A 55,668-nucleotide genomic window follows, 5' to 3' on the forward strand; every position below is an offset into this window, starting at 1 on the left:
CGAGACACAGTTCTGAAAGATTGTCCATAGTATTACATGTGGAACATAAACAAAAGTTGTAACGAAAAAACAAATACATCGTTCGTTGCGCTTACTCGATAATTAGATTCATACTGTTTCTTGTAGCTGATATCTTTCAGTGTCAATCACAAATAACCATGATAATCGCTGGAGTCAATCACAGAGCATTGCATGTTGATAATATATACAAAATCCTTGACAAAGATTTATCTAAAAATGCTTGCCTTGACTTTTTGAACTTTCCCCTTGATCATATTGTATTTACCTAGTTAACGATATCATTATCTTAATTTTGTCATTGGTAGTATTTTTATTATCTCTGGTTCACTGTTCAAACGTTTTCTGATCTGATTTAAACATGGGACTAATATATGGGGCAAAAACGAGAACAATTATTGCATAAAATCTTTTATTTCAAAATGCACTACCCGTAATTAAATTGGTGCTCTAGAATCATAGTACAACTGATGTCACTTTTGAATAACAAAATAATATCTATTTTAAAGCATGCAATAACAGAAAGTTTGCGTGCAGTGATGTTTTATTTTACACTATTGTGAATAAAACTGTAAATAAGGGCAGTAATGTTTCAAGCTTAGCTCTAAAATAACATGATATTTTGAATGATTACTGGTGAATATTATCTTTCGTAAAAAAATACCTTGACTCGCAAACTCGTGCAATACAAAAATATTCTCTAACTATATCCATGCAATAAAATGATTTAAAGAACTGTCATTAAGTGATTCAGATTTGATCATCACTAGACATGCTATTATTAGTGTTCTGTTAGGTAAGAATGCGACATTTGGTTGAGAATAAAGAAGTCGTGCATTTGTATATCACTACCAGTTTCCTCTGTTCAAAGAATGAAATAATAACTTGGCTGTGATAAAAGTCAAAATTTATGCAAAAAACCAACACTAACACTTATCTCAAAACAAGCTTACTTAGGTAAAATAACTATGCAATATTAGTTTACATAATGACAAAGCATTACTTTTATATTATAAAAAAAATAAGTTGCGGTATCATTGGCAATGAGACAACTCCTCATCATATCACGTAGAAGGTAATTATAGGGCATGTCAGTTTATGATATAGTAATGCGGTCACTATCAAAAGTAAGATACCAAATACATATAAAAGTGAATCTCCACATTATAAATTCACTTCATTCTGTTCAGTGATAGAACAGAACTGGTTAAAATACATTATTAAATGGTGAACTTCGTTACTTTTGCCTTGGCGGCCGTCTTTATTGGCTTTTCAAGTTCTTTAGAAGATGATTTTAGCCGACTCTTTTATGACAACAAGGAAACGTTCGTAGATAAACGGATAGTTTTTGAAAATCCATTACCGAAATGGCTACGTGGTTCACTGGTAAGATATTTTCAATTTCTTGAATAAATCATTGGTATCCATCCTAATACTGAAAAAATTGCACATTGCACATCAACCTATATATATCTCAATAATTAAAGACCTACATTTCAAATAAGTATTTTGAAATTTATGATCTTTCAATGTATTTTTCAAGCAGTTTAACATAAAAAATCACGAGACATATTTTTTTCAAATGCTTTACTCTTAAAAAACAAGCAGACACACACACATACTTGTTATGTATAGAAAAAAATGAACTGTCCCAGATGAAAAAGATGTCATTTACAAAAATGTTATCATTTTGAATTTCAGTTGCTAACATCATAGCTTTACAAGAGCCAGTTTAAATAAATCAATATTTGCCCTGCTATAAAAATCATGCCTTTATACAGTCAAATATAGTCACTTCAATTTAAAGCGGAAGGTTTAGTAAAAGGCTTCTCATTCATATTGAGAAGAACTTCTGTGAAGTTTGCATTTAGTGAATATAGAAACAAGCTGCAGAGAAGGCGAACACAGTTGGGGTTCATTAAAAACAATTAGTAATGGAGATGAGCATATTATATTTATTTCAGAGGTAAACTAATATGTAAACTTTTGTATTCAAAAGCGAAATTACTTTATGATACGCTGCAAATTATTATTTAGTTATAAAAACATTCAGTGTTTTCACGTCGATCACGAACTATATTTTCATTAATATTATTTACAGGTACGAACCGGTCCCGGGATGTTTGGAAATGGACCAAGAAATTTTACACATGCTTTTGATGGTTTTTCAAAGATTCACAGTTGGAAATTCTATGGAAATGGTTCAGCATCTTTTTCAACGAATTTTGTGCGTTCATCTGTCTATAACAATTCCATAAAAATAAACAATATTGACAATTACTTAACTTTCGAGAAGCCTATTCCACCATTTTCTTTAATGCAAGAGGAACTTGGGCTCTTGAAGGGAATGGATAATATGAATATCAACGTTTATCGATTTTTGAATTCAGGTACGGGACAATATGAATATGCAACTTTATCAGATACATGGAAAATGTACCAAATAGACCCACTTACGGTTGGAACCATTTCACCTGTAAATGCAATGAAACCATCAGTTCCACAAGACTTCGTTAGTTTGATGTCGTCCGCCCATCCAGTTCCGGAGTACGGCACAGGACACCATTTTACCTTTTTAACCAGCGTTAGTGTTCTTCCTGGAGTTCAGAGTCGATTATCACTCATGCGAATAAAATCTACACATGAAAGGGAATTAGTTGCACAATGGGGAGTTGACAAGGCACCTTATATGCATTCTTTTTCTGTTACTCAAAATTACGTCATTCTGCTTGCTGCACCGTATTTTGTGAATGTAGAGTGGATGTTGAAAAATGCAGATGCCTATTCTGGGCTCCAATGGTTTCCCAAAGAAAAAGCTAATTTTTACGTTATTGAGATAAAAACTGGTAAAGTAACTGCTATCTCCACACCAATAACTAACCCTACACATCATGCAAATGCTTACGAAGAAGATAACAAAATTATAATTGATATATGCACAACTAAAGATCCATTTTTCGCCACAACTTTTGAGGTTGGTGTAATTAGAGATGTAAACAAAAGAAATAAGGCAGACTATACGCCACTCTTCAGTCGATATACTATAAACGTAGAATCAAAAACAGCCATAGAAACAAAATTTCCACCTAATTCGTCGTTTCCTTTTCTAACCTATTTCGATATTCCTGCTATCAATGAAAACTATAGACATAAAAAGCATTGTTTTGTTTATGGCGTTTCATTTAAAAAAGACTTCAAATCTTTCGCTAGAACTGCACTTTTGAAAAAAGACACTTGTGGAAAAAATAAGGACAATGCCTGGTCATTGGATGGGCATTTTCCAATGGAAATGTGGTTTGTTCCAAGACCAAACTCTACGGAAGAGGACGACGGTGTTCTACTCACTCCAGTTCTTGATGGAGCAAAGAAAGAAAGTTATCTGATGATACTCAATGCTACAACAATGACTGTGATGAATAGAGGTTACTTAAATACGTCACTTCCTTTCACCATTCATGGTCGCTTCTTTCCGGATGTTGTTTAAATATCAAATGCATCAATAACATTTAAAAAATGACTATTTCACGACATTCCTTTGTCAACATGCGGGTATGTAGAGGCAAGTGAGCAACGTATCTGATATTTTTCACAGTCATCTAAACGTGAGTTTTGGAAAGTATGACTTGTTTATCAAACCGGAATGCATAAGAACACAAAGCTTCTGACTGATTTATTGTCTTGGTTAAAACTCAAGATTTGTTCTTGCTTCTATTATACATGTTCTAAACTATATTTTGTTATCGACTAGCACAGTCCTTGCCACCAGTGCCCCAATTGAAGGTTTAAAAAAAATATCATATATTGGCGACGTTTACAGTGAATTAATCGTTTAGAAGTCTTTTTAAAACTGTTTGTTCTCTGTTGTTAGTATATGACATAACATGTTATCAAATATTGATTAAAAGCTTTGTCTATATTTCATGAATTTGCTTTTCAATAAAGATACATATAATACATATATGTGTTGCTGAGACTCTTTCATTTTGCAATAATATTAAAACATTTGACTTTCTACGCTTTACACAAGTATTCCCGATTTCAAACTTAAAGACGAATTGAAAGAGTTGGTCTTGCTTAGTTTCATAAAAAAAAGAATGGTCAAAGTAGAAACAAGTGACTTGTGTTAGGCAGGGACAAAACCTACATTGTAATAATCACTATGATTCAAACAAAAGATTCTCTGAAACTGACATTAATAAGATGATTGATGTATCGAATTACATCATATTTGGTACGTTTGAAGGATGTGTTTTTTTCCACAAATTATCGGCATTTCCATTGAAAAAACTGTGTCCCTCTTTTTGTCGACTTGTTCCTTTAATCACATGAGGCTGACTTCATACTGAAACTTCTTAGGAAGAAAGTAAAGAAGGTATCAGTATCCTTTAACTTTATTTTCGCTATCAAGATGATGTTCTCTCACTAAATAATTCAAAATTTGGTTACTATGTTGAACGTATCTATCACATCAAATTTGAGATCAAAGATACAAACGATAAGGTTAAGTCTGTCTCATATCTTGACTTACATTAAGGGTTGATTTGAAACAAAACTTTACCACGAAAGAGATGATTTCAACTTCCCAATTGTGAACTGTATATTTCTATGTAGCAACATTCAGGAAGCGCCTGCATACAGAGTATATATCGCCGATTGATACGATATTCCCAGACTGGTATTTTCTATCATGATTTCCTTCATAGAGAGTAGCGCTGCTCACAAGTAAGCTATTAACCCAAGAGTTCCAATGATTAAATCGTCCCTTTGCAAATTTAACAGACGCCATCATGAGTTGGTTGAGCGCTATGGAATATCCGTTTCACAGATGATAGCGGGTTTGGTTCTTATGCCTTAACTGTATTATCGTCCTCTTTTTACGAATGTTAGACTTATTACCGAGTTTACTTGTCTATCCCAAATTCATGTATTTGGTTTTCATGTTACATTTGTTATTCTCGTGGTGTTTTGTCTGATGATTGGTCTGTTTCTGTGTGTGTTGCGTTTCGGTGTTGTGTCGTTGTTCTCCTCTTATATTTAATGCGTTTCGCTCGGTTTTGGTTTGTTACCCCGATTTTGTTTTTTGTCCATGGATTTATGAGTTTTGAACAGCGGTATACTACTGTTGCCTTTATTTATACTAACAAACATAAGCAACAGGATCTGCTTACCCATCCGGATCATCTGAATTCACTTCAAATGTTTTGTAGGGTTCGTGTTGCTTAGTCTTAACTTTTCAAAGTTGTGTTTTGTGTGCTATTGTTTGTCGGTTGGACTGTTGCGAGAGCCGAAAGCTATAGCAGTTAAATTTTCCACGCTTTTTTCTCAGTCTATAACTCATAATACTTTTTTTCTTCTTGTTCGTGTATCGTTTTGTTCTTTTTACTCCAAATAGTTAATTTAGTATACCAACCACTTACAAACATGAGACTTTAAAGATATGGAACCAATGAGTCGAAGAAAGACGGACAAAACCCAGACAAAAAGAAAATAAACAATCCACAACGCTACACATAAAACCAAAGGCCGAACAACAAACTCTACAAAAAGGGATAAACTCCGGTGCTCTGGTATGGGAAGTAATCTTAATCCGGGTGGCGACCGCAAATCTTTAGCGAGATGGATGTTTCTTTGCAATTTAAAGTTCAAAAGCTTCCTTGTTCAAAATTCAATCTCTGTAAATGGAAGATCGACAGGAGCATTCGTTACCGACACATCTCGTTTGTACTGCCCATGGACTACCTTCTTTATTCAAGAATTAATGGAAGGTATCCCGCCAAGGAAAGTAAATAATGGGATAAAATTAAATCCTACTTAGAAAGCGAAATGCGAAACATGTAAATAAACTCATCATAGATACCAGGACTAAACTTTGTATATACGCCAGACGCGCGTTTCGTCTACAAAAGAATCATCAGTAACGATCGAATCCAAAAAAGTTAAAAAAGCAAAATAAAATACGAAGTTGAAGAGCATTGAGCACCAAAATTCTTGAATAAAAATTTCGGCAAAAACAGCTGCTAAGGGCAATATATGCCGGAGGTAGAAAAGCCTTAGTATTTCCAAAAATTCTAAATTTTGTAAACAGTTAATTTGAAAATATAACCATATCAATGATAATTCATGTCAGCACAAATAGTGTGCCGTAACATTTAAAACAATTTTAGATACTAGTATCATTTCCAAAATCATTTCTTTTTGAGTCTATATTTGGTCAACAGGGTTTTAGTTACAGTCACAATGCAATACGAAAATTGTCTATGTGTCATCATGTGGCAGTTTGTACACAATGTGAACTGACACACAATTCGGTTGATTGAAAACAATTATGTCCGGCGACTACTTCAAACTTAACTACTCGACATCACTGAATCTTTCGCTGAATCTGTGAAACATAATTTTTTAATAAACCCCTTCAATCCATTTCTCTTTGCACAAAGACAACATATTTAGGTTTTTTTTTACGAAAGTTGTCTCTATGTCATTTCCATTTGGTATTAAAGATTTGATATAACTCAATATAATTGATTTTTCTTCTTCGAGAAACAGCACATTGCATTGCACCTGAACTTTCTAACAGTGCGCAGTGTACATTTCTACTCCATATTTCACCTGGATACAATTTTATAGTTTCAATGTTAAGCTGTTTAGAGTTGAGTGTCGTAAATATACTTCCATAAATCTTATAAAGTAAAAGGGTGAAAACAAGGAGACCACTGTAATTTAAAGTCATATGAAACGAAATTCTGGTAATTTTTACTGTTAAGGAAATTTTGATTCAGTGATAAGTACTTTGAATACGTTTTTTTTTTTTTATCATTTATGTATTATAAATTCGTTACATATATTCGACAAAAAATATTGATTGTTGATCAAACACTATAAATTCTTATTAACTTTCGGGACTGTGCTGAATGTTACCCAATGTATGTAGTTTATATTATACAAATAACATATGTATATATATACTAGGGGTACATCTGTGTACGCCTGACATGAGTGGCCAAAAATAACTTAACAATTAATACTGTTTTATAAATAAAGGCTACAGTAGTATACCGCTGTTCAAAACTCATAAATCCATGGACAAAAAACAAAATCGGGGTAACAAACTAAAACCGAGGGAAACCTAGAAGGTTTATATGGAAATATATGGAAAAGTTGTCGATGTTTAAGGGTACGGGAAGATAATTATAATTAAAAAAAAATTGAGAATAGAAATTCAGAATGTGTCAAAAGAGCAGAAAGCAGTCCGAAGTAACCAATGGGTCTTCAGCTCAGAAAAAAAAATTATAATCCGAAGGCGTGCTTCAGCTGACCCCTAAACAAAATGTGCACTAGTTAAGTGAAAATGGACGTCACACTTAACTCAAAAACATATGAATGAACCAAAATGAAAACACATACAAGACTAACAAAGGGATGAGGCTCCGTATTTTGAAAAGACAAAAAGATATTGGTGTTAATTTGATAAAACAACGATTTGGAGAGAAAAAAAATCCTCTATACAACTATAAAACACTCTATTACATCAGGGTTTTCCAAAACAATCAAATATGTTTTACAATACTTAGAATTAGGTTTGCATAGTTGCTTGCACTTTGTTTGAACTTTATCGTTTCAAATGTTGGGGGAGGGGGGCAATCACCCAAAACAAGGATATTATATTATATTAGATTTATATAACCTCCTTATCCAAACTGACCAATACCCATACTTCATAATTTCTTTAAACAGGGTTGAGATCTCACTCAACATGTTTAATCCCGATGCATTTTTGCGCCTGTCTAAAGTCAGGAGACTCTGGCCTTGCTAGTCTTGTGTTTTGAATTCTGGTTCATTTATATGTGTAAGGTTGTAGCATCACGTCATTTTCACTGAATTAGCACACATGTTCGCTTTGGGGCCAGCTGAAGTCCGACAACGTTTGTGGGATTTTCTGTATTGGTGGACTTTTACAGGTGGTTTTTTATTCTTTGCTCGAGTTGTTGTCTCTTTGGCACATTTCCATTATTTATTATATGCATCATGTATTTCGCTCAATTATTTTGTTTTTCGTTTTTATTGTGTCCAAGGATATTTATACTGTGAAGGGATTCAACGGGAATCTACACTGTCAAAAGACAACAGTGTTAGTGGTTCATCCAATAGATATGGCAAATACGGAACAGGTAAAGGTCAACAAATTAGTTGGGGTTGTATGGTCAATGTATCAAACCACTGCTTAAACAACGTGAAGATTATTACATAGTTCATAAAAGGTTGATGGTCATTACCTATATTTGAGCCATGTTAATGTCAAAGTTTTTCAGTCTAATGGCCTTAAGTGGTCCGCTGATAAAAAAAAAAAAGCCCTGGTATTTGATCTAAAAATAAGTGTTATCACTGAAAATGTGACCTCTTGCGTCCCAATTATTAATCAAATATTAGTTACAAACGTTGTTCACAATGGGGTTAATCAAATGGTATAATAATACTATCCGTTTAGATGCAAAATAAAGAGTGTTATCACATATTTGTTATGAATACCGTAGGTTTTGCATATGCAATAACCTCCAAATTGCCCGGGGCAAAAAAGACATATCCATATTGTGCCCTGTTCCAAATGACGTTACGTCATTGCATCCTCAAAAACACGTTTGTGATTATTTGCTTAAGATTTTACCTTTTATGTATCATAAAATTGTTATAATTTACGTTTTTTCTCTTTTCTGCAGAACTTAAATATGTGATAAAAAGATTATAACATGTCTTTTCCATATTGGCCCGGGTATCATCCCTCGACCAATATCGGCCCTCGGCTAAAGCCTCGATGCCGATATGGGAGTCTCGGGATGATACCAGGGCCAATATGGAAAAAGGCATGTTATAATCTATACTTATATTAGGAAAGGATGAACACTTTACTCCACTTATCTGGTAACATCATCTTTTCAAAAAGGACAACAAAAAGTGAAATATAAGCAAAAAGGGCAAAAATAATCTTAAATTAAAATTGAGTAAAACTATTAACTCAACTTGAGGTTTAGCTGAGTTCCTGAGATAAAGTGTTTGACTTATTACAAAATGAAGTATTATATGCCGTATTAGCCACGATAACACCGAAACATTACATATACAAGATAACTACCTCCTTATGTTCTTATTTACTGTGGGTAATCCCAAATTACCAAAAATATCACTTGAGCAATACATTCACATTGGGGAAATACGTAAGTATGTGTGCTTGCTACAAAGGAGAAGACTCAGTCACTGTTTGTTACACAGACAACACTGCGGATGAGATCCCTTCCTGATTTTTCGCTATATGGCTGTGGAAAGTATACCATAGATTGACAATGAATGAACAGAACGAAGTTGGGTTATAATTTTGTGAAAAATAGACTGGAAATAACGGGGGAAATAGAAGATGTTATTTGTGTATCCAGTGAAAAAAATCTTTAAGAGGAACATGTTGGTGTGCTTTAAATTAGTTTCACTTTCTTAACTCAATTTACATTTTCCAACATTTATTATTTGTTATCCTGTAATTGGTATTTTGTTATACTAATACAGACGTTGAAATAAACTTGTGCATATAAATATTGTCTCCTGCCTAAATTGTGAGTGAACAATTTCAATCAAACGGAATAACTCTATGTGTATTGGGTGTAAAAAGTAAAATCACAAAAATACTGAACTTAAGATGAAAATCAATTAAGAAAGTTCATAATCACATGGCAAAATCAAATAGCAAAATGGGTACAGGCATTTTCAAATGTAGAAAATAGTAAATTACTTCCAAATAAAGTGGTTGAAATAGAAATTACATGACAAGTCTTGTTTCTGAATTTTTACCTAAACATAACACTTCTTCCCAAAAGCTATATCAATAAAGAACTGTGGACTTTCAAGTACCATTATAAAATAATCATACATTCTACTAATAAGAGAAAGCAAAAATGCATCAACATAGACTTGAAATAAATCACAAAGTTTATGTTTCTGATTAAGAATATGATTTTAAAGGAATGAGCTTCCATTTTAAAAGTATTCTTTTGGATGCTATTCCAAAAAATAAAGGAAATAAAATATACAGATCAATTAGTTATTTTTTTTATTATCTAAAAAGCCATTACAACAAACAACAAGTAACAGAACTGTAGGATCATTACAGTAATATGTTTTATGATTGAAGATTCATGAACATTATATTCATATTAGTGCAAATACTGCTTATCACAATGCATTAGCTGTACATTTTCATTTGTATCTGCTACCACATTTCAGTTATATATACCAAAAAATATTACTTTATATTTCATTCAGTACTGAGGATGTGCAAACTTGCACATATTTTAAAACTAGATTCAACTGTGTTTGACAGCTATCCCTGACCATTTTCTGATTTATTCAGGGTCTCCATAAACTCTTGCTTTGTCAGACAACCAAGTCATTCACATGAAATCTATGCAACTTATTAATTCACCATCAAACTTATAATTATCAAATATTAATGCACATAGATTTCCATATCATTTTATTTCAGACACCCTTTATCATAAAATAACATATCATTTTATCATCAATATTTTGAAAGTTAGAAGTGTTTTCATATATGAAATATGTTGGGTTTTTCATACTGGATAGTCTTTTTATCTAAAAACATAAATCATATTCAACAAATGATCTAATTATTTTATCTAATCACAACATGCAAATTTTATCAAATATTACACAAGTATTGACTTTGATGATTTAAACCAATGTATCAACTGATAACAAAAGTCAACAATTGTTTTATATTCATATGACTTTTTAATCTATTCTGAATTTTATAGTATTTGCTCATGATATTTAACTAATTTCTAACTACAGGATATATCATTTTCTATGGAAGTTGCTGACTTTTATCAGTTCACAGGTTAACTGGCTAGTGGACCAGTAGTTAAGCTACTTAGAGTTACAGATGCCCCCTGATTGACAATGAGACAGAACTTTAATCTGAAATAGGTTCACCACATGACCCTTTCATATGCTATAAGTATACTATGAACTTTTATCATGGAGAGGTAAAACTTTGTCATGTCAAATCTGGTTCTGGGTGACATTGTAAATAAAAGTAAAAAAAGTCACTTGATTTTTAAAACCAATTAAACTTGAAGTAATACATTGAACTGTGACAGCATGCATTGAAATTAGGTTGGTGATGGTTGGTCAAAAGGCAGATTTGAGGGAGCTTTTGATTTATAACATTAACAATGTATATCAACAATCAACAAACTTATACCCCCTTTCAAGGTAACTGCATGGAATGAAACTGGTACTGTATATTCAGAAATTATTTACAGGTTTCATTTACGCGAAAACTGTGACTATTAAAGATTAGCAAAAATTAACAATAGCATGGTAGAATTTGATACATATATCTGTATCATGCCTGCAATTTTTCCTGATATCACAATATTGAATAATCAATTATAAATTTTGGTTGGTCCTGCCATGTCAGTATCGCATTAATAAATCCTTGCAATAATTTCTGATTTCACATTACTTGACTGTTTGCATTTGAAAGTGTAAAAGAAAAGTGGGTATCTAGGGGGAAAAAATTACATCACAGCCAATTCATGAACAATTATAAGCATTATGCATTTTTGTATGGCTGAATATTCAACTTTAATGGTGTATTCATTCTGTTGCACAAATTTTCTGAGAAAAGTGTGACAAAAATATTTGTGGGACAAAGTGTCAAATTGCCAGATAAATGAACATACAAATAAATGGACGGATGCAGTGATTCCAAGAAGATGTGTAATTTTCTTATACTGGTGAAAAAAAAGTAAAAAAGTTTAAAAGTATGCTTTTGATGAGAAAAAAACCCTATATTTACATAATATGATATACATGATATGAGTATGAATGAAATTGATACGCTTCAGAGAACAATACCAATGCATGATTTAATATAACAAATGACTTGATTATTAAATGAAGATCAAATATTTTTAACACTTTCTGATGGTCAGAGCATGTAAAATATGTCTTTTGGTAAATGCAACGATTTATGGAACTATGGTTTCCTGCATTGAATTTGATTTTTCAAACTGTGAGCATCTTTTCATAAGATATAAAAAAAAAATCAAAGTGCCGTTTACTAGTACCCTCATTCTATGGATGCATCTTTAGGCAGGCCCTCATGGTAAAGGTCAGCAAAACAGTATGACCTTGAGCATGATCATAACTACAGCATTCAGAACTTTAAAATATAAACATTGAACACGTTGGGTATTCTCGCATTACAAATAAATATTTCTTCACCCTTCATACGATCAAACTGAATTTCAAATATCTGTCAGAGAATTTCAATGTGGCATTATTTTCTGTATGTGGCTTAACATGTCAGTCAATGAAATCTTAGTATTGTCTGGTTCAAATGTTTGATTTGGATGAATCTTGACTCCCATTTCAAAGTCCCATCTATAACTGTTCAGCTTACATTCTCTGCAAGAAATGAATAAATTTTGTAAAGTATACTGTAAAACCTGAAAACCACCATTTTTCAAATCAGAAATTATAAGAGTACCAGTATTTGTTAATAATTTAATTGTGGTTAATCATCAGCTGTTTAACACTTACTGAAACCATCAAAATATCATTGTTGCCTATATACTACCTCATCCATCGAAGTATGACTCTTTTCTGTCAAGCAGTAGAAAGGATGGATAGATTGGTTGTTCATGTTCAGTGGCAAACATTACATACATCTTCTTATCTATATTGGACAAAAACCAATTATCTAGAGTAAGTATGAACTCTGATTTGTATTTGACCAACAAGCTTAGCTATTTTTTTTATCATACTAGTTCACAGAGTTACAGTTTGCAGGAAGAGATGTCACCCTGCAATGACATTTTAGTCTTGATATGTGGCAATCAGTCTTTGCTCTTACTCCTAGAGGTCTAGTGCTAAGAGGAGAAAAGCATCAAAAACAAAATTTACTTGCCATACATCACTGCCACTTGAGGCAACATACTACCATAAGCCTACTTAATACTAGTTTTCTGTCTATGTTGATTTTAAGTGAGAGATGACTGAATTATTTCATGTCTTATTTCTTAATTACAGATAAAGTTTAACTTTAATACTAACCTAGCGGATGCTACACTATCTGGAGGTGCTTCAAATGTAGATGACCTGGATGATGTGTTGTAAAAATATTTCCTATTTGCTGATTTACTCAAGGCAATTGTCCAGGGTTCTAAAATAAAAATCCCAAATATTTTAAGTATTCTCTTGAATTACAACAAATATTTCATTAGGATCAGAATTATGCATGATTATACATAAACTAATTAGTTAGTATGGACTCTGCTCTGTACTTGACTAACAAACAGGGCTTATGGACATTATTTTCATTAATGGTTCTTAGATGATTGTTGATAAGTTTAGTGTGATGTTGGCAAGCAGTTTCTTTATTTAAGTTTACAATGACAACAGACAATGTCCTTAAACCAATAGATTAGATTAACTCACATGCACAAAAAGTGGTTTATCAGAAAATAAATATTTAAAAAAAAACAAACAAAAAAAGACTTGTCAATGATGGTATTTAACTAATGTAAAATGTTTTTTCTTTACGGAATACCTACCTTTTACAGTCTTTATAATACAAACGCCAGTAGGAAGAAAACATCTTTCATCAGGCCTATCTGGGGGAAAATAACACAAACGAGGTTGGCCTGAACCTTTCACTCTTTTAAATTCTAATCTAAAATATTCAAATTATGTTTTGGTAAAGTTTTATGAATACATAACCTGGTCCTTTAAGGGGTATAAAAAAGTAACTATAATTTGCAAAGACTATGAACCATTTTGAAATTGCCTGCTACTAATGAAAATACTGGTACCCATCAAATGCCAATTTCATATTATAAAAGAACAAAATAACTGTAAAAGTTTCAAAATATAAATCTTACCTTTCAAATATCTGTCCTATCTGCTCTAACCTGTAGACATTAGGAGCAATAATAGGTGTCAAATTAGGTCTGGTTTTCTTAGTCACAGACTTTACAAACTTTTTCAATTTCTCCATCCTGTCAAAATGACATATTTCACATAAAAAATAATGCATTGTCTTAATGCAACTATTTGTAAAATACACATTCTTTTCATAAAATTTCATAAGAAAAAATAGATAGACAGATAACTTTTGAAAAATCTATTTGTAATTAAATGCTCAAAGTGCAGAACCCGAAGTAAAAGGGCAAAAACTATAACTCAAGCAAGTGTCATAAATATATTGTCTTGTTAAAGTATTTGACTTATTTTTGATGAATCATTCAAAGAAGATGAACACTGCCAGACCAACATGTACAACTTACTATCATTTTAGACAATAAATATAGATTAGCTATTGCTTAGGGTAACTGAAAATGGATACTTAAAGTATCCATTTTCAGTTACCTTAAGCAATAATATCACAAACTATTTTGCATTTATCACTGATCCATGAAATGAGGTCAAGGTCAGGAGAACATTACACCAGTATTTAGTAGTTTTTATGAGGTCAATTGGCGTAAACAATGCAATTAAACAATCATTTCTTATTGCAATGTAGTAAAATAAGCTTTGTTATATAGGAAATCAATAGGAATGTGCATGAAAAAGAAAGTCGTTTACATAGACATATTTACCTTGCATGGTTGTTTATGTCAAAATAAATGGAGACAATCATTCTAAACAAGACAATACATTTATTTTAAGCAAGATACAGAACCATGAAAATTAGGTCAAGGACAATTAGCAATGCTTAACTAGCATCTCTATGTCTTACATAATGAGACTTTAGTTGTAGATGAGACAATAACTTACCTGTCAGTAAAATGAAGTTTTCTAACATCATTACCATATAAAAATAAAGCATCTAAAACATGGACTGTCATCAACCTTTTCTGTCCCATGCCCTAATAATATAAAAATTTGATTTTGTATACCATACTTTATATTCTGCACAATCAACAAGAAGCAACATGAAGCAGTTGTGAGTTTTTTAATATTCTACATTAAACAAAATCAGATGGAAAATAAATTGAAACATCAATTTTCATTACAATAGCCAATGATGTAGTATTCAGAGATCATCAGACGGTATTTCATACTTCCAAAATCATATATAGTATCATATTTATGCCAAATGTCATGTAAAAATGTTTTCTTTTGACTAATAATAATTCACAATGCAGTTAATTAAAGGTTATTCTTCATGGATTTTTCCATATTTCATATGACTGCTTACATAAAAATGTACCTGTCCTTTGGTTTTTAAGTGTATGATTTCAGTCAAACAAGACAACAACTTTAATCAAACTTTTTTATCAGTACTCTGAAGGCAGCTTTATACCACTGAAACTTATTATATATTATATTAAATGTATTAAATACAGGATGCTTCTTTCTTTGCAATAGTAATGCATTTAAAAAATTTCATAGGTTAAAGACAACCAAAAGTGAAATACTGAAAGCATGAGTAATTTTTTTTTTTATTTGGTTGATGACTTAAATTATTTAAGCAATCCAAACATTAAAAAAATTGTTCAATGTTTTAATTATACCTCTCCTTTAAGCTCCTGAACAAACTCTACTTCAATTAAAGTTTTAGCTGGTAATTCCACATGTATATTGTCCTCATCTAGTTTTTTCCATTTACCTCGACCATCCCACTTATACACATGTGACCTCTGAAATAAAAAGTAAAATAATCAATAAAAAAAAATCCACAATATTAAACATTTATCAAATCACAAGTGGAAAATAATTATATCAAGGTTTAACTCCTCCCTCTCCTTAATTATCAGATGTATAAGGACTTTATTTTTTAAGAAGTGATTACACAACTTCAAACTCTGCACAATTTGTTTTTAACAGTACAATTGCATTTTCAAAACAAAATAAGGACAGCACTGGCAGATCCAGAAATTTTATAAGTGGGGGCCCACTGACTGCCTAAGAGTCACGCTTCAGTGATTCTCTTTATAAGCAACCAATTGTTTTCCCAAAAAGGGGGCCTGGGCCCCCCTCCCCCGTAAATCTGCCTCTGGACAGGTCTTCAACTAATTTCTCCCAAACAAGCAGTCAACAGATAACAATGGATAAACCCACAAATTATCTAACATCTTCTTTGTTGTTCACACAATTTCTCAGAAAGAAACAAACTGCTACAATAAAGCATCAGAACCTTTAGCTCTCATTGGTGTTATTTCTTAGCATTGAAAATCACCTACTACAATTATATGAAGTTTTTTCTAAATCTATTGTATCAAGATCAAAACTGCTAAAGGAAACTTGAAATACCAGATAAGAACTGTTTTCAGTGCTGGTTTTCATAAACACTTTTTCTACCGGATTTAACTGGATTGAGCATCTCTATGACATTATAGAAATTGCACATGGCCATCATCCACCTGAATTGATTTCAAGGCATCATTGAGGATGTAAGGGTAATATGTTGAAATTAGTTTGAAGAGTATTCTTAGAGTATCCTGTAATAGCATTGAGATATCTGAAAAGCCAAAATAAGAAATAAAGTTTGAACAAAAAAAAGAAACTTAACAAAAGAGGAAATCAATTCAATGAAATGCTTCTTTAACCACAGAAGTAGCATGAAGGATAAAGGTAATATATAATTGTATTCGTAATCATAAACTTACTCCACAGCCTAGCATATACAATCTCTTTCTCTCAACATTCCCTATCACATAACAGCGATAATCAAATGGACTTTTTATGTTATGTAGATCTGTTGGTGAAAGTTTGTCTATATCATTTGTAATGTAGTCTGTATTTTCTGTCTGAAGTATAAGTAAAATCATTACTAAAGTTAATCTCAAAAGTACATATGATCTAAAAATCCCTACTGCAGGAGATTTCAAAAACAGCATTTCATATTTTCTTGTTTCTCAAATGTTGTCTATTCTAGATCATTTATCATTTGTATATTGATGCACACATTTTTTCCTTATCTAAGAGGGGGTAAAGGTTTTTTCATAGAAAGTGTTCGTTCATTTTTCTTCGTCCATTTTCATGCTGATTGTTATTCAAAGTTTTACATATAAATATAAGATAAATGCACCTTATAAGCTCAGAATTTTGTTTCTATTCATAATAATTATTACATATCTATTTGTGCATAAGTAATGATTATATCCATCCTGAACTTAAGTAAAGGGAGACAACAATTGAATATTTTCAGTAAATGCTGGAAAAAGGACTGTTCAAGCAAATGAACTAACCTCAACTAAATCTAAAAATGCATTTCCTGGTGGCTGTTTAGATGGAGCTGTTCTCACTTCATCTGGTACCTACGAATCAAAATACTCATAAAATGTCATGAATTAGGGGGGTCTTACATAAAGTACAATTGAAAGTATGGTTTTAAAATAAAAATGTGTTTTCAATTGTGAAAAAAATTACAATATCACTCATCAACCATGACAAAAACTGATTATTTACACAAAATTGGCTCTCTGCTTTTATTATGTCCACAAAATACATGACCTATCAAGACACAACTTTACATGATTAGCGATGGGGAAAAGATTGGGGAATAAAAGGAATAAAATATTTTTTCATTAGATATAACTTCAATTGGAAACAAGTAATTCCTTAATGTAAAACAATTGCTATATCTCAATGTGAAATAAATATTAAATCTCTCAAAAATTTTGGAAATAAACTGATAAATTCTTACCTGCCACTTTACAAGACATTCAGTTCTAGTTTCTGATTGTCTAGCTTCATATAATTCCCTAAATATAAATAAATCAATATCAAATAATTTATGTAGTAAACAATATTTTACATTGAAAACATCTTAAATTTGGGGCCCATTATAGATTTGAATCAAATTAACTAGAAGTTCAACTCAGCAGGATTCTCACTAAGGAAAGTCCATGAGTCCTAGACTCATCAAAATCTGTCTGGACTCACCATTTTCAAAACTTGTAAGTCCACAGATGCATCAAGATTGAAATATTTTGTATAAACTCAACACAGTTAAACACAAATATCATCATTTTATAGCAAAAGTTAAAAAGTAATCTGAATTTAATGCCATTTCATTGCTTTGTTAGGCCATGGAGACTTAAATATTACATAACATTGCAATAAAATATCTTCTCCTTGCTGTTGGCCTCACCATTGCCAAAAATGATGAGTCCCTGGACTCACCTACAAAAACCCTTAGTGAGAACCCTGAGTTGGAGACTCTGACCACAACTCAAGAAACATGAAATCTATTTACATACATATTTCTGGTTAGTGGTTATTAAACTAAACAAACAATAAATGGGGAAATAAATATATTAAGTAGATTCTTGTGCTTGTATTATATATAATATAACAGAATGAAAATTACTTACGTATTTTGAGTAAATGCTTGTATTTTCTTTAATCCAGCAATCTGCATCTTTCCTAACCTGACAAAAGAAAATCATTTGTCTTTTTGCAAGCAAGGACTAGGTGATTTAAATGTAAATCTAAGTAGAATAAAAATGGAATGGGGTGTTTATCAATGGAACAGTAAGCCAACAACATTAAAAAAAAAAAGAAAAAAGGGTCAACATTCCCTTTTCAACAAATAACCAGTGTCTATACAAATAAGCTAAAACTCAAATTGCCCAAGTCCTAAAAGGGTTCATCATAAAATTAAACAAGACTATCAATATCTTTTGTCAATTCTAAATTTTCCAGTAAAAAAAATATTAAGATGACACAAAGTCAACCACTGATAATGTTCCTGGCTTTTCTAAAACATAAATATGTGGTAGGTAAAACTAGTCTATCACATGTTAATTTTTCAAAATTTCTTGATTCTTTTCATAGAATTTTCTCTGAGTTTCTCCTGTGAGTTTTCATATCTTATCATTGTAACGATACATATACTATACAAGCTTTCATACCTTTTACAGAAGAATAATAAACATAAGTTGACTACAAATAAGACTTACGTATTGTTAGAATTAAACATGTATGTAAAGAAATGTTCACTTTCTTCTAATATATCATACGGCACTATCTCATTGATATCCTGCGAAGATGTTGACACTAAAAGTTTATTCAATTCAAGATTTATCTCATGGAAATATTGTCGTACAGTGTCCATATCACTTGATAAATTTTTACACACTATATATCTGAAAGAGAGAAACAAAAATCTATTAGTATTTATAAATCCTACATAAAAGAGGGACGAAAGATACCAAAGGGACAGTCAAACTCATAAATCTAAAAAAAACTGACAATGCCATGGCTAAAAGTGAAAAAGACAAAAAGACAAACAATAGTACACATGACAAAACATAGAAAACTAAAGAATAAACAACACAAACCCCATCAAAAACTAGGGGTGATCGCAGGTGCTCCGGAAGGGTAAGCATAAAGTTATCATAAAAATCTAAAATATATAATAAAGTAATGCTGCAAATTTTGGTGACTATGTTGACCGAATTATCCTGCTGATCTTCAAATAAAGGATATCACAAATATAGTTCCATATCTTGACTAACATGTAGTAATCAACAGGAAGGATTGGTTGAGAACTTATCTTTATGGCATTTCCAACCAAGCTGCACATGTTTAAAGAGTTTCAGTTGATACAATATTTGAGGGCTGGGTATTTGTTTTATTATTTCCTTGATACTGTTGACAAGGAACTTTACAGAAACATTTAAGTATTGATTGAGTTATGAAATATACTTAGTGATTACAGTAATTATATGCTGAGTGAACTCTTCTTTAAGATAATGATAAATAAAGTGTGATTATTTACCTTTCAGAATTTGCTGGTCTACTGGTTACAGGTTTTATAATGGAGATTTTGTTAAATATTCTGTACATTAAGTAACAAAGACCTATGCTAAATGGTGTGAATAAATCAAACAGCTTGCATACAAAATGACCACCTGAAAAAAAAGTTGTGTATCAATAAACAATGTAACAGTCTCCCTACTTCCTCACAAAGGTGAAGAATCATCCTATTTCAGTTCAATATAAAGGGGAATTAAGTTCTATATACCTGTATTGTCATTGTGTTTTGTAAACATTACCCTTCACAATGATCTATCTTACATCTTTTTTCAGACCTTTTTTAATGTGCAAAATTGTTGTTTGCGTCTGAATACTCAAAGTTGAAGTTCTGCCACAAAAAAGTGCTAGTTCTGAAAATTTACTAGGTTATGTTGTATTTCTGAAATAAGCAAGGTGTCTGCTATATTTACATTTACTCATTCAACATTTTTGTAAATTTTTCCCTATTACAAATCTACTTTTATCTCTCAATTTACAAAACAATGCAATGATTATCATTAATACTGTGGATTCATTTATTTTCGTGGGTACCAATTTTTGTGTATTAAGAAAAACTTGCATTTTCGTGGATATTTAATTTCGTGGTTTTGCTGAAGTCTGCATACAAACCTATAGAAAAATTATCATTCGTTGAATATTTAATTTGGTGGTTTGACTGTGCCCACGAAATCCACGAAAATTGGTATCCAACGAATAATAATGAATCCACAGTAATTGATAATTATGTTTGTCTGGCCTACATTATACCTACCTGTCCTTAAAATAGAAATGGCCACCAGAAACTGGCAAAGATACAACTGCTTAGATAAAATTTCTTGAATATTCTCTTGCCCCTCCACTGAAAATCCCTGTAATTAACAAATAATGTAAATTTAAATTTTGCCAGTGATGCAACTGCATTAAAATTTACCGGTAATTGTATGATTTCACATCCGGTCAAATAGTATCAATATTTGAATAAAAATAATGATTTCTCAGTAGCAACACATTATAAAATTTTTAATAATGACCAAAGAGAAATAATAACCTGGCAAATTTACAGCAAACTATTTTTGTTCTGTATTGATAAGATAACCATTATTTAACTTATTCTTACCCCATCTGCCATTACAAAATGTACACCTTTTCCATCAGTATTTTCTTTCACAAATTGTATGAAAGCTGCTTGATTATCTGGGTTAAATATGTCACCATCTCCTTCTGCACCTCCAACTCCTGTAAGACAAACCAATTTTAGTATAACTTTTATCAAAATATTTCAGAATGTAAAAACATTAAATAAAAAAACCCAAAAAGGCTTACTTGTTGGGAAGTTCAGCTTCCACCTTTTTGCATGAGACACAAAAACTAAAAAAAAATATACTGATGGAAAAATGATGTATATACATTTCAAGGAAACATTGACTTTTATAAATTTCGACACAAGGAAATAATTCACAAAATATTCTATATTAGTTTCAAGTTAAGTTAAAGTATAAACATTGGAATTTTCTTTTATATTTTGGCAGCCATTTCAAAATGTTGGCCGTATGGATATTTTTGACACAGGAAATCAATTTGGAAAAGCATTTTTAATCATTATATCTTTGATATCCCATTACAAATTATGTTTCACTAAATTTGTAATTCTTTGATAAAAACTAAATTTTGAAGCAAATTTTTCACTTTTCAATAGGGAGTAGTAAACAAAAAGAAAATAGGTTTTATATTTCACTCAGCATAGGAGCAAAATTCACTTTATTGTTTTCATTTTACACTTACTTATAGATGCTATAATCAGATAAAATGAAATACACATGTTCATCATGTTAACATGACTTACCTCTTTCAGAGATAGAATCATATTCAAAACAGTGTGGTCCTGGCCATTGATTGACAACCTAAATTATCCCATTGACTGGGACAGATTAGGTGAACATTTGTCTGTAACGACCATTGCTCACTTCTTACTTATTGTAAAATTTGAACTGTGGGGTCACCAAAGGTTCTTAACCCCTTTAATAATAAAATAATTCGAAAAATTATTCAGGAATAACCTTTATGTTTTGATTTATATTATTGATATAAATCAACACATCGTATTATTCCGGATTCGTTTTTCGAATTGCTTTATTTAGGTGTTGAGAACCTTTGGTGACCCCACAGATTCAATGTTTTTAACAAGTACATAGTGAGCAGTGATTGTTACTGACAAACGTTCACCTAATCTGTCCCAGTCAATGGGATAATTTAGGTCGTCAATCAATGGCCATGACCACACTGTTTTGAATATGATTCTATTATGTCGAAAACATTAAGTCCTTACCATAATATGGTTCAAACATTTCTGCAGGACCTGCAAAGAAATCCTCCAATTTAAAGTCACATGGTCCTCTCAATGTCATTCCAAATCCTTTTGCTTCAGCTTTACTCCTCCACAGCACATATTCACTGAATCCACCAGGACCAGCACAAATATCAGAAAAATATAACAGTTCAGAAGGATTCATCAATGGTTTCTAAAACAATTAAACAGCACATGTTTTAATTTTGTGATGATGTATCATAAATCTGTATAAAATTTGAAATTTATGTTGTTACATGTAATGTGCATAAAGACAGTAATGAGTATTTAAAGTAAACAAGTACTTTCTTATAAGAGACTGTATCAGCAAGAAAATCTTCATTGCAATGATTTTAAAAAAACAATTCACTTCTTCAAGTTACCAGATTTTATCAGTTCAATACATTGTCTGTCATAATCAGTATATATTTCCTATTTCTTCCCCTATTTTAAAAGTAAATATTTTATGAGGAAAATGAATCAAGACAATAACATTATAGTAAAACTGACTTACTCCATCAACATCTAATGGTTTTGTAAACATGAAGTCTAATATGGCATCCATGTTGGCCATCTTCATAGCTGCTCTGGATAAAAAAGTAGTCCATAGTTAACAATGAGAAACAGAGATCAAATATTATTCAGCATATATATGTGCTCCTATATACATATAAACTTCACCATATAAACACTATTAATTTTTGTTATTGCTCCTTTTCTTCTTTTTTCTATTCTAACCAAGAATTTCAAGAGAAATCTTGCTCAGTAATCATTATTATCTGACGGGAATATAGTAATGAAGATTTTTGTCACTCTACTATATGCACTAGGCAATCTAAAATAATCTGACTGTTTTCTACAATGGTACCACATTTATGCAACAATTATGATTATTAGCTATTATAAAAGTAGCTATACTTATTACAAGGAATTTCATACTACACAAAAGTGACTAGACAAAAAAAATCCCCTGCATTTAACCATCAGGCTTTGAGTTACAAACAGTGATAGTCTGGTACACGTGTATATAAGAAATACTAGCTCAGCTGTTGGTCATAAGGTCATATTTAAAGTATCTCTTTTTGAATGGTTAAAGATTTATTCCACAAAAACTAGATGTTGCCCTCATGGTGTACAAACCTAAATCAATAATGATTTCCTTTAAAACAAGAATGTGTCCTCAGTACACAAATGCCCCACTCACATAATCATTTTCTATGTTCAGTGGACCGTGAAATTGGGATAAAATCTCTAATTTTGCATTAAAATTAGAAAGATCATATCATAGGCAACATGTGTACTAAGTTTGAAGTCGATTGGACTTCAACTTCATCAAAAACTACCTTGACCAAAAACTTTAACCTGAGGTGGGACAGACAGACAAACGGACAGACGAACGGACGGACAAACAGACCAGAAAACATAATGCCCATCTACTATCATAGGTGGGGCATAAAAAAAACCTGGCTAAGAAAATTAAAGATATACCTGTTCAGGAAAAATGCACCTCTTATTGTTTCATATGGATTTGATCTGGTTCTAGCTCTTCTCATTTCTTCTGGTTCCAAGTTATCAAATATACTCTAAAATATAGGTAATCATTTAATTTGTATAGCTAATCTATCAAATCTGATTTGCATTAGGTATGCTTAAACTGTTTATTAAATCTTACTCTCAAAATTATGATTTGAGCAAAAACATATTTTACCTCACAATAGTTTCCAACTTTCTTGAAATATAATGTGTATAGCTAGTACATAACTTGCAATTACAAAACATAAGCTCTCAAAATGTTTTATTCTATTAAGTAAATAACACAATATTTTAAAAACTAAAAATATCAATTTTACTTAATGCGTTATAGTACTGAAGAATAGTTTTCTTGTTTGGGTAGCCCTCATTACTGACAGACAGTCAGATAGAATATTGGACAGATGCACAGGAAAGAAAATACATTGCCCTCACCTATAAAAGGTGGCTATAAAAATTCTTCAAAGTTCAAAAAAATTGTCACCTTACTACTAAGAACCATCTGTAAAATCTTCTCATCACAAAATTGGGTCTCATCACCTATTGTTCTCTTTTTCTGAAATATAAATTATCAAGTTATCATGAAGATTTATCGTTTTCTGATTGGAAAATATTTAAAACATTTATTTCTTGTAAATTCTTTTGTCCAAACCTTTTTCTTTTGGTCTAATATGACATTTTAAATAGTATATATAAAAAGGGACCTAATAGAATTGAAAGGCTATTAAATTGCATGTTCTTCAAATATCATGTACTGCACACAATATGTTTATGGATAAGATAATGCGACTATATAGGTAACCCTTTTGGTAGAATTGGCTTCTTTATTACAGGCAAAAAAATGATTTGTTACAGTTAATATCATAAACAACCTTATATATGAGATGATTAGTTTTAATTAGTTCATATATTTACTTTTATGACTGCGTTTTATTGGATGTGACATTTTTACATTGTTCTGTCTTGATACTAAAATCATTTTTCTTCTATTTCATTTTGTAAAGAAGTAAATTGAGATTGATTCTTGCCCTTTAAATTGACATTGACAATCTTATTTCGGCTAAACTGGGCTTAAAAAATTTGACCTAAAACATTACATGTATTGCCATACAAAGCTCGCTTTAGTTGAATTCAAGAGAAATTTTTATACATTGCAACAGGGGTTAAGAAATTTTGTATTATCTCACTAGCCCACGGCTAATTGGTAGCATGATTTTACTAGCCCTGTTAGAAGAACTACTAGCCCAGCAAAACTGACCCGCTAGCCCTAGTATGCCTCACAAATTCAGAGTTTGCTGCAAAAACAATGAATTTTACAGTAGATTTGTGCAAATTCAATACTCAAAACTATCCAATTACTGGCATTAGGAGATATATATATATAAGTAATTGATAATTGAATATTCACTGAATATTCTTTAATAATGAGTTGCTTAAATCCCGACATGATATAAGTCTTGAAGTACTGGAGGGTTTTTACCAGATACATTATCACGTTTGTTTAAAAGAATTATCAGCTGATTAATTACGTAATGCTCATATTGATTATCAGTTTATAAAATTATAACCACTAATATTTATGTGAATAAATATCACCATCTATAGCTTTTATCTTCTATAATTGTTTTATAAGCAAAGTTCAGTAATGTCCATATTTACATTTATTACATGTAAGCTAATTGTGGCCTTTAATAGATTACAACCTAAGCACGGCCTTTTAACTGAACTGAAATTGTATTTGTAAAAAAAATTAATATTTCTTTAAACATCGATTGATTGATTGTTGGTTGCTTAACGTCCAGTGGCAAATATTTTATGCATAATCAGGACGAGAACATGTTCACAATCAATGCAATAGGTAGGTTGATACAATAGAGGCTATCTTGGAATATGCTCGGGAACACTTGGACTTGCCTTTTGTTATCTATTAAACATGTGTTTTTTTTTTGTCTAATATGTTCTCCTTTTTATTTGTATTGTTGTCATTTCAATGTTATATTTAACATTGCCATTAAAGTGTAAGGCTTGGCATGCCTCAAAACCAGGTTTAACACACCATTTTTTCCTTTAAAATGTCTTGTACCAAGTCAGGAAGATGGCCATTGTTATAATATTGTTCGTTTTAGTGTGCGTTACATTTTAACGTTGCTTCGTTTGTTTTCTTTTATTTTTAGTGTAAATTCACATTGCGACAATACGTGTCACGGTACTTGTCTATCTCAAATTCATGTTTTTGGTTTGGATGTTATATTTGTTTTTCTCGTGGGATTTTGTCTGATGCTTAGTCCGTTTCTGTGTGTGTTACATTTTTAGTGTTGTGTACTTGTTCTCCTTTTATATTTAATGCGTTTCCCTCGGTTTTAGCTTTTTACCCCGATTTTGTTTTTTGTCCATGGATTTTTGAGTTTTGTACAGCGGTATACTACTGTTGTCTTTATTAAAGTTTTCCGAGACTGTTCATGATTAGATCATGGTTCTGGAGGCTTTTTTACAGTATATAAACAATAACAAAATGACGTCCATAACATGTTTCAAAAGTTATATCTGACAAAAGTCAGGTTTCTGCTGCCTAAAAGGATTCACATTTATATTGCAATAAATTATTCAGAAGGAGGTACAATCAGGTTTCATAAAAAGCCTGTACTGATACATCGATATTGAAAGTTCGGGATCCATTCAGAGTTATTTGTTCTATTTTAAAACTTGTACAAAATATGTTAACCTTCTGATAACGTGGTCGAATCTGATTGGGTTAGATTGAAAAGTGATGAGGGAAGTTGTCCCGTTCTATTTTAGAAACGCCAATAATTTTTTCTCACTGGTCCGTCGGGCATATTGGGTTACAAATTTGGTTGCCCGAGGCCTTAATGCTGTAGTCCCGGGCGTCAGGCTAGTGGATTTTTTAACTCCTGTGCAATAAAGCTCTTATTTACATAAAAAACAAGAATGTGTCCCAGTACATGGATGCCCTATCCGCACTATCATTTTCTATGTTTAGTGGACCGTGACAATGGGGGAAAATCTCTAATTTGGCAATAAAATTAGAAAGATCATATCCTAGGGAACATGTGTACCAAGTTTCAAGTTGATTGGACTTCAACTTAATAAAAAACTACCTCGACCAAAAACTTGAACCTGAAGTGGGACAAACTGACAAAAGGACGAAAGAACAAACAGACGGACAGACGCACAAACCAGAAAACATAATGCCCATAAATGGGGCAAAAAAACAGTTAACAATTATAAAATAAAAGTTGTAACATTTAACCTCAGAGGAATAAGCATTGTAATCACAATAATTGTTATGTAAATAAATTGGACAAATACCTACATTTCCTATCTTTTTCCAACTTCTTAAAGTTTCTATTGATGGTGTCTCCTCTGTACAAGATGGTATCCACTCTACTGTCTCTGCTTGTACTATCTGAAATGAATAAGAAATATAAAAGAATCTTTTTCATCATTTTGTAGAATTTTAAATACTTTAAACAGAACATTTAATGGTAAAGGAATTCACACACACACACAAAAATAATGACCAGAACATTTTCATTTTGAGAACAACTTTGATTTCACATTTTAACAGAGGAATATTGGTGTCTGCTAACTTGTATTTTTTTCTGGTTTCTAAAATTCAGTCCTAAGATAACAATAACAAAATAAACAAAAAATAGACATACATTAATTGCTACTAATTATATTGCTTGCCAAAATATGAAGTCTAGACCACCACTGCAGTTTTAATTTCATGTCAAGATTAAGATTTCTCACTATTAAATTTCACATGGAATAAATCTTACCTTTTCTTGTTCAAAATCCCAATCAATATCAGCTGGTTCTAAACCTTTTAATGTCAATCCTAAGCCTCTACGTCCTCTTTGCTTGGATGCCTCTATGATGTCTACAATACCCTGGCCACGCTTTCCCAAACCAGAACCTTTTTTGTGACCCATCTTTGCCTATATGGTATATACAGATACAAAAATCATAAACAAAAGAAAATTCTTCACATATAATTGAGAAAACAATAAATACATGAATGCAATATATTTTACTTCTGTCTGTCAACTTTCTTTTCAATACAACATAGTCAAGGCTTGTAAGCCTCTAGATTGATCAATAAAACATCTAAGAAATCTGTTATGATATTTTTTCAGAATACCAAAGTCTTGAATTGGATAATGCCTTGAACTCCATCAAAGACCTTTAACCCTATTTTCCTATTCAAACTGACATATAACTGTGCAACATCTATTGTTTTGTGTTAACTGCCAATGGAACTATAATAGCTGTAAAATCAAAATCAAAAAAAGAAGAACATGTCAATGTGCCCGGGATTTCATATTATCAGCATATAACTTTAAAAATGTGTCACTACAAATGTATTTGTGTCTCTTATGTAAGTACAAATCTAGTGATAATTCTGCATTGTTGATGTCACAATGAAGGAAAAGAAGACAGGAGTTTAGTTACACATGACTTTAAAGACAAAACTTAACAAGGACTTGACATGAAAAATTCCTTCAATCTGTATTTTGAGAACTCAAACGTAGTATAATTTTTCATACCATCATCCTTTTGGCAAAATCAGTATACCCATCCAATTGACTGGATGTCTTGGCCTTCTTGACTGCTGGCTCTCCAGCACCGATGTCATCACCATTGCCTCCATCATAGACTTGAAGTTTTTCATTGTCACTATCACTATCACTATCAGAATCTGGCAAGAAAACAGATTACAATTATTATATGCATCAAGATCAAATAAAAATGACATTGCTTTTTAAATTACTAACACTATAAATGTACAATGATCATGATGATGTATAAAATAAAACAATTGACAAGTTTTTTTTTTATAGGGTTTGCTTATTATAATAACATCCTTTAAAACAAGAAATGTGATAGCAGATACATGCAAAGGCTAAAAACAGTGAATTCCTCTAAACTGCATTCCCGTAATGTCTTGATTAATATAATTATTATTTTTTCAAATTTTTGTGTCTGCATGCCTTGTTTTAATTTAACAAAGTATTTTCACATCATCAAGGTTCAATTAATTCATTTCAGGTAATTAAATAAACTTATATACAACTAAGGAGTTGTTGTTTGTTTTTTTGGCGATTGCATCACGTAAGCAAAAATTGCAAATATGTACATTAGTGCCCTAGAGACTAGAATTCATAAACATGACAAAGGACTGTCTCCAAGTATTTGTATAATTTGTTGAAAAATCAATGTGGAGACCAAAATCATGCATATGCAAACCTGAAAATTATGGCGTCTTGCAAGGCTTTTTAAATTATTTCTGTTATGCCTTCCACAGAAAAAATAAATAAAATAGACTTTGCAAGACCATTATTTTTTAGACTAGCAGGTCTATGTTATTTAGTCTCTGGTGGAGGGTTGTCTCATTGACAATCATACGGTTCATACCAAATCATCATATTCCTGTATTGTCAGTAGGTTAACAGTTCATATCACAACTATGCTTATCGCCGAGGTCAATTTCATTTTCATTGATATTGATAAACTGATAATGCATGACATGTGCAGGATAACAACTGTGCGAAGTCATAAAAATCTTAATTTCAATTTTATTAAATTGCAGTCCACTATAACACTTAAGCATTTGACTGTACTTTTAAATAGCAGTCTACCAGTCATTATAAAAATCACCATAAAGTATATTAATGATTGTCTTTTATTAAGAACATCTGTATAACTTGTATTTCTTTTAATATGCAATGCCAACCTAATTTTTGTTTGTGTTCTTTTTTCAATTGTTCATGAACATTAATAATGTGTTAACTGTTGATATTTATAGCCTTTTTTCTTCTTTGCTGTGAATACCACTGTCACTCTAATATAATTGTAATCAATTTAACTATTGTAAGTTTATTGTCTTAATTTTGTATGCCATAACCATTTAATGTAAATGTGTTTGTGCGAATAAAATATTGTCTATTGTCTATTAACTTTTTTTAGAGTGCAATGTTTGAGTAGCAAAATATTGTGTTTGCTTCTTTACCTTCTAAGTTCATAATGTCAGATTGAAATACACCATTTACCAAAATTTGAAAAAAAGAAAGTAAAATTAGATTTTCAACTTTCACTTTAAACGGAAGCTATACCAAATTTACCGTCAAAAAGAAGAATAGAATCTAACTTGATTGCAGTAAACCGGCGTAGCCCGTAACCGGAGGAGATGAGTCTTCACTTTTAAACTATTTGAAGATAAGAATATAATATACTAGTATTCTATGTTACATCCATCGAATGTACATTTGAACAAATGGGCTTTTAGGACAAAAGGCAAATATTATACAAATGTGTTCCCATACATTGAAAATAGATTCTACATAGATAATATATATCCTCAATGCTCTTCAACTTCGTATTTATTTGGCTTTTTAACTTTTTTGATCTCAGCGTCACTGATGAGTCTTATGTAGACGAAACGCGCGTCTGGCGTATTAAATTATAATCCTGGTACTTTTGATAACTATTTACACCACTGGGTCGATCTCACTGCTGGTGGACGTTTCGTCCCCGAGGGTATCACCAGCCCAGTAGTCAGCACTTCGGTGTTGACATGCATATCAATTATATGGTCATTTTTATAATTTTTCTGTTTTCAAAACTTTGAATTTTTCGAAAAACTAAGGATTTTCTTACCCCAGGAGTAGATTACCTTAGCCGTATTTGGCACAACTTTTTGGAATTTTGGATCCTCAATGCTCTTCAACTTCGTATTTATTTGGCTTTTTAACTTTTTTGATCTGAGCGTCACTGATGAGTCTTATGTAGACGAAACGCGCGTCTGGCGTATTAAATTATAATCCTGGTACTTTTGATAACTATATATTATTATGAATGAACCCTTGGCGGTTCAATACTTTAAAGGGGCACTAGCTACGATATATATAACTATACAAATCCTTGGAGATATAAAATATAAATTCAAAAATATGATTTTTTGTTTATTCGATTATTAATGAAAGTGAAATAGTGAAATGACAATTCGCTTAAGGCAGCCAGCATGGTTCACTGATTTTGTCAATTTAAGTAACGAAAAATCGAGGATGAATTATTCACTTACAAGTGAATAACGCGACCTCATTAAATCCGCATTCATGGGACATTCAATTCAACACCTTGGTTAAAGATCGATTACGCATGGGTTATGCGTGTTCAGTTATTAAAAGGAAAAGGATGCCAACATTCAAGTGAAACAAAGGTAAATAATATGATTAGCTGATACGATTTACAAAAGTTAATCCATAAACAGGTTTACACAATCATTAACTTATTTTTTTTACATATAACATGAAATCAAAAAGAAATACAAAATGCAACTGCATGAGATCGCTATCTATTTATATAAGTTTAGTATGTTTATTTTGTACCATGTTATGTGGCCGTCGGCAGTTTTCGGAGAAATACCAATAGTTAATTAGATGGCGTCTAGACTAAAACACACACAAGATTCTGGTATATATATATATGAAGCAAGTCTCCGAGTACGGAAGTTCATCGCTGTGTTGAAACCCCTTTCCATCACGATCATCGACTATACAACAAGGGTTGATCAAGGAACGACAGACCTGTTCGGGAAAAGTTTTGGATAATATAGTTAAGGACAGTTTCCCAAGAGGGCATACATGAAAAACAAGAATGTGTCCAAAGTACACGGATGCCCCACTCACACTATCCTTTTGCATGTTCCATGGACCGTGAAATTGGGTAATAATCTAATTTGGCATTACAATTAGAAAGATTATACTATAGGGAACATATGTAGTAAGTTTCAAGTTGATTGGACTTCAATTTCATCAAAAACTACCTCGACCAAAAACTTTAACCAGAAACTCCCACTTTCATTTTTCTATGTTAAGTGGACCGTGAAATTGAAGTCAAAAGTCTAATTTGGCTTTAATATTAGAAAGATCATATCATAAGCAACAAGTGTACCAAGTATCAAATTGATTGGACTTCAGCTTCATCAAAAACTACCTTGACCAAAAACTTTAACCTGAACGGACGCACAGACGGACGAACGAACGAACGAACGAACGGAGCCACAGACCAGAAAACATAATGCCCCTCTACTATCGTAGGTGGAGCATACAAATTTGACTGTCCCTTTGGTATCTTTCGTCCCTCTTTTAGAATGAGTCACTCATTTTCCCAACATCACTTGTTTCCTGTAACTCAGGCTTCCATACTGGACTCTCATAGTCTTAAAAGGAATTTATCCCTCCTCCCAAACATCAATCTTGAAAACAAATGCCAGCCTATGGATTATTGATAATTAATTTTGTATAACGATAGAGATTATTATTATTTCAGTTTGATTAGCACATGTCAAGGTTAAATTCATTTTTCATCTTACTGATGAAGGATATTAGTTCTGTCTACATGATATAAATATAAACGTAAGAGAGGTTACACACCAACATTAACAGTGCATACATGTAACATTTTGTATATAATATATGTAATGTGAATCATTTTACTGTTGAAACAAGCTTTAATTATTACTATACTTCAAACTAACTGAAAACAAAATACTTTTTTGAATATACACGTATACTGTATACATGATCACTGGAATAGTCACACATGAGAAAATGATATACACAATAATACATATTCACTTTAACACAATAGAAACACTTTATGACAAAGCTAACAAAGCTAACTATAAAAAAGAAAAAAAGAAAACATAATACATCCAAATAAGATGCAGATGTTAAATTTTCAATTGTGATAAAGGGAGATAACCCAAATTAACACCAAGATGAAATGACAAACTACACATTTATACACAGTGACACTCTAGTCATTTACTATAATTTTATGATAGCTGCATTGTTCTAAGTAGGATCATGTCTATTCATTGTTACACATGCGTGTTATATATTTATTGATAAATAGTATCATATTTTAACTTGTATATATGCATTTACATTTTCAATTATACTTTTTTTTTAAATCAGCCATAGTGTTTACATACTATTTTGCGATCTTAGTAATTGAGATAAATGAATATTATATAGATCAACTGTTAGAAGTTAGTCAATTCTAGGTGATCAATTCTATTTAATCTGTTAAAAAAAAATATATATTTTTTGGGGGGAAAGACGGCTTCAAGCCGTCAATCCCCTATGGGGTTGACCAGAGTGCACTCCCTCACATCATTCATTTTGTTTTTATACATGTTATAGTGTGGAAAACCCCCCAACAAATCTTACTTAGATTGAAGAGAAGGAGACCCAGAAATGAATAGTTTGACTTTAAACACTTTTTTACACATTTCCCTTCTGTTTCTCACGAAATTATCGTATCTTGAACTCTCCTTTACACTATATACATTTATTTTACAATCCGGAAAAATTAGTATGACGAGATATTCTAAATATATCCAACCTACATTGTATTTTATAGTGACGTCATTCTTGGAAGAGGCAGGGATATCCTTCACCAGTTCACTGGTTATTTAAATCATTCTTAGAGATCGTGCACTAATTACAAATGTGTTTTTTTATAATTACAAATTTATATTTGTTAAATCTTAACATAATATTGTTTACTGTAGATGATTTAAACATCAACATGCAATACTTTAATTTGTAGGTCAACAACTTTCAAAATAAACAAAGATCGTGGGGTTACATGAGACAGGGGAAGGAAACGATTTTATTACTTTTTTCGGGTCTCACAAATTAGAGACAAGAAGCGTCAAAAAGCGACAAGAAGCGTCAAGAAGACAATTTAGCAACAAGAAAAAAATATTCTTCTTGTCGCTGCTTGTCGCTAAAATTTAATTGTTGCTAATTAATGAGACCACTTTTTTCTGTTAAAATTTTGAAAATCTTCCTTCATGAATAGATTTTTCAGTCTACACTTTCAAAAGAAAAAACTTAAAATTCCAAGAGTACTGTCACAAAAAATGGAAAATGGCCCTAGCCTGCAGTTCAGTGGTACACAATCAAGATTTCAAAAAATATTGTAGTTGTTGTGAAATGACAGAATTAAGTTGAGTTTTAGATAATTAGCTATCAACTTTAATCAAATGTTTAGATTTAGAAGATGCAGATCTCTTCCATTGGTCCAAATTGAATCCTAAACTAAGGAAATGAAATTACATAAACAACAATTGATTTCAATATTGTCAACCTTTCTACATGTTCTAGCTGTTCTCTTTTTTATTCTTCATATGAAAACTATCAAAAGATACCCCCCTTTCCAAAAACATAATTAAATAGAAACAAGGGCCGTCTTTCCCCTCAGAGCTATTCAGCTCTTTGATTATAATATAATGTGGATACGTACAAAGAGAGACAACTATTATCTTCCTACTTTTCAAAGTACCACCCTCACAATATCAAACCAGTAATCATTAAGATACTTTCATCTGAATTTTCTCATTTAATATTAAACATAACATGAACTGATATATTGAATGAGAGTTAATCCTCAGATATGATCAGGATTAATACGATTTTTGAATTTATTCATTTCTTTTTTTCGCACATAAATGACAGTGCATCATAAGCCTCTAAAGACTGGATGGTATACATATAATTATGTCTTTATCCACTGCATATGTTAAAAGTTGTAATATATTTCATGTATATGTACCAAGTTGTACTTTAAAATAAAAATATCTATCTATCTGTAAGGCGTAAAGATGGAACTTTTACAGATCATCTATCGTAGAGGATCTTACACATTGTCACAGAAATAATAATATTAGAAGTACGTCTGAACCAGTGACAACTCTACGACATATTTTTTCCATCGCATTAGTGATGGTGATACGAGGCTGAAAACACAATACATATACTTAGTATATAAATCGACTAAATAACAGCCCAATAATGTTAGATCTGTTAATAGATAATTCAGCTGATCTGTCAAAATTCCATTTCTATGCCTAATATATTATGTACTGCGTTACGACGTTAGATAAAAAAAATTGACGATAAAAGGTAACATCCGGCCACCGGAAGCGTTTTACTGTAGAGACCAGGGGCGGATCCAGCCATTTTAAAAGATGGCTCCCAACCCAGGACAAAGGGGATTCCAATTACATGTACCCATTCATACGCATTGATCGTCCAAAAGGGGGGTTAAACCCCCGACCCCCCTTGATCCTCCACTGAGAGCCTACGGTGGTCGAGTAGTCTAGCGCATTGGGCATATTGCTAGGTGATTTGGTGTCACGATATCTCAGTAGCATGAGTTATATTTCATATATTTTATAACTTATGCAAATCATTTCACAGTTTACTTATACCCAGCTTTAATAAATATATATGTTACAGGTATTTTCTAAATTTAGGCATTTTGTAAAATGACTGAAATTTTTAGGCATTTTCTAAAATGCCTGGATGATTTAGGCATTTTACAAATTGACTATTTTTTTCAGACATTTTATAAAATGCCTGAAAAAATTGTAAGGCATTTTACAAAATGCCTAAAAGACTAAAACTGAATGGAATGTACTCAAAATTTAACGACTAGAAATATCAAATAAATAATTTTATTCTATCTTTAAATATTGCATGAAATTTAAACAGTAAAAGTTTTATAATTTTAATTAAATCATTTACATAAACACTGACAATCATTTGTTGCTACATGTAATGTTTGGATGACAGCGACTGTAACACATTTGACCTGACTTTTTGCAAATACAACGTTTAGTGTTACATTAAGTCTTACCACTAGCACTACAGCCACATTTTGTGTAACTCTGACCATCACACAAAGAAACGTTACTGACAGCTTTTCTAAAGGATATTTCATTATCATAATTTACACAATGAATAGCAATAAAATTACTGTCACATAGTTTAGACTGATTCCTGGTGTAAAGTCAAAGTAGTATTCAATCTTTAATTCCAAGTTTATAACCATGCTCTTCCTTTCCAGTAACAACAGCATACCTGCCAACTGTCACTATTTGCGGGGGATTTCCCCCATGGAGGCTTCCAAATTGAAATGTTGAAAGAGCAATGTTGTCCACAATTTTAAACAAAACAGTTAATTTACAATGACTCTAGGCTTATAAAAGCATGAAGAAGCCACAAAACACTATTTAAATGTATTTGAAGGCCCTCTTGAAGTTTTTTTTGGGGGGGGGACTATGACAGCCATCTTGCACGCAAAACCACCATGGGCATTTTCAAAAGTTGGCAGCTATGCAACAGCCATAAGGTTACGCAGGTCTCCTTTCCCTCGATTCACATGGGGAATTGCAACTAATACATTTTCTTCAACATCCACCTCTGTTAAAACTCTTTCCGATAGATTTTTCATCCTGACAGCTTGTTTTGTTATTGAGGCTGACGTATGCTTTCTCTCATTTCTGATGACCTCTTCGTTTGAACACAGGTGACAAGATATAGTATCAATTATGTTTCCTTTTGAACACAGCTCATGTATGTACTGTGCACAAGTAGAACACTGGATATTCGAAAAACATAGATTTTCACACACGGCACACACATGAACATCTAATTCTGTTTCCTGAGTTTCAGATAGTTTCTAGTTATAGACAATAAAACTAGTAAAACATAAAAACTTAACCTGCAGGCTAGATTTATTAAGAATATCAATACTTTTTTGTAGGTTTACAATATATTTCTATAATCTAATTAATGTATTGCATATGTACACAATTCGCTGAAACAGACCAGGCATTTTGTGTAATTTTCATTAAAAATTTCAGGCATTTTACAAAATGACTACGTTTTTTTAGGCATTTTACAAAATGCCTGTCAACTTTAGGCATTTTAGAAAATGCCTAAAAATTCAGTCATTTTACAAAATGCCTAAATTTAGAAAATGCCTGTAACATATATATACCGGTATATTATATAAGCATTTCCTTATAAGAGAAATGGTGAATTAAACCTGGTATTATAGCTAGCTAAACCTCTCACTTGTATGACAGTCGCATATAATTCTATTATATTGACAACAATGCGTGAGAAAAACAAACAGACATGATAGGTAAAATGTTAAAAAAAAAACCTGGGGCACAACAGTCAACATTGTGTTATAATCTTAATAACATAAAAACAAGTGACTGTTTCAATAAAGAAAAACAAAATGGCATATATTCTATAAAAGAACATGAGCAAACATTTCAAAATTAAAATCGTCTATTTTTTAATAGATCCTGGTTCTGAAATGAAAGCTTATATTTTGTAAGTATATAACCAGGGTCTGCTATAACTTGGAAAGTTGAAACTTGATCCAGGGGAACATTTATCACAGAAGGGAGCTACAATAGAAAGGACCGGATTGTAGGTCTATGCTGAGTCTAGAAGATAACAATTTGAAACTGATGTTTGAAGTACGCTGAACATTTAAGAAAAGTTTTGTTTTGAACCATTGTTTTGATGAATTTTCGGCTGCATTTCCAATTCTAATATGTTGAAGGTGTGAAAATAAATATATTAGGCGAAAAATGTATTTCAAAATATCGACCGAACTTGAGGTACCTAGATATAAATGGAGTATGTTTAACGCTTAAACAAAAACGTGTCAATGTGTGATCTAGTTGTGATATAGCAATGGAACCATAAACATTCCTTCGACATGACATAATTTGGAAAGCAAAGCACACTAGGAAAGTAAATAATTTATTGGAGGATCCTGGACCTTGGTATACCGATATTAATTCAAGAAGAAAAAGAACTGTTTGTCACGTTCAGCAGGAGCAAGGATTTGTATAGAGTCACTACACAAATCCTTTGGAGGAGGTTAAAGATTCATGTAAAAAAATGGGATAAAAACTCTTACCAAAAGTGAAAGTGAGAAATTAGAAAAAAAAATTAAAGTAGAAAGGGGATTTCTAAAATTCAACAGGAAAGACAGGAAAAGACATTCAAAACCGTGAAAGAAAACGTCAAGTGATTGATAATAAAATTTAAGGATTTGAAGGATAAGAAAAGTATTAAATTATCCATTAGCTCCTGATCGTCAAGCTTAGTATAAGTTCAAAAGATCAATCTTTTGTGGCGCCTGTATGTGTGATGATTACAGGAAATTGAACAATAAGACAATCAAAGATGCGTTTCCAATCCCTAGAACAGATGATAATATAGACGCATTGAGTAGAAAAGCTGTCAACATGCTCTAGACTTGCATATCCAGAAATCAACAGAGAAAAGTTGATATTGGGTTCAGATGAGAGTCACCTTGGTATATGTTCTGTTTTGTCTCTAGTTGAGAAGGATAAGAGAGGGTGATACGATCATACCCATTGTAAAAGTGACTGGATAACAAGCCGTTGTAACACTCGTGATAGCATGAATATCATTGACCAACAGTGCAAATCTCATAACAAAAATAATCCATGCCATTGACGAAAACATTTCCAGTCGATGTTTTAGTGATCTGCCACATGATCCGTCAATGCATCTCTCCAGTTCAAATGTAAAATGGAAGCTGAACCTTTAAGTGAACAGTACAGTTCATACAGGCAGTTACAACTAATGATAATTCTAGGGTTGGACCATATACTTCATAGGTTTGTGACATTTGATATTTTTCATTGATACAATATTCTAGTTTGGATTAAGTGTCTGCTTAACTTTAAAATAATTTCATGTAAACTATGAGTATATATGATTAATTAATGTAATAGAACATTTGAGCTGTTTAATTGTTTGTAAGTATTTTGTCTATTTCTTAAAGGTTCATGTAATATCTACTTATATAACATTGATTGTTCGATCAAAAGTTTTAATTTGGACGACACAAGGACATGTATATACAGTAGGTAGCTGCATTGTGCAGGTTTTTGTATTAACTTTACGACACATGGTCTAGATTAGTCCAAATAATTATGACGTCTGGCAAGGCTGTTTTTTTTTTCTGGGACGCCTTCCTAGCGTCCCAGAAAAAAATTAAAATAGCCTTGCCAGACGTCATAATTATTTGGACTAGGTCTAGATATACGAAAAAGGGGGTGCACGCATTATAAGATGTGCATAAGGTTCTTCGAATGATAGCATACACATATACACTCGACTTACAAATAATCGCATTTCTTATAGGTGCCCTTAAAGTTAAGAGTCATACTGAGTATGATTGCAACAATTATCAGGAGAATTATTGTGAGAAAAACTTGAATCTGCAGCTTAAATGACAGGTATCTAGTCATCCGCAAACAAATCATACAGTACCCTCAGTCTTGTAGTTCTTATTTAATCTTAAAGACACATTTGATTAGTTCAAAAATCAAAACATCATAAATCATTACTAGTACTATATTAATTCATGCAATTGTATGAAAATAATTGTTTATTAAATCTGATTCATGACTGTACTGATTGATAAATGTATTTATTTCTATATGAATATACATATCAGATATGTTTGTATGTGTGTCACAAATGACTTGGAAAACTTTTTCCCTTATTGTTGGGTAACAATGTCCTTTTGAAGAATTTCAAGATAGATTTCCAGGAATCTTCTTGTGCCCTAGCATGGTCTTCTTTTATCCCTCCCCATACAAACACAAAACCTGAAAAAAAATATATAAAGCCAACTTTTATATGAATAAAAATAAAACGTTTTAAGAAATACCAGAGCTGTTCAGCCTTCATTTAACCTGAGATCACCCCTAGTTTTTGGTGGGGTTCGTGTTGTTTATTCTTTGGTTTTCTATGTTGTGGCATGTGTATTATTGTTTGTCAGTTTGTCTTTTCTATTTTTAGCCATGGCGTTGTCAGTTTGTTTTAGATTTATGAGTTTGACTGTCCCTTTGGTATCTTTCGTCCCTCTTTTAATGATAAAAGTACGCAAAACTAATAAACGTTATGAAATACAAAAAATACCCAGCCAAAAGAATCTTTTAAAATTTCTTATAATTTTTCCTTAATATGAATAAAAGAAGATGTAAGGTATACAATTCCATCAATGAGATACTTAATAATCACACAAACTGATATAAATAAAAGGATTTGTGGGTTATATATCAACAGCACAGAATTTGAACGAACAAAAAAAAATGACCCAGAGGTCAACATACGATCTATAACAATAAACTGGTGTTTACAATATCATTTATTATATTAAAATTGTTTCTTTATTTTCTTAAATAAAAGATGACATTAAACATTTTTTTCATGAAAGCAGTATCCTTTTTATTCAACCCCCATGCTGTTTAAACCACAGTACTGTACTTCGACTAGTGCAAGTTTTAAGATAAGATGGATATATAATTTACTTTCATAAATGTATTTTAATACTATTGTATAAATGCTCTCACCAAAAATTTTGTGAAAGGAAGCTCTACAGACTGGTAAATATGCTGGTTCAATTAGATGTCCTGCGTTAGGATATCTTTGTATAGTCAGTTTATGTTTTTGGTTATCTGGATAGCAATTGTACACCACATTAGCATGGTCTGGATCTACCGACTTGTCATCCTCTCCGATAATATATAAAATCTGAACATCTGATTCCCATGTCTTAACCAAAAAAAAAATCTCACATAAATGATCTAATGGAAAAATATGACTTCACATATTTAAAAATCTGAATAATTGTTTATGTAAGTACTCAATTTATGTATTGAAATCATTTGAATTCGAATATGAAAGTTGTTTTCCATTCGTTTGAGCTTTGGATTTTGTCATTTGATAAGGGACTTTCCTTTTGAATTTTCTTCGGAGGTAAATATTTTTTTGATTTTACTTTTCAAATGTTTTAAACTAACTGTACTAACTGTAAATTTTAAAATGTATCTTGGAGCATCCAAAGCCAGTCAATAAGATATACAGTACCACAAATGAATGTACAGCTCACCTTTAAAACATGTTCAGGTTTGAAATGCGTATTCATAGCATCCCAAATGTGAACCCCTTCATCTGTATATTGAAATTTTGAAAAATCTGACCTTTAAAGAAAAAATAGTATAACTTTACAATTAATTAGACAATAAGATAATTACCAGGACCTTATAAAACAAGGTATTCGTTGTAAATTATAGTGCATCTAAGGTGCATAGATAATGAAAATTTAAAGCTCATTATATAAGGAATGAATTAAATGTGTAAGAATACTAGCTGCCAATATAAAACAATGGATTTCTAAAAATCTACTTAATCCTAGTATTTTTTCAGTAAATGGATATGAATAGTAAACTGAACATTGCTAGAAAACAACGAACAGTTGATGTCTACGTTAAAAACGCCAATCGGGTAATAAAAATAGACAGGAAATAGGGCAAAGATTTGAAAAACATTGATTAACAAAATCATTTTAATCTGCTAACCGACTCCCTGTGCCATCGACAACAACTGAACTTAAGTCTCCTGCAAGGTGTTAACATGTCTGTGAGCAACCAACTCTTCAAAAATCTTGTGCAACAGCACGCCAGAAAAACAAATTTTCAAAGTCTGTTGTAAGGCGCTTATTACATCAATTAAAAGAACAGAAAAGGAAAGAAAAAACACAGAATGACGATAAATTAGAACTTGCAGTTGTTGAAAGCTAGTTCAATGCCACTTAACATTTAGATAAACCATGGTTTTTTTCCAGACTAAATCAAGGTCAGTTGACTGCATACATATTGTACTTACTCAACAAAGTTTGTAAATGGACCCAGTGGACAATATGAACAAAATGGAGTTCCGTTAATGTTTACAACAGATTTCACCTACAAATAAGTAAATAAATAAATGATATACTTAATTTAATATCTGATTGTTACGGCTTAGCCAATCAACTAGTGAGAGATTATAAAAAGTCTGTGTATAATGCAAATCAGAAATTAAAATGTGCATCGTCGGTTTTACGTTTTGATAAAACTGAGAATGGAAATGGGGAAAATGTTGTCTACAAAAAAGATAAATAGAAATAGTTTTGTTTTGTATTTGATTTTCTATAGTCTTGTTTGAAATAATAAAAGATTAGGAAGTTATATAGTATAGTCACCGTTGCTAAAGTGTAGGATATGGATGATATCATAACAGCAGACTCAATACTTAGATTATGCTTTTAGAAAATGCAGGCATTCTTTGATACTGTTTATAGTTTTTGAATGTACCATTTTTAAGTCCAATTGATCCGAATTTAAAAAGGGTAGGACAGTGATCTAAATCATAGTCAAATCCTGACACAAATACATGTGGCTGCTACAATGATTTAGGAACTTAGTCTTTTGTACTTTCTTATGTTTTTCATAGTTTCAACAATTTTGGTAGCACTGCGATAAATCCAGTAGATCAATTCACCACTTTTTTTTAGATTTGAGAAAAGCTTGATATATAATTTGTTTTGACACCTGGATATTGTTCACCCCTAGATGTTTTCGTTGGGTCGATGTCTAATCCCTTTTTTCTGATAGAGAGAAAAAGAGCTGTAGTAATTATGAATACCAAAACAAGAAGTCTTATTTCTCAAAGAAAAAAGTCGTATTTGTATGTTGATATACACTAAAAGAAGTTACTTTTATAGGTTGATGTCACAATAAATAAAGTTATATTTATGTAAGTATAGCATTCTTGACACATTTGAGTTATAAAAACAGGAGTTAAGGAAAGTTGAGGCTACCGCACGATGTTTGTTTTTATTCAGTTCTCTATCGAATAATTGTGTTTAAAAAATCTCAGAATGTATGTATCTGAAAGGCAGATATTTCCCAGATTCAATTGTCTGGTAAACTCACTTGGGGACATTTCATAGCCAGCATCAATGCTATTTCAGCACCCTTTGATACACCAAGAATTCCTACACCATTGTTGATAACGTTTGAATGCTTACTAAACCAATCAATTGACTCCTGTAGAAAAAAATACATTTCCTATAGTATTATAACCATTATTTGAACATATGGTAAAATAATGAAAAAAATACTTAGTTAATCAGTATCATCATTATCATCAGAATTAGCAGCAGCAGCATTCTATCAGTTTGAATAACATTTGAATTTTATAACTTAATTCTTTCAATATTAAAGAAAATTTGAATATAAAATTATCAAAAGTATGATGAAAGCCATACTTCGATGGTGGATAATTATGGTGTTCCCGAATTATTTGATAGCTATTTTTTCTTCAGTACATACCTTGAGGTAATCAAAATTAATATCAGTCAAACTTTCAGGCAAATCTTCATACTGAAAGTAAGGCAAGGCAAACACAACAAATCCCCTGGATGCTAATATGGCTGCACGAAACTCTATCAGTCCACCTGCTGTTCCAAACATGTCAATTACTCCAGGGAATGGACCGGGCCCTGAAGATAATAATAAACTTGTATTTGTAAACGGTATGACCTTATAAGATTAAAGACTGAAAAACGTAAAATAACATAAATACCCAATACCCAAGGAAATTCTAAACGAAAAGTCCTTTATAAAATGGCAAAAACACATCCAACGAATAGAAAACATTGCCATATTCCTGAGTCAAAAATTGGGGTACAACAGTAAAGGTGTCCTTCATTTGTACAACCATACCGAGTAAATCGTTTTATAAACTAAACATTTCAACTTTAAGTTGTTATCTTATAACTGTTTTAAGCAGTAAACAGTAAAAATATCAATCAAAATTTAAAAAATCAAAGATATCTTAATATTCGGATTGAACTGAACAATACGAGTTTTATTCAAATGTGTATCTATTTGAAGAGTAATCAAATTTATCCTAAGAATAGATATATATGAAATATGTGTATAAAGATGCATTGTAAAGAATAAAAATCAGTAAAATACCTGAAGGAGTAAATAAAGTTCCCCTGAATATTCCATCTCTAATAACTTCTCTTTTAACTGACTTGTGCAAAAACCATCTTTCAACTTTCGATGAGACTAAAGGTTCTTGGCTTATATTGTGACAGTCACTCCAGGAATAGTGACCTTCGAAAACAGATAAATTGACAACTTGTGGTGTTGTTACGTCACGTTTAAGGTACCTCAAACCTTTCTGCTGGCCAGGATCTGCTGTCATACTCCAGAATATGCCCATACCATCAACGCCTATGAAATGTACGATAATTTCTTAATTAGATTTTTTTTATAATTCCAATTCTTTGAAGGTTTTACCATTATCACATAAGTACACGTGACATGCCATGGTAAACATGGTCAAACTATATGTAACAAAATAGTGGAAACCAACAGTTAATTTGTAGTATTATTCATAATGGGTACCTTCATCCTGTGACTATTTTAATAGTCCCAGCTAGCTTTATCGGATAACATATAGCCTAAGTTATGAATGGCTAATCCATAATTTATATACATTTTGTTTGAAATTTAGATCTGCTATTTGCGTTTTCGTTTTTTGTTCTTCCCATAGTACTTTGCCCAGCGCGCTAGACCATTCGGCAAAGGTGGCTAAATAAAAATAAAGATAGCAATGCCTTGTTTCGTCTTTATTTGTCTATGGCTGTAACAAAGTACATACTGTTCAAAGATGGTGTATAGTGATTACATTGAAACTAATAGTTTCTTTAAATTCATCATAAGACCTTATTTGGCACATCTTCGCCATAATTTGTATAAAACAATGCAGATGAAGACCAAAAGAAAAGTAAAAACTTTACTTTTACCATCAACAGTACTAGATATATCCAATTCCTATGAATAGGACGTTTGTGTCACAACAATGAGTTTGGGCGTTAGTGTAAAATTTTAGTCCTGGTATCTATGATGAGTTTATTCACTAAATGAGGAATCTTTGAAGAGAACAGACTAATCATTCAAATAGTTTAAATGGAGGAATGGAGATTAGAATAGGCTACTTTCAAAATAGAATCGAAATTAGCTTCGAGTTGGAATATTGTTTTATTTGATCGACATGAAATGTGTACACAAGACTATATCGTTTACACTTTTCCTGCTAAGCTTACCAATACTTTCTACGGATTTTAGAAATTAATTAAAGTTGATTAATCAAACTGAATGGATCAATTCAACAATGTGTGACATCATATCAATTCTGGGCATAAAGATATATGATGAACATGTATCATTCTCAAGAGGTTGTTTTTCATCACCTGTATAGGTTCCCAGCATCGATGGGTGTTTATCAATGAAGACATGTCCACTAGCATCTGAGATGAAACACGCTGAAGATGAAAACGTTGATTTGACTTCAGTAACTGATGTTTTGACTGTAACTTTCTGTTGTGGTGATAGTCCATATATTGTTATACTGATTCTGTCATCTACTAGCGGTTCTTCTGGATAGACTTTAATTTCCATGAAACAGCGGATAAATATATTGTCATAAAGCTTGGGAAAGTCGAACAGTAGATTCTTAACTTGCCTTCTAAACATCACATATTTGTTGTTCTAATCCATACGTCAACCTGAAGGAAAACCTATAGCAAAACACAAATCTGAATCATAAATTCATTATTATGTTGAATATTTTTTTTATTATTATAATTCAATGTATAGAAAAAAAACTCAATCAATAACTATAAGTATTTCATAAAAATAGTTAATACTTCCAACGTAGGTTAAAAGAAACTTAAGTTGTGTCAATGTATCTATTTTGACTGCCACTTTCAACTTAAGTTTTTTCTCAACAAATGTCTTGATGATGGTATTTGACCAACAGTACTAATGCTGTGGTAAAAAGTTCTTTCTTTCAATTTAAATTTCTACAATTCAGAAGGTAATGGTTCTCATCACCCTCGTCATTTTAGTGACAGATACGATAGACTCTGGTTTTCCCGGTAAACCCTGCCACCTTCAAAACCCAATAGGCAGATGGTGAGTATTACATCTATATTTCCACAATGCATAAATGAAATTACGAGATAAAATGAAAGTATTTTAACAATTCTTTTTAAAAATACGATAAAATATTATTTAAGGCAAAAGCAAAAGCATGTTAGGTAAAAGTAAAATTTTGAAAAACCCCTCTCTTATCAGCTTATGGATACCTTAAATTTGATTGCAAGGCTTTTACGTGCATCAAATATTACTGAGAGAATATGGCACGGTCGGGAATTGTTTGATTAATATTTCATAAGATGCGTATTGTATTCATATATACCCCACAGTTCATACATCACGTCGTGAGAAGACGGATGCAGTAAAATGAAAGAGGAAAAAATGCAAAGCATCTAAGCATATATTAGGAAAACATAATTTGATTAATTTCGAATTTATTTGGGCTGATGGCATGTTATAACCCTATTAAATGATTTATCAGGTTATAAAACATAATTATTTAAAAAATTACATTTCAGACAAATTAGAAAAGACACAACGTTTTGTAATCAACGATACATTAACAATAAATTGAGAGCATGTTTATGTGAAGGCAAAACATTTATAATTTACGATCACATGTAAAATGAATTAGTTCTATTTTGATGTTGATGATTGCAACAGTGGTACTACTGTCTATATAATTTATAGAAACACTGTTTGATAGCTCTCAGTCACAGTATATTTGAATGGATTGTAAAGTCGCTGAGAGACGATGTGAACAGCTCTCTAATAATTTTAACATTATAAAATTGTATTCTGATCTTACATCTTCTGACATCGGACTCGGACTTCTCTTGAACTGAATTTTAATGTGCGTATTGTTATGCGTTTACTTGTTTACATTTGCTAGAGGTATAGGGGAAGGGTTGAGATTTCATAAACATGTTTAACCCCGCCGCAATTTTGCGCCTATCCCAAGTCAGGAGCCTCTGGCCTTTGTTATTCTTGTATGATTTTTAATTTTAGTTTCTTGTGTATAATTCGGAGTTTAGTATGAAGTCAATTATCACTGTACTAGTATACATATTTTAAGGGGCCAGCTGAAGACCGCCTCCGGGTACGGGAGTTTCTCGTTACATTGAAGACCCTTTGGTGGCCTTCGGCTGTTGTCTGCTCTATGGTCGGGTCGTTGTCACTTTGACACATTCCAAATTTCCTTTCTCAATTTCATAAGAAAGTTGTCGTGGTCCGTTAACCAATCAAAAAGTAGTTCTTATTTAAACTTAACATAATGTATCATCGCACGTTGAGGACACAAGTCCTCATAAATGGTTCATCAGATGTTTTGTGGATTGGACATTGTTGTGGTAGAGATATAAAATTAAGAGAGAATATTCAACAGATGCTTACTCGAATGGCTTGGGGTTCCAAAGAGTTTTAGCAGCATTGGTTTGTACAGCACCAGTTCAAAACTTCAACTACTACTGTCTTCTATTACAGGGGAGTTTAAAGTCACCAAAACCAGACAAGTTATGATAGCAGTAAAGAAAAGATGACAAGGTGAAAGAGGCAAATGTTGATGTCATGACATGAAAGAAATAGGCAGCCAAGAGCGCTGTTTGAAGACGCAGAGAGTCGATTAAAACACATAGACATAGTGAGAGTGGTAACATCATAGCGACTTGGTGTTGGCAACATTCAGCAACCAATGAAGCAGTCAGCAAATGCAAGACATAGAAGGATCTTGTTCAGCAAGAAGTTCTTCGTAAGGAAGAAGGAGATCGACAGGTAAGAGCCGTCAGTATGAAACAACAAGGGCAATATATGGAATGGGAAATGGCAAGACCTAGAAAGATAAGTTGGCATGAGATGTATAGAATGGACGGCAGACAAAAACCTTACAAAGTGGACACTGATTGAAGATCTTAGTTGTAAGTTGTGCGTTAGGTTAGCAAACCTTTAACATGTTTGTCGTCTTGCAGGACAGCTCTGATGGATTGTAGATATACATGGCGCCATGACCACGTCCTTCGAAAGACAGCAGCAGTCTTGGACACACAGATGAGGAAAAAAACAAAATAGAGAAGGGGCCAAAGTTTATCCAACTCATCAAAGGAGGTGGCGAGTCATCCAGAAACACAGAGCAAAGCCAGTGATATTCTAGCAACAGCAAATGACTGGGAGATGCAAGCCGACGTTGTGTGAAAGATCACATTCCCAAGAGAGATTTTACAACAACCCTCCGACGAGATATTGTGCTGTGGTCCAGAATCAGCAGACAGGTCATTCATATAGAGCTAACAGTTCCATGGGGAACAAGACCGGAAGAAGCCCGCGAAAAAAAGCTTGCAAAGTACCAGGAATTGGTAACCAATATTCAAGAGAAGAATTAGGGGACATAGTATTTTCGAGTGGAGGAGGCTGTGAAGGCTTTGTTTCTTAAACGTTTTGGCGAGCCTTGGGGTCACTACAACTAACTGGACCAGTAAGAAAAAGCATGGTAGGGAAATTTTGGAGACAGGCAGAGGAAGATTCTAGTTTGGTTAGGAGGAAGAGAGAAGAGCATTTGAACAACTAGCTGGTTCCTGTCTGAGCCTGATCAACTCAGTCGGCGCACCCACAGGAGATTGTCATGGACAGCGCTGAAACAGTCGAGGAGAGGGGATTCGCCTGATGATGGAACCAGATAAGAGGTAGAAACACCGTATTTAAGGTACGTCTTCTCTGGTTGTAGCCTAACATGAAGGTGCGCATATATATTACCCAAGGTGTATATTTCCTTAGCTGTATGTAGCAAAGTCTTTTGGAATTTCTGTCAATTTCGTATGGGTGTGAGGCCGCTTTTTATATTATTAATTTGAGCGTCACTTTGTATTTGGTTTTCATGTTATATTTGTTATTCTCGTGGGATTTTGTCTGATGCTCGGTCCGTTTCTGTGTGTGTTACATTTTAGTGTTATGTCGTTGTTCTCCTCTTATATTTAATGCGTTTCCCTCGGCTTCTTTTTTTACAATTAGATTCAGTTTAAGGGTATTTTTCAGTATCTTTATCGACCCTTCAAAGAATGGAATGAAACTTTGTAAATGTTTCGTTTAAATTTGTATTTTACCGAAAAATTTACTAATTTTTTACAGTCAACACTATACTTTTACATTGACAGCAGCAATTTTAGGAGTGACACAGGGTATCAGGGAACAATTTCCAATTGTTTTTAAATATTTATTATGTATTTTATTGGAATAAGTTCTCCTACATACTTCATTATGAAGGTGTTCATGATTTGTACATTTTTAGTTTCAAAAAGAAGATAAGCATATCAGTATGTTGTGTACTTATTCAGATATTCGTGCAAGTTTGTACTTTATAAGATTCTAAGATGTCCATTTTAATATATATGGCATCCTGGTCTGTTCACAAATCTAAAATGTAAGCATTTTTAAGCCTAGGACTAATAAATTTCCACAAATACTCCAACAAGTGACCACATGAATAGACAAGATTAACACTCCTACTTGTAGAAAAATTTATCGGATTGTTACTTATTTCATCAAATTTAAACAGGACCCTCGTCTCTCAAGTGTATCTCGTATTTACAAGCAAATCATCCTACATTTCTTTCCTGTAGCATAAAACCATTTAAGGTTTTATGGCAAAGGAAAGAAATGTAGGAGGCTTTGCTAATGACCGGTGTTATATGCATGACTTTGCTGGTAATCAATCTCATAGAATCTATCTTCTTAATGCATATCGCAAGTATAGTATTTTTACTCTTAGCTGATCACAATCTGTGCAGCTAATATTTGTTTGCACCTTTTTTTATATTAAAACAATCATTGAGATGCATGTCATCACCAGTGCAATATGTTATTGAATTAAAATCAGAAATTGTCCATATTTGATAAGATCTTATAGTAACTGTACTTAAAAAACTACATTTTCTACTTTCTATCCAATAGTTAGATTTGTCCTCTTTTTTGCCTATAACAACCCTTTTACTCATAAGACGTATAAAAGTTCATTAAACCTTCTGTAATAGAAACACAGGTTCGTGTGTGTCTACTTGAAGGATTAAATGATATTTTGTCAAATCATTTCATAAACATTTTACATAATCAGAAGTGCTGAACAATTGATTAGAACTGCAATTTGATAGATTTTGTCAAATTTTTAGAATATATGAATATTCAAAAATGAATGAATTATTTGACCAACGGTAAAGCTATTTTAATCTGCAGAGAATAGAAGAGGTTTGGGATTACTGTTTGCTAAAATTTCAGTAATAAATACCATCTAGTTACTATGTGAGTGTGTACTGGTACATATATACCTATAGGGTCAATTCAATGTAGGTTAAACTACGTTCAACTATTCATGTTTATACGTGACATCTTGTTTGGCAAAAATGATGATTGTGTATTCATTGTGAAGACCTTGGAAGAGTAAATGTTCAATTAATATTTTATGTCGTGCAGGTAAAAATAGTTGGGCCCATAGATAGATTCATGTCATGATTAGTCCAGAAAACAGTATACATGTACCTTGTAATTTTAATCTTTTTGCATTTGTTTTCATTGCTCTAATAATCTGACAAGGCATAGTATGTGTGTTTTTATGTTATGTTATTCCGTCGATTTGAAGGCCCAGTAAACCTTATGTTATCTAATGTCTACTTTAAATGAAACTTTGAATTGCATTGAACTTACCTTTTCACAGCTAAAATTTTCTGTTGTGTTTATCGACACAAATAATGACCCCGTGACCTCTGAACCTCTGATAGTATGAAATTACTCTTCGACCGAAAGGATACGACTTAAATACGCTTTCGAAAAGATGAAAATAAATTGAAATTACAGGGAAAGGATATTTTTATATATATGCTTTCAGACCTATCCGCTTATATTTTGTAGTAATATAACTATGCTGTCCGTAAACTTTTGTATACTAAGTGTTCCAATTTTCGTTTTTTTTTATATTTTTATAGTCATTTTCTTTATAACTTGACATAAAAATATTTATAAATACTAGTCAACAAAAGAAACGATACAAGGTAATGTTTTTCCCTATGATATAATGAAAATGGATACACCAAGACAAGATATAATTAATCATTGCCTAATTGGTCTAAACCGTTGATTTAGGCAAATATGGATTTTTTTTAGCTATTTTTATTATTTCAAAAATCGATTATTAGATCTTAAAATTTTGCCCTGAATGCCTTTGCAGATATTCCAATACTTAATTCACATCTGCCGACTTTTCTAATGGGATAATCTTACAGTTTTTCCTATTTATTATATTTTATGAGATCAAACTTGTGTATCGTTACGTTTGTTGATAAATGTATGTAAGACTTACTCTTCAGTTAAAATGGAAGAAACAAATCTTTTACGATTGTATTTATTTCAACATGCATTAACGATTTAAAATTAAAATTGAGAATGGAAAGGAAAATGTGTCAAAGAGACAACAACCCGACCATAGAAAAAAACAACAGCAGAAGGTCCCCAACAGGTCTTCAATGTAGCGAGAAATTCCCGCACCCGGAGGCAACCTTCAGCTGGCCCCTAAACAAATATATACTAGTTCAGTGATAATGAACGCCATACTAATTTCCAAATCGTACACAAGAAACTAAAATTGAAATAATACAATACTAACAAAGGTCAGAGGCTCCTGACTTGGGACAGGCGCCAAAATGCGGCGGGGTTAAACATGTTTGTGAGATCTCAACCCTCCCCTATTCCTCTAGCCAACGTAGAAAAGTAAACACATAACAATACGTACATTTAAAATTCAATTCAAGAGAAGTCCGAGTCTGATGTCAGAAGATGTAACCAAAGAAATAAACACTACAGGCTCTAAAGAGCCTGTGTCGATCACCTTTGTCTATGTTAATATTAAACAAAGGAAGCAGATGGATTCATGACAAAATTGTGTTTTGGTGATGGTGATGTGTTTGTAAATCTTACTTTACTAAACAGTCTTGCTGCTTATAAATATCTCTATCTATAATGAACTTGGCCCAGTAGTTTCAGTGGAAAATGTTAATAAAAATTTACAAATTTTATGAAAATTGTTAAAAATTTACTATAAAGAGCAATAACTCCTAAAGGTGTCAACTGACCATTTCGGTCATGTTGACTTATTTGTAATTCCTACTTTGCTGAACATTATTGCTGTTTACAGTTTATCTCTATCTATAATAATATTCAAGATAATAACCAAAAACAGCAAAATTTCCTTAAAATTACCAATTCAGGGGCAGCAACCCAACAAAGGGTTGTTCGATTCGTCTGAAAATTTCAGGGCAGATAGATCTTGACCTGATAAACAATTATACACCATATCAGATATAAGCCAAAAACTGCATTTTACCCCTATGTTCAAAATTTCCTTAAAATTACAAATTCAGGGGCAGCAACCCAACAACGGGTTGTCCGATTCGTCTGAAAATTTCAGGACAGATAGATCTTGACCTAATAAACAACTAGATACACCAATGATAATTGTGGCCAAGTTTGGTTTAATTTGGCCCAGTAGTTTCAGAGGAGAAGATTTTTGTAAAAGCTAACGACGACGGACGACGGACGCCAAGTGATGGGAAAATCTCACTTGGCCCAAAACAGGTGAGCTAAAAATGACAATTATGCATAAATAACAACAGACTACTAGCAGTTAACTGACATGCCAGCTCCAGACTTCAATTAAACTGACTAAAAGATTACGATTTCATCATATGAACATCAGGCACAATCCTTCCCGTTAGGGGTTTAGTATCATACCAATATAACATATATGAGAAGTAGAAGAACATAACCCGTGTCATGCCAACACCTGGTTTTTGAATAAATGTGTTTAGTTGCAAAGACCCTATAAGTGAATCAATATTAACGCCAAAATATGCAATCTTTAATGACCTGACAACAGTATCGTAACTATATCCTTTCTTAATAAGTCTTTTAAAAGGTTTTGTTAGCTTTTGAGGTGAAAACTGACATTTTTGTTCTTTATAAAGAATATTTCCATTACAAATGACATAACCCGTGTCATGCCAACAACTGTTTTTAGAATAAATGTGTTTAGTTCCGATGCAAAGACCTTATCAGTGACTGAATATTAACGCCAACATATGCAATCTTTAAGACTTGACAACAGTATCGTAATTATATCCCTTCTTAATAAGTCTTTTCAAAGGTTTTGTTAGTTTCTGAGGTGAATACTGACACCTTTGTGCTTTATAAAGAATATTTCCATAAAAAATTGGATGTGAAATACCTGAACGTATAAAAAGTCTTCATGTTGAGCTATATTTACGAATGATGTACTTAAAATTGTATACTTACTTTAATTTGTATGTCTTAAAAAAAAGTCAAATAACAAAAATACCCAACTCCGAGGAAAACTCCAAACGGAAAATCCTTTATCAAATGACAAAATCAAAATCTCAAACACATTAAACAAATGGGTAACAACTGTCATATTCCTGACTTGCACAGTCATGCACTGCATGCACAGTACCCTTTAACTGCATATACCCACATCATTTGACTACGCGACTTTGTTAAATAGTTCTCTCAATTTGCAATAAAATGAATTTACAGGTAGGTAGAATAGTAGATCTCGAACGACCATGTCTTTGAGATATCTTATTAATTATACGTTAGATAATAAAGACATTACTTTTAAAAGCATGGTTCAATGATAAAGATAATGTTAATGGAAAGCTAGATACATATTTTTCTCATAAAAGTAATTTCCAAATGGAAAAATATCTTGATATTCAAAGTTTTCATTCAAGACAAATTTTATGTAAATTTCGCATAAGTGCTCACCAATTAAGAGTAGAAAAAGAGCGACATAAGAATTAAACTGGTCCGCCGCTCTATCTATAGCTTCGCACCAGTGTAGCGATAAGTGAACACAACAGGGGTCCAGTTTACATAAGAATAAACCTATAGAAAGGTCACAGAGGACTTGTAATTTTTGTTCTCATAATGATAATGAAGATGAGTTTCATTTTTTAATTATTTTAACTGTCCATTGTATTATCAATGTAGGGAATCACTGTTTGCACAAGCTCATGAACACTGTCAAAATTTCAATAACTTAGACTGCAAATCAAATTTGTTATGGTTAATGACCACTGAAGATCAACATATACTCAAAAAGTTAAGCATTTTTCTTATCCAGAGTTTTGAATTGAGATCCACAAATTCTGTTTACGGCTAAATCTCTTTTAGTTTATCTATATATATATATTTTTAATCCAAAAATTTAATTTAAGTGCACATTTCTCCATGTGTATGCATATTTCTTCTATTAAGTACAGCTATTTGTAAGATCCAGGCAGGGGGTGATTCATGTCATGTCTCAGAACTGCTTTATTCTTTTATATAATAGGCAGCTAAGATTGAAATAAAGTTTGCAAGCTTTTTTTTTAAATTTTGTTGAACGGTTGCTATGGAAACATGCAGCCATTTTTTTGAGGAATTTCTGATGAAATCAGACATGAAAATTGGAAAATGTCTACTTTTTGGTTGCAGCAATTTTATGATAATGACAATTTCAAGAAGAAAAAAAATTTCAACATATTATTAGGCATTATTTGAAGTTTATATTTTGATGTTGAGGTTGTGAATTTTTTTTTTGATATAGGGCTAAAATGGTATTTAAAAAGGTGCAAAAATCTGTATTTTAACATTTTCTGAAAATAGCTTAAATATCATATATTAAATCAAGAAAAATTGACATTGAGCAGACAAGTTCATTATAAACTATGATTGCATCTTAAAGTTGATACATTGAATAATAAAAAACAGGAAAAAAACATCTGGGTTTTTTTGAAATTTGTTGTTACCATGGCAACAAAAATTGGTAAAATTCATAAAAATGACAAAACACAATACTGGTTCATTATCAAAATGTTTGCTATTTTTTTTATATTAATGTAATTTAACAGACAATAAAACTTATGATTTGTTTGAAAATGATAAAAAATTATATAAGCTTTAATTTAAGTGGCTGAAAGACAATAGCAACCAAAAAAAAAGCCCTAGCAACCGGTCTGAAATTGCTGAATTAATTCAGAATCAGCATCAAATACATGGTATTGTAGGTATTAGATACATATAAATAATGGAGTTTGAATTTTATACTCAACAGTTAGATAGTTAATTTACAATTGATCTGCTTTTGGTTACCATGGGAACAAAAAAGTTCAGATTTGATACAAACTATTTTGTACTTTATAATATCTGTTTTGCAGCCCTGTAAATGGACTTCTTTCAACAAGCAATCATATTTCTCTATATTTTCAACTCATATCTCTTGATTTCATGAAAGGGTCATTTGGTTATTGTAATAACTAAGTATGGCATAGACATTTTATGTGGAGAGACAGTTAATAATGTAGGACTGCTGAATTTGGTGCATGGTTTCCTTAAAAATTTGTATTCCTGAATTTTTCTTAATATCTCAAAATTCAAATTTTATTTTGGTCTAGAATCGTAAAAGTAAACGGTACGTCTAAACACTGCTAAGGACTCATTAGTGCACTAAAGACCTATATAATGCCACTAAAGACTAGAAGGAGTGCTGCTATATATTTTATTTTTACATATTATGGTAAAGATAGATATTTAATGCAAATAAATCGAATTTTATAGAAAAAAATATTCATAAATAAATAAGATATTCAACGTTATTTAGACGGTTCATTCCTCCTATTCCCGCTTTTTTATAAATCTGGTAAGAAAATTTAAAATTTCATGTGGGAATAGGAGGAAAACTTATGCAAACAAAGGATTATCCTTAATCAACTTTTAATTTGCCAATGTTTTTTTGGGATAGGAAATAGGTCATTTTGTATATGTTTGAATTTTGTGTTTTTAATTCAAATAAAAATGAAAGAAATGGAATAAAATTGAGAATGGAAATTATGAATAAGTGAAAGAGATAGAAACGTGACCATATAGCATAAACAATCGAAATAAAGAAATATAGCAAATTATCTTATATTTCTTTTATAACACAAATTCAAAAGTAAAGTCACAAAAGCATTATAATATGAAACAAACAATACTAATATTGTAGCACACACATCAGAAGTCCACCGTATATTAGTCTATTAAAGTTTTTTAATCTATCGCTGGCTTATTGTTTGCTAGCTTAAGTAGTTCTATTCAACGTGAATAAGGTGGGTGGCTGCATCGCCAAACTCTACTGTTGTTACTTCTTGGTGGAGTATTAATGCTG

The 55,668-nt window shown here is 31.9% G+C and overlaps 3 protein-coding genes across 3 annotated transcripts; 1 reads left to right on the plus strand and 2 right to left on the minus strand.

Moving 5' to 3' along the window:
* The first annotated feature begins 1,242 nt into the window (after positions 1-1,242).
* LOC134710898 (beta,beta-carotene 15,15'-dioxygenase-like) lies at positions 1,243-3,773 on the plus strand. Its single transcript, XM_063571306.1, has 2 exons — positions 1,243-1,404; positions 2,120-3,773. Exons 1-2 carry the CDS (start codon positions 1,243-1,245, stop codon positions 3,500-3,502), a joined length of 1,545 nt encoding a protein of 514 aa, XP_063427376.1. The 3' UTR covers positions 3,503-3,773.
* Positions 3,774-10,111: 6,338 nt separating this feature from the next.
* Positions 10,112-29,854, minus strand: LOC134711948 (cap-specific mRNA (nucleoside-2'-O-)-methyltransferase 1-like). The gene is made up of 22 exons (XM_063572972.1): positions 29,742-29,854; positions 28,279-28,430; positions 27,511-27,669; positions 27,042-27,134; positions 24,195-24,266; positions 23,669-23,763; positions 22,695-22,767; positions 22,163-22,355; positions 20,954-21,072; positions 20,609-20,705; positions 19,820-19,952; positions 18,999-19,184; positions 18,411-18,467; positions 17,741-17,798; positions 17,283-17,351; positions 16,701-16,841; positions 15,606-15,731; positions 14,866-14,957; positions 13,971-14,087; positions 13,644-13,762; positions 13,144-13,252; positions 10,112-12,495 (listed from the first exon to the last, which is right to left on the minus strand). Exons 1-22 carry the CDS (start codon positions 29,752-29,754, stop codon positions 12,357-12,359), a joined length of 2,412 nt encoding a protein of 803 aa, XP_063429042.1. The 5' UTR covers positions 29,755-29,854; the 3' UTR covers positions 10,112-12,356.
* A 9,204-nt stretch (positions 29,855-39,058) lies between these two features.
* Positions 39,059-50,182, minus strand: LOC134711949 (acyl-coenzyme A amino acid N-acyltransferase 1-like). Its single transcript, XM_063572973.1, has 9 exons — positions 50,118-50,182; positions 44,744-45,070; positions 43,458-43,721; positions 42,810-42,979; positions 42,411-42,524; positions 41,323-41,399; positions 40,547-40,637; positions 40,008-40,209; positions 39,059-39,260 (listed from the first exon to the last, which is right to left on the minus strand). The coding sequence occupies exons 2-9, from the start codon at positions 45,024-45,026 to the stop codon at positions 39,124-39,126; spliced, it is 1,338 nt and encodes a 445-aa protein (XP_063429043.1). The 5' UTR covers positions 45,027-45,070; positions 50,118-50,182; the 3' UTR covers positions 39,059-39,123.
* Positions 50,183-55,668: the final 5,486 nt, after the last annotated feature.

This window comes from Mytilus trossulus, chromosome 3 (genome assembly GCF_036588685.1).
Source record: "Mytilus trossulus isolate FHL-02 chromosome 3, PNRI_Mtr1.1.1.hap1, whole genome shotgun sequence".
NCBI classification, from domain to species: Eukaryota; Metazoa; Mollusca; class Bivalvia; order Mytilida; family Mytilidae; genus Mytilus; species Mytilus trossulus.

Coding starts and splice junctions, on each gene's coding strand:
- LOC134711949 (XM_063572973.1), bottom strand. CDS start 45,026: ATGTTTAGAAGGCAAGTTAAGAATCTACTGTTCGACTTTCCCAAGCTT. Junction 43,722..44,743: donor GATGCTGGGAACCTATACAG/GTGATGAAAAAC, acceptor TACATTTCATAG/GCGTTGATGGTATGGGCATA. Junction 40,210..40,546: donor AACCTGAACATGTTTTAAAG/GTGAGCTGTACA, acceptor TTTTTGGTTAAG/ACATGGGAATCAGATGTTCA.
- LOC134710898 (XM_063571306.1), top strand. CDS start 1,243: ATGGTGAACTTCGTTACTTTTGCCTTGGCGGCCGTCTTTATTGGCTTT. Junction 1,405..2,119: donor AATGGCTACGTGGTTCACTG/GTAAGATATTTT, acceptor TATTATTTACAG/GTACGAACCGGTCCCGGGAT.
- LOC134711948 (XM_063572972.1), bottom strand. Junction 14,958..15,605: donor TTCAGGAGCTTAAAGGAGAG/GTATAATTAAAA, acceptor TTATATTATTAG/GGCATGGGACAGAAAAGGTT. Junction 12,496..13,143: donor GATAGTGTAGCATCCGCTAG/GTTAGTATTAAA, acceptor CATTTCTTGCAG/AGAATGTAAGCTGAACAGTT.